Source organism: Megalops cyprinoides, chromosome 15, assembly GCF_013368585.1.
Source record: "Megalops cyprinoides isolate fMegCyp1 chromosome 15, fMegCyp1.pri, whole genome shotgun sequence".
Lineage (NCBI taxonomy): Eukaryota > Metazoa > Chordata > Actinopteri > Elopiformes > Megalopidae > Megalops > Megalops cyprinoides.
Genome location: NC_050597.1, coordinates 9,317,324 through 9,380,038, shown reverse-complemented (window position 1 = coordinate 9,380,038; position 62,715 = coordinate 9,317,324). Strand labels below are relative to the sequence as shown.

The following is a 62,715-nucleotide window of genomic DNA, read 5'->3' as shown; positions in this document are numbered from 1 at the left end:
TGTACGTTTTTTTTAAGTTATGTATTTTTACTGAAGTCAGCAGAGCGCTACTTTATCATTTACAATAGCAACTTGAAGAAGCATATGGGGAGGGCAGTGACAGTGAGTGAAGAGCCAATCAGCTGTAGAGGATGATTTCGTTGTGATCTGGGGACACATGAGTGCAGAAACCTGGAATGACTTAATGCTGTTTTCTTCTGCACTATGCAGGTCAGAGTCAAGACACATTTCTAAACAACAGACACATATATATGATATCATCTTTTAAAAACTCTGTATTTTATATTGCTGTGCATTTAGCTCTAATCCTGTATTTTGACCATTCATACTATATTCAAATATATCTTTTCTCTTAGTCAAACCTTTTTGTATGTAACATGAAACACAAAATGTTCTATTGTGCTGGAAGTCTCTCATTTAGAGCGTCTTCTAAATGCATGTAATGTGATGTAATGTATGCACTTTTGTAAGTCACTCTTGGCTGGGTGGGGGATTCTTAAAAAGTTAAGGTCACATCTGAAAGACTCTTTTCCATTCTTTCTTCTGAGGAAAGAGGAAACTTGATTTTGCGCTAGAATGTCACAAATTATGCCATGACTTGCAAATGAAGAGGTTTAATTTCGCAAACACACACACACACACACACACACAGTCACTTTTAACATTTTGATGTAATTATGCAATGATTTGTTTCTTTCACTTTGAAGTCTTCCATCTAATGTAATCAGTGTGAGGGTGGGGCTCAGCCTGAGAGTTTCAGAGCAGTGGAAATAATGAGATGGTGAACCATACCCAATGACAATACAGACACGAATATCCTTGCCATTCAATTGAATCACCTAAACTGATCTGGAAAAGTATTCAATTTGTCTTTGTAACAATGGTAGGACATCTGTGTTTTCTTATGCTATTCTATGACACCTCTTAACAAATGGGTTTTTCACTAGGTTCTTGCATGTTTGAATGTTCCAGCAGATACGTCTGCTTATTAATACTTTCCCTGAACACAACCCTGTTTAGGAATTGCCAATTGCTCATTCAACTCATCTCACTATGACAACCTCCGCACTTGTGCAGAAGCACTCTTCAAATACACTCATATTTAGCCAATAGTTATTTTCACTCCACATGCTCTCCAGTGCACCATAATGAAGTGTGTGCCAACTGGAGGATAGGTGGTACTCCCGTCATCTGAGCAGCTCGCATAATGATAAGAAGAAAAATGCAAATAGTTTTCTGCTTTTGCAGACATGTTTGAAGCAGAATGCTTTAAAAACTGCTATCTGATTTGATTGTATCTTACAGCCTGAAACTTTTAAGACAAGGAACACAAACAATAAAATGTAGAAAGAAAAGTATTTTCACTGCATTTTTACATCTTGGTTCATCCTAAATGAAAAAAAGGTTGGTTCTTCTTCAGTCGAACACTGATGCTCAAGTAGTATACAGCGTGTGACATTTAAAGACACAGTACAGAATGCAGTCACATGACCAGGGCATCAGAGAGGGTTAACGCTGTACGCTGAGTACACTTCTAGGCACTGCCTAACCAAGATCACTTAGAATGCTCTGCAATGCTCTTGTCTTTGGTTCATACCTTTCTCAGTCTTGTTCCTTTTTGTGTCAGTGCTGGCTTTTTGTCATACCCATCTGGATTGTATCCATCTGTTCTGATATAAAAAACCACGGTAATCTGCTGTGCTTTACAAGTGCCCTGTGGCAATACAGTTATAAAAGGCACCATAAAAAAATGAGCTAATTTGATTGGCAAGCCTTATCGTGGAATTCATTCACACACCTCCACAGACTGTATGTCATGATTAGTTTTACCTCATTCACCTTGAAGGACAGGGGGTTTGACACCATAAATCCTGCAATCAGTGTTTGTCTCTTGCATGGGGAAAGGAGGATATGGAGTCAAAAGTGGTCTCTTTCTCCTTCTTTCACTCATTAGCCTGCTTCATTCATGTGTCAAGTAGGGGGTCAAGGGTCAGAGTGTAGTCACCTAAACGGCAGGGCTGTATCCTACAGGCACATGCTGTACCTTGTCTGTTAATATGCAGGTCAGTCAGACATTGGCAGTTTTCCATACTATATGATGCTGAGATTAACCATTCAACTCAAACTTGCTGACATTATAGGATGTTTACCACACTTGCTAAAGTACAGGAAGCTCAGAGTACGATTGTTGCTGGTAATTATTACGGTTATGTCTGCTGTTTATCAAGTGAATGTAACCTTTGTCCCAGTTTTGCTAAACCACCTGATATGCAGAGCCATCATTATAGTACTACTAAACAATAGAACTGTGTGTACATACAATCAATCAATGGCAGCATAAGCAGAAAGCCTTCAGTTTTTAATTTTATTTTTCCATGGATAACTTTGGTGTTCCTAGCACTACTGAAACTGAATGTAATTACCAAGATTGTCAGTTGATATTTTATACACTTTCACCTTTACAATTTATATGAAATTTATATATCCAAATACACACACAGTCAATTGTGTACTTTTGTGTGTGTGTGTGTGTGTGTTGTATAGGTACAGATACAGTGTAGGGTGCATACTTTTCTAAATTACAGTAATTTTGGTTTTATTAGGTGTGGACCAAAAGTTATATTTATGCAAACCCCTGGAATGGTGGTATTTCACCTAGTGTTCTTAGAAATGTTTCCCTTGAGCAAACAGCTTCTATAAAAACAGAGGTTGTGTCTCCTCAAAGAGGCACTGCTGTTGTGTACTTGAGTAATCTACTGAACTTGATTTTCACTCTGCATAAATGGAAATAGGTACAATGCAACACACTGTAAGTTGTCATCTTGACAAATGTGTGCTGATAGTGATAATGATATTCCAGTGAATATCTGGATGAATTTCACCAACTGCTGTGAGGTTTCACATCGGTGGTCTTCCCTGGATCTCACTTAGTTCAATATTAGCAGGTGTGCTTTCATGGGCACCTTTATGCCTGAAATAAAAAAGAGAGACAGATGATGCTTACTCACTACAAAATCAAGTCCTTTTGGCAATTTTCCACGCAGAAATCACATCCACAAACCTTTCCTCCTCAACGTCCTGTATTGTCTCTGGGAGTCGCACATTCAGTGTCTCTGTGAGCAGGAACGTGACACACCCACTAAAAATTGCAACCAGGGCAAATATCACAGGAGGGGTGAAGACCCAGGTATCTTCCAGGAGCATCACAAGCGGAGCCATGGAGCTTCCTATCCGACCGATGAATGAGGTGTACCCAAGACCACACTGCCTGTTGGCAAAGGGAACAGCGCAAGGGCGTTAACTTTGTAAGTGGGTCGTTCAACAGTGTGAATCTGCCTTTACGGGCATGCTGCAGTCAAAAAGTTGATGGCTTTGAGCTGGCAGCTTTCACACTTCCTTATTTAGATTTTGTATGTATGGACCTATTGTCTGAAGCTGTGATCTATGGGTCCAGGAAAGACAAAGTACATTTCCGTTACAGCATAATAGGTGTGGAAACTGGCTGAATATGAGGCAAGACCAGTATATAAATGAGAATTTTTTTTCTCACAGTTGGCTCTGGATTTTATGGGTATCTCTTACTGCTTCTGGAAAGAACACTCCCTTAAGACCTATGTGCCAATTATACACTGTATCAGTTTTGACTGATTGAAGGTGGTGTCCTCACCTAATGACAGTTGGGTAAAGCTCAGCTGTGTACAGGAAGGCTGTGGTGAAGGCTGCCTCGGAGAAGCCCTTACCAAGAACTGCCACCAATGTTCGGACCAGGGCGTACTCTAGCAAAGACAATAGGTGTGTCAGAGAGATGAGGAGAGAAAACATCAGTTGGAGATATTAGTGTGAAAATTGTGTTTGTCCTGTCTTTTGGCTTGATGAGTGTTGTTGAAAAAAACAATGTTTTGATCCAATTCAGTGTACTGCCACATCCTCTACCCTTTTGTCCCTGTGATTGGATTAGTGTAACAGAGACAACCATCAGCTTAACCTCACTTTCAAGTTTTAGAGAAACATTTCAACTAAAAAAGTGTGTTGAGAAAAATGAAAATAAAACCTCCAAATGCCATTTTCCTGTAGAAATGTGACATTTTACAGTGACCTCAGAGACACTTTCAGAAAGTGAATGCTTTGTCTATTAACTTTCATCCTTGAAAAAAATGTTCTGTACTGGACTTGTGTAGGTGAGTGACATTTTTTCACTCTGGATTTCCAGGTATTGCTCTTAACACTCAGCAAGGTGTGTTCTGAAAATTTCTGCGTTTTCAGACTGAATCCAAGTTGACAGATCTTGTGATAGGTATTTCATGTGGCACTGTTGATATTCTGTTGCTATTTGAACTCATTGTTTGGGAAAAAGACTAGTATAGGAATGTTCCAGTACCTGTGGGTATGACTGTGTTTATTCCAATCATGACCCCAGTAATGATGAGGGACCAGGCCTGGCCGTTCCTTCGACCAATACGATCAAGGGCGAAGTATGTCCCCACCTTGGCTGGAATTTCAATGGCCGCGTACACAAAATGCGTGAGGTACATGTTGAAACCAAAACCCGTGATTCTGAAGCTGATCCCGTAGTACGTGAAAGCAACTGCAAACCTGAGAAAACGCAAGAGTGAGATTTGAGTGTGTGAAGGTAGAATGCTCAATAACGTATTTACATTCAATTCTGAATTCTGATTCTGACATATTGCTTTACACAGTATATAAATTGTATGTGTGTGTGTGTGTATGTGTGTGTGTGGTGTGTGTGTGTGTCTGTACATTACTTCCTGTAATAGTTTTCAGGTTGCTTTTTTCAGCACATCTGGGTTTGTTTGTACTTTGACTGGGGTTATATTGCATTTCACATTTCACTGCTGCACCACAGCCATCAATTGCCTGTCTTGTTCAGTGCTTGTGGGCTGCCAGAGAGCAAATACCTGCAACTGTCCAAGTGAATGGACTGAGAGAAAGATATACTCTACATGGAGTTTCCTACCAGACGATCCCTGAGCAAAAGGTGAGTTTCCTCAATTTGGGCGTCTTCACTAGATCCAAATAGGAGTAGTTTTTGCTGGAGTCCTCGGATTCGGCTACCTTTCTCAGAACCTACATGAACACAGAGGAATTACAATAAAATATACACAATCAGTGCCATGTTATGCATTCTCACTATTTGTATGTGTGAGGATAATTGTGATTCTGGTTTGTGTGTTTGTGAACCTGATTTGTGAATCTGGCCTGTATGACCCTCCGGAACTGTCCATTAGGGTTGTACTTGGTATGACATGCAGTTTTTTGTTTGAACTGATTTACGCTTCTTGAAAATGTGAATGCAAATGTATAGTGACATCATCTCGCAACACAAGCAGTGCTCCACACAGGCAGAAGAAAGCATTGTTCAGATACTGCAACTGATGGCAAATGTGATATGCAGATCTGTATATTCCACTAGGTGGCAGTAGTTGAAAATATGGGGATTGGCCAACATTCATCTTTAAAAAAATGAACACTGTCTAAACAGTAGTAACATGTTGCAGGAGGGCGAACATGGGATTACACTATTCTATTTGAAACATGTTCTAACCCAACAACTTTTGAACTGTATCTAGCCTGGACACAACTTCAATGTCCTTCCATATTATGGCAGTTTAAGGTTTATTATGTTTATACGGGACTGCTTAATTGACTACAAGGTAGATGCTCAAAGCCATACTGTGCCATCTAGTGGATTTGAATGAATTGCCTGTATGGACTAAACAAGGACCCTGTGCTATATGTGAGTGTATTTGACTATGAATCTGTCCATTTAAGAATTGAAAGTAGAATACTGATTGGCCTTCAGGTGTCTGCACAGAGTAGGGAGAAAAAGGGTAAAAAGTAAGAAGAAAAAGGAAAAAACCCTTTGGATAACCACTGTGTCTTTTAACACAGCTGTTTTTGAGATGCTGGTGGGTATCAGCTGTGTTATGCTGTTTAGCTAACTCACCTCTGTGTCAAAAGTGGTGGAGTAACCATACTTTCTGTTCATTTTTGCACACTGGGACAGGTATGTGTGGGCTTTCTCCACTTTCCCATTGGCCAGCAGCCATCTTGCAGACTCAGGGATCCACCTTAGGGAATAAAAAGGCCAATGGAAAAGGGGCATACATCTCTGGTCATCAGCTACCAAAGCCAACAGACCAGAACTTCACTGATACATTAGATTCTTCTCCTACCGACCACCTTACCACCAAGCAATGATGGCCGCTAGGCAGGGGGATGTGACGACAAGCATGAGCTGCCTCCAGTCTCTGATGAAGTAGGCCAGTAGGGCCAGCAGCATGTTGCCAACGCTCCAGGATAGGCCCATGATGGTGCCGGTAAAAGTTCGGTGCTTGATGTCTGTCCACTCTATACCTGGAGAAGCGTAATGCGTCTGTGAGTCTTTCTCTACTGCTTCAGCATTTTGTTTTGTTCTGTTTTAAGAAGAGACCAAAATAGCCAAGACTGATGAAATAGAGAGCTTTTATGCGTAATACAGCTTGAGCTGTTGTACTTTGGCTTTGCTGGGCTGAACCCGGCTTTCCCTGTGGGTGGACACCCCGTAAGCTATTGGGTGGCTCACTGACGTTCCATAATCACTGTGCATGGCTTCTGGCCAATTTCTGCAGCCCACGCTTGGATTCAGCACTAAGTAGACCAGTTCTGTCCATTTACAATGAATATGAAGTGCCTGTGAAAATTTCTTCCCACACACAATGACATTTGAAGGACACGTTTTACAGGAAGACATCCACTACCAGTTTCAGGTTATAAATACTTCTGTATTTTCTCCTATTATCCCGTTTTGAGAAGTTGAGGAACTGTGGGATACAGAAAAAGGATTAACTATCAGAAAAGGAGACAATAGAAGCCCCTTCAAAGGCTCATGTGCCATTGAGATGCCTGATTCATCCATATTCACCCCTGCACTCAATAAACAATTGTCGTTATCTTTGACTCAGTCTTAAATGCAAGATACAGTAAAAGTAAAGGACTAACAACTGAATCCAGGAATTTGTGTTTTCAGAGAAATGTTTTTCTTGTATAGTGTGTTACATACTTAGAGCCAGGGTGGTGATGGTCATTCCAGTCAGAGCCACTCCACAGAGAGTCCTGATTACGGCGAACATAGTGTAGGAGACAGAGAAGGCGGACACGGTGCCAAGCACAGCGGTGGCCGCAAATGACACCAGGAGCATGGGTTTGCGGCCAAACCTGCAGTCAGTAACCCGGAAAATGTCAGCGCTAATATCTCTCAAAGGTATTTCCCAACAGCCAATGCAGACACACCACCATGTATACATGGACACCCACATACCCAGCATGCACATGCATACACGCGCACACACACACACACATGCACCAAGCATATGCATCCATGCACAGACAGACCACACAGACCCAGTGCTCACAAAAACATATGCATGCACGGTTACATACAGACGCACAAACATTTTAACTAAAATTGCAAAACAAACATATTACACCAAATTGCAAAAGATTTTCAGTAGTATGGTAAGAAGCATCAATGTTTCAGTGTGTTATGGTGACAGTTTTACCCGATGTACATGTGCATCTCTGCAGGCTGAGGTGCATTAGCAAACAGCCCTGTTTTCTGTGGTGGAAAAACACTGCCGGGTTTAACACCTGAGGGGTTTCACAGAGCGCCCGTGTTTATTATTATGGCACTTTAGTGATCTATTGCACAGACAGATAATACAGGTTGTCTATGTTACTTATTTCAGGGGCATGACTGTGCAGAAAATAACTTTTTTTGTAAAGATGACATTTAGCAGAAAAATGTTTCCTGGTAGCAGTATGGTTGAGCGATTTTTTTTGTATATCTTCAAATATGAATTTCCCCTTTAGGGATTAATAAAGTATATTCTCTTCAGTTCAATTCATCCGTGAAGTGGATTACAAAAGCAGATGAGATCTGTCAGCAGAAGAGGGCATAGATGGAAATGAGTTAGAAAGATAACTTTCATACTGTGAACCTGACTGAGGAGGCACACAGTTTCCAAAGCATGGACTAGCTTCCGAGGGCAGACAGTCGGACCAAGAGACCCTTGGTGTGTTCAAGATGAGGCTTAATAAAGTGCAAGATACATTTCAGGCCATGAGCAAATGATAAGCCAAAATAGACTGAATGGTCTGTTCTCAACACCAATTACTATTCCATGTTCTCCTGTTCTAGTAGCTCACACAGACAAAAGATGCCAGAAAGCCAGTAAAAATTGGGGAAAATTTCCAATTTGCCTGAATGTAGAGATCCAACCTACTTTATGTGGTCTTTGTCTTGTTGCTTTATAAAATGTATCAGATTTTGGTTCATATTTTCACAGCTTCACACTGTAATGTGTGTTTACCGTGAAACAGATTCGCGTTCCAAAAAAGACGCCTATGCAAAAGTCAACCAACCAATCAAATCAAACATACTTATCTGACAAGTTGCCAAATAATACTGCACCAATAGTGACTCCCACAAAGAAGAGTGTGGCCAGGCTCTGGTTCAGTTTTTTGTTGTCGCATACCAGATCCCACTGTGAAAGACAAATGAAGGGTGGTTTGCTGCACGCTCAAATCCAACCAAGTCACGGAACTTACGTAAGATTCCAAGCACTGAGTAAGAGTGTCTGCTGGTCAGGTGAATGAATAAAGCAAGTTAATGCAATGCAATAAAGATTAAGAAAGAGTATTAGTAGAAGGGCTGAACTTACACTATTTATTTGCCAGTTTCAGCAAGCTGCTCAACTTGTGTTGTTATCTGGAGACCCACAAACCACACAAGCGTAGATCGCAAACACTAACCCTAAAACCTAAACCTAATCCTAATCCTCTCTTTCACTAATTAACTGTGACTTTTGAAAAGATATTCTCACCATCAAGTGAGAAAATGTAAGCAAACATATACAGGAGAATTAGAAGTCTAGCAGAGCTATTCAGCGCAATGACTGTGACAGTACAATGACTGTGTTGCTTTATGAATGTTGTATATCCATATGCATTGAACACTCCCATGTGGCACAGTTGTGCAAAAGCAAAAGTGCCATATCACATAAAAAAAACATTCAAACAATCTGAGAGGATATGGCAATTAAATATTTTGCCTCACTCTGAACTGATAGACACATATCGACATGTATAGATATAGATATCCTTGACTTTCTCTGACTGCAATGGAAAGGGCTGCAGTATGGCATAGTGGTAAGAAGAGGGGCTCGTAACCAAAAGGTCATTGGTTCAAGTTCCCGCTGAGGCACTGGTGTTGTACCCTTAGCCAAGGTATTTACCCCACAATTGCCTGTGTAAATGTCCAGCTGAATGACAGTAATGTAATGTAATGTAAAAGGCGGCACTCTGTACCTGAGTGGCAGTGGTGGAGAGGAGCTGGGAGCGGTTGTACACCCAGCCGTGCTGGCAGGGCACCGTGTCAGAGACATTGGAGAGGTTTCCGGAAGGAGGGTGCAGGCGCGGGGAGGCAAAGGACCTGCAGGAGCTCAGGGAACCGTCAGGGTCCTGGGGAATGTTGAGAGAGAGGGTCTCGGCGTCGGCGAAGGCGCCCCCGTCCTCCAGGTGGGGGAGGGCGCAGCGGTGGGGGGGCACCCCGGAGATGAAGTTGTGCAGCAGGAAGTGGAAGGGCAGGATCACCCGGGGGAAGCAGAGCAGGTGCAGCACCAGGAACTGAAACCTGGAGAACCCCCCGACCTCCTCCAGGACCTCCTCAAACCTCATCTCGTCTGGGATGTCCGGTCAAAGTGCTTCAGGAGTGCGCTTAAGGCCACGACTCTGCGGCAAGGCGACGCAGATTTTAAAGGCGGCTCTGCCTTCCACTGTGGAGAATCAAATTGTTACCCTTGTTGTGGCTACGAAGTCAGCCGCCTGTCTGCTGGTGAATCTCAGTATCTACATCAATGTTTCCTCAGCGAAAGATGCACATCAACACACACTTCATTGTGCTTATTATGAAAGAAATTGTGAAAGAACAGCGTGTCCAGTGCCAGAACACTTGACTCAATGCATTTAAAAGACTCCTTCTGGCGAATCAGTTTCTGGTGTCCCAAGATCAGTTTTCTGAACTTATCCTCACCCTGGGCCGTTGCATTATTTTCTTGAACTGAAAGCTTTAAGAAGGGTTCACATCTGAAGTATGTGTTTTTGCATCACATGCTTTTGTATCATGTTAAGAGAAAAATGGGGGAGGAGAATCACAACTGGAAATTTTCCAGACAGAATTATTCAGAAATTCTTCATGATTCTCCGTTCCTCAGGGAGTTGATATCTCATTTAGATGACGATTTATGATAAGAAACACCTGAATGAAAAAAAACTCTAAGAAACATGCATATGTCTCCTTTTCAGGCAGCCCTACATTCAAAACCTTTACCTGGGCAGACCTTGGTCAGGTGTGTAGGAGGTACAGGAGAAGTACAGGAGAAATCTAGACGTGAATGTGGACTTGTATAAGCCATAAAAATTGGTAGCATGGCAACTTTCCTTTTAATAGGATGTCTGCTGTGCTAATTGACAACACAGCTATATATCAGATCACTTGCTTTTCTCAGTTTTGACTTCTGAGACAGGGTGAACCCCTCAGAGAAAATAAGAATCTCCAATTTCCTGCTGCTGTTAATAGTGAAGTGGGTATGTGAACATGTTCAGTGGAAATAAAAAACACCCCATAAAATGCTCTCAAAAAGCCAGTTTCTGAACGTGTGTGAAGAAAAAAAAATGTGCGTTTAAAGAAAAAACAAAGTGAAATTTCACCCTTCACCACGAGCCATCCATTTACAGCGTCAGGAAAACGACATCATTATGGTCACAGGATAAGGGTAACTCAGTCTTTTGTTTACTACTAACCACCTGCAAATATGGGGGATTTTTACATTTGCCCCTCCTTCTTCAGGAGAGGTTCCAGCTTCTCAGCAGCACACGCAGACCTTGAGACCGAATGTCATACTGAACATATGGAGCACAGTACGGGCCACGTTTCAAAAGAGATACTACCAATAACAAAGCCTCTATGTTTTTGTCTTACAAATTGACTAAATACTTTAAGGTTTTCTTCTTATTGCTGAGTCACACATTTCAGCAAGTACTATATATTTTCATTATAACATACTGTATGTGTAAGAAATATGTAATCATTCCTTAAATTCAGAAGTTAAGGACAAACAAGCATAGTGGTTAGGTAGTGTGTCAATAAGCAGGTGGTCTGCAGTCGTAAAAGCAACTTACCAAGCACAAGATCACACAAGCACTACTATATTGGATCTCATTTAATGTATATCTGACTGCTTTCTCCCTACATTATATTTGTTCATTTTCTGTCATTATATATTTAATGTTTGGTGCATATTAGCTATTCAAGGCACTCCAGATACAAGCTTCTGGCAATCAATGAATACAAATAATTTAAATGACAACAATATAACTAAAACATTTTACTTAACTTTCATCAATCATCCTTTTGCTATGTTCCTTAAAACACCCAAAACAGCCTTAAGATCTCTGGAAGTTTAGTAAAGACAATTCATTTTTCAGCCTAGACGAAAATCCTGGACTCCTGAAATGTACACATTTCAAACTTCTGCCTGACCCGTGGCTTCTCTTCACCCCCCTTGGCCAGACAGCTCTGTCAAACGCATGTTGTGACACAGAAACGATTCTATTCGCCAGAGTAAGTGCTCTGTGTGACCGCGTCCCTCGCGTACACCGTGTGCACTCTGGCCTCCTTTCTCCTCGCAACCCGCGTTTTGGCTGGCATTTCGCCTCTTCACGGACCGCATTAAACGAACGGGGGACGCCGCGGCCCCTGTCTCCCAGCAGTGAAGGGGCCCTTTTGTTAGCAGCGCTCACATGCTCTCATCGGCACCACAGGGCACGCCTGCTCCCCTCTGGGCTCCAGTAATATATCCCCATTCTACAGAAACAGGTTGGAGCCTTACATACCCTTTCAGCTTTCTGCTCGCGGCATCATGAGAGATCATGGGATTCAGGGGATAATCGGCCTGAGAAAGATATGGATCACGTGAGGTCCAGAGGCTATACAGTGTCACACAGTACACAACAAATGAAGTGAACAACCACCAAATCAAAATGCTCTCTAATCTTAAAGCAGTCTTTACGGTTAAGCAAGCTGGACCTGTATAAGAAAGACTCAGTTCTCTACAATATGCAATAACTACCAGTTTTTGAGGAATAAAACTTAAAACTTTCACTCCCATGAGATGTTATTGCTCTAAAAGGGAATGCATTTTCCAAATGATGATCTCTTGACTCCTGAAAGAGTTGATACCAAAGAAAAAAGTTAATACCAAGACTGAGAAATAACACAGCAGACAAACAACAGTGAAAAGTAAATATGCAAGCTTTTTAATAGCATGGGTAATTGTCCTTGAATGACAAATGATGGCTGATTTCTGTCACAAACAATCCTCCACATTGTCAGACAAGTAGTTGGGTATGTAAAAGAAAGAAACAGTTCATGATTTCTCACAATGTCTTTCAAACACGACATACAAGTGCCATTTTTATATGGCCAAGGATTATTTGCCATGCAATTTAGACTCATTTCAAATTTGTACATTCTATTTGCAATGTGTAAACATTATGTAGCTGCTTCTTTAAAAAAAAGCTAAGTTATGCAAACAATGCCTCTGACCTAAAAGACCTTGTTTCACAATCAACCTTCGCACTTTAGTAACAATGTGAGCATATGTGAGTACAAAGTGCCATTTGTGTGAACATAACACCCAGTTGTTTCTTACAGGAGACCCCTACATTGGTGTGGGTCCTACCCCTTTAAGTGTCAAAAAGATATGTGTGATATAGTAATAAATCCCCTATATTCATTTTGATGGAGCCTTGAAATGTCTCGTAAAAACTAAACTTCTCGCTGAAAGCAAGGTGGTCTGCAATATTGCACCGGTGTGAAAGCTGCAAATTAAGCTGAAGCTTTTCTCTGCATAAAAGGTTCAAACATTTCAGAGGTTCTTCTAAGTGTTGGAGTGTTGGTATTTTTAGCTACCATACAGTACACACATTAATTGTTTTTTTTTTTAACTTGCTATGATCTTTAAAATTATCAGGCTTTTTTTTGCTTCATTCTGTGATTGCAAGTAGAAGAGGAAAAATATCTCAGAAAATCTACCAATGTGCAGCTATGATTTTGCTTTCATTTAACAATAAAAGAGCTCAGCGCTGCACTCCATAGCCCTGGTGCATACTGGTTTATTTGGTTTCCCTTATTCCATCTTGAAAGACACCAGTCTGAGAAACAAAATGGTAGTGTGTTAGATATCGGGAGATGAAAAAGAAAAAAAATACAGACCATGCTTTTTCAGAGGCTGTTTGGAAAAACAACCCACAATTTCATTCTGATAAGAATAAAGTTCATTTGCTTACAGGTCACACTACTTTTTTGTCACTTCAGGACAGTGGTCATAGCAGTAGACGGCAACATTAATGTTATGAATAGCGACTTAATTCAGTAAAACAATGTGATCTCTCTCTCCCCCCCCCCCCCCCCCACACACACACACACACATAAATAACAAACACACACACACATAAAAAGCTTTTTAGAAGGTTTTCAGATGCTATGAAATTGACTGAATTACAATAATGTATGGGAGCGCTGTGCTCTTTGTTATATTTGGTCTACAAAGGTTAGCTGTAATAACTGAAGGTAATAGTTCGTTTTGTGGGGATTGTAGTAAACATTACTAAGTGCAATGTCACACAAAGATGTTTTACAAATGATTCTATCAGACATGAAGCTTTCTGATTTCCATTCCCCTTGAACCATCAGGAGCACTCGTGACCATGTGCCTGCCAATCAAACTGTCAGGTTTGGATTGTCACTTGTAAAACAATGCAAATTTACTCAAATATTACTTGTCAACCACTCAACATGTCTACAGGCATAAAGAACTACTTCACAGCAAACATTTCCATTAACTGAACTTCTTTGGTGAGTATTGTGACTAAGACACTAAAATGTATTGGCATGTAGAGTAAGATCTAAATCATTGTGATGCTATTTCACAGTAAGTGACAGCTATCTACTGAAATAACCCAGCATAAATTTTTCATGAATAATTAATTAAGAATGGATTATTGGAAAATAAAACTCAACATTGTTTTTTTATCATCCAAGAGAGATGCCTTTCTGTTTGCAAGTCCATAATCAGCAAGCTAAACAAAGCAGGAAGTTGGAAGGACGTCTTCACTATAATATAGATCCATGTATTTACTTCACTTTATTACTCCTGGCCTAACCATTAAGATATCACCCTGACAGTCCTGACAACATCTGTAAGATATATCACAACCAAGATAATGTAACGTTTTATGGCAAGATTTTTCATTCAGACCTTCGTATACAAATCACCTGCCAATGTTCTGTTTGACTGGGAAATGCTGTTCAGAGATTCTGAATATAAAGCCCTGTCACTGGAAGATATTCGCTCTGAGGTTTATTTAACTAGTAGGAGAACAAACCACTGGGTAACCCCTGCACAAACACAGGCTAAGAGAAACTGTTCTTGTGGCTCACATTCACAGTGTACAGGAGGTCCATCTGGTCTTTCCAGCATTAAACATGAATGTGACATCATCCTGACAGGCAGCTTTCAAAGCTATAGTTTAACAAATGTATAGGACTGCTGTGGTGAAAATGTGTGGGTACTACACTTGACGTTGCTCATGCATCCAAGAGCAGTGGGTAAATCTGAAGCACACTTTCAATATATTTGGCTTGCTTTGTACGATTGTCACAAGCAAATATGTAAGCAAGAAATATCACACAAGACACTATCCTTACTGTTTAACAGAACCCTTCTTCAAAAAATAGTTATTATAAAAACTTGGTAACACTTGGTAACATGAAAGTCTTATTAATTAACTGCCAATTAATACTTAAAACGTATTTCAGTGCATATCCTAAAGTAGAAATCTAAATGACTTTAGGACAGGCACTGCGAAACAAATCAGCTAATTCTTTAAAGTGTTAAAGTATGACTATAAATAAAATAAATATAAATGCATATAAAACTAAAGCACTACAATATAAAGTGTTACCAAAGGCATATGTCTTTCAAAGGACTGATGGAAACACTCTCATGCAGAATCCTACTCGTCTTCCTACACACAGGAAATCAAAAGTGTTTCAAAGGTAATGCTGGTTCCAAGAGGAATGGAGTACAAGATGAAATCACACGCTGTATCTGCCTCTTGCCTTGTTTCTTGACAAGTGCCACAAATTATCCAACACAGGACAGTTTACATGCGTTCTACAGTGGTTTGTCTTCTAGATCACCCAAAACCATTGGATTCTGAAGATTAAGAAAACCATTTGATGACCCATGGCCATGGTACTGTGGGGGTGGGTAAACATACAGAATTTATAGACTGATTTTTGTGTAGACAGAAAGTACAATTCTCCTGTTGTAACTTTGTTTATGATAAGCAGGGATTTGTTCCCTTCAATGAATTTCATGATCTGTCAGGAGAAAAAAACTCAACCACCCTTCCACAAACTCCTGTCTTCAGCTCAGTACCAGAAACAACACCACAGTCTTTACACATAACTTTGCTGGGTAATGTCTTTCTCTGCCCCAACATGCTGAATCAAATAGTCAATATGGGTAGGTGACTAATTAGTCAAAACTTAGTCTTAACGTTGAAGACACACTTTTCAAAGTAGACCTATTTGTTCATGCTTTATTCAAGATTGCATGGAACCAAATTGTTTTTTTTAATGAAACAAAACAAAATCATATATTTTTGGATTGGTTTACCACATAAAAATAAAGATAACTTCCTCTCAAGAAATAAGTATATTATGTACATAATCTTCTAAAACTATTAAGAAACACTGAAACCAAGCTTGATAAAAGGCATGCCCATTCTCACAGGTTTGCGAATAGTGATGGGACAGGGAGGCCTAATTATCCACTTTATGGGTGGAACTGTTGCATGTCATTCTCAATAACCAATCAAAATGCTATACTGATCAAAGTAAAGCATTTTGGTTGGATCACACAGCAGCTCCACCTACTAAGAGGTTTGTAAAGCCTCACTTGCCCATCATAGTTAATTTGAAGGTTCTAGGGTGCTTGTGGACTGCAGTTTTCTTGCAGTATGCCTGTATTCATTTTTCCACCCAGACCAAACAAAATACTTTCAAATATTTTAAAATAGAGTCACGATATTCCATATACTCCTTGGTACACAAACCTCCATATACAGTTGATGATTTCACGGGAATTGGAAACAAGTGAAATTATAGTCAAATTATTAATGAAAAATGTAACAAAGTTTAGATTTTCTACCTGTTTTTTAAACATGCCAGCAGAGTGTTTTTGACCCTGTGCAATGCAGGAGTAATTACATGCTCAGTTACACAAGTGCAGATGGGAAAGATATCAACTTGAACATACTGAGGTCATCCAATTTTCACATAAAATAGCTGAACAGCACATGGATGGATGGTTGTATGGAGCTAGGTAGGTATGCAAGATATTCTATTCACAGCGTTCTTCCATTTTTCTTAAATAATACAACCCTTATTTACACCAATCAAAGTCAATCAGCCACTCCCCCTATTAAGAGAGAAAATAACAGCTCCCATCTACGGTAGTGCCTGCATCTGTGGTCGCTTGTCTTTCCCCTTCATGTAGTGTATGGAATACCATGAGTCCACTCGTGTTACTGAGCTCCACTATGTCAATATTGGAATACAAAGAAAAAACCCCAAAACAGTTGGACTCTTAACGCAATACTGAAGAGAATTCACATTGAGACTGGACTGAATCTAGGCCTGGATTGAACAAAGGAAACATTTACATGACTGAGAAGTTTGGGAGCAATACACTGTATAGCACCATTGCAGCAAATCCACCTCTGACTGATAATGACTTTTGTAATTAGGATATTAAGGGAAAGCAATGTAAATACAAACTCATTTGCAATTATCATTACTGTTATTAGTGCTGCATGAGTACAGATGTATATATAGTAGTAATTTGGTGTTTATCGAGGACACTGGTCAAGGCAAAATGTATCTATCATAATATAAATATAGGTAATGGCTGTAGATGCACAGGGATCCAGCTCAAATCAGATTTATGTCCTTCACAACTGTCCAATGATGTTGTAAGATAATGATTTTGAATGATTGTATTTATTGCTGCAATAGGGTAATTTCCCCTGAAGCTGGGCTACGTCAAAGGTAGAACTGAAGAGAGGGGAGAGATTATTTGGAAAAAGATTTATGTCTGCACAAACACATACTTGCGCATGTTCCTGGCAGAAACTAGGAGTTACCAATGACTTTTGGCAGCAGGCTCGACTTAGGAGCCAGCAAGCAAACTAATGACATTGCTAGACTTGATAGTAAGTGACATCACGACAGTGAGTTTTCACTAGCTGTTATAGCAAGATAAGGTGTAAAAGTAGGATGCTTTATTATTTCATTTTGGTTTGGGCAATAATTCATGACTTTGCAAGGACAGAGGGATGCCTGACCACTTTTCAAGAGTTTTTCATGACGTTCCAGGAAGAAAATAGGATTTTAAAAAACCCTGATTGTAGTCAAAAACTTCCTAGCTTCCTAACAATGTTTGATGCTGAACCAACTGTCTTTTTTTTATCAAGTATACCATTTGAGTAAACACAATTACACACCACAGTGGGCATGAGGGGAAAAAAATGAAAGCAATTTGTTTGGCCTGGGACTGAAACTGTGAGGTGGCGGTGTTATTGTGACCGGGAGCTATCGTGAACGGCGGATGTGTACAGAGTGGGAGTTATTATCTAGCAGCAGCCTTTCCCTCCGCAGGGTCTCGCCTCCCCTTGGTGGGTGTGGCCTGTGGCCTGCCCCGCCTCCCCGGCTTGCTGGTGGCGGGGGGCTGCGCCGCGGCGTCTCCCGGCGGCGGTGGCGGCAGGTCTGGGCTTGAGCGGGGGGGGCCGTGTTGGCCCGGAAGGAGATGAGCTGCCGCCTGACCTCGGTGGCGGCGGGCTGGCGGCGTTGGCGCTGCGGAGAGGGGCTGTCAGTTCGGGAGGTGGAGTAGCTGCGCGGGGAGGCGCTGTGGCTGCGAGGGGGCGGGGATGCGGGAACCCGGGAGACCCCGCGCTGGGGCATTCTGGGGCTGCCGCAGTACGGGGACGGGCCGGCGGAGGGGTGGGGCTGCGTTTGCATCGGTTGTGACCTGGGGTCGAGTTGAACATTCATGACTGCATTCCCTGTTTTTTCCGCGTGAAGCCTGGAACATCAAAAGGTAAAGAGGTTCATTACAATACATTATTGTTGTTTAGCAGATGCTCATATCCAGAGCGACTTACATTGGTTACAATTTTTTCATGTCATCCATTTATGCCATTTAAACTGCTGGATATTTACTGAGGCAATTGTGGGTTAAGTACCTTGCCCAATGATACAGCAGCAGCACCCCTGCAGGGAATTGAACCAGCAACCTTTTGGTTATGAGCCCTGCTCCTTACCACTATGCTACACTGCAGCCCCTACCTATGCAGGCATGAAAATCAAATAATGCTTCTAATCTACCTCCTAATCTGCCTACAGAAAATCATATCCATGGCTCTAATGTTTGATTCTATACAACCTACATGCTAAAAAGGCTACACGAGTGGCTCATTAAAATGTGTAACATTAAAATGCAGGTTTTGCATTTGCAGAGGTGGTGTCTTGTGATGTGGGGTTTTGTAATTCAGATTACAAAGGAGTTAAACCACAACATATTATTCTCACAACCTTAAAAATGCATAGTAAACACATAACAGCCATAAATCTTACATGGCTGTATGTAATCTTGTACGTAGTCTACTTGTATTACTTGTATGCTACTTGCATGGCTTGCTGTTTATTTTATGTGTACTATCTCAATGTGTTTTGGATTCTGTGACTATTTCTAGTGACTATGATATACGGTAGTATGTGCACTTGGCTTCCTTTAGTTTCTAGGCTGTCTAGTGAGGTTAGCACAAGTTAACTTGTGGTAGGCCTTGAATGGTGTTACGCTCACACTCACTGGGAGTGTTGTTAGCCCGGGCTGACACTGTTGCTCGTTCAGCTTGAATGTATACTCTTCTGTTCTCTTGTGCTGGAAATTGCTCCGGATAAGAGCATCTGCTAAATGGATATAATGAAATTTAAATCTATTGTTGGAACAACTGGACTGCCTTTTCCTCCAGCTCAAGCCCAACAAAATCTATCATTTAGACCTACCTATTTACAGCAGAGTGGGATGTGGGTTTCTGAGAGCGGGGGCTGGAGGGGGTCAGTGGAGGAGGGACAGCAGACGACAGGTGGGCTGAGGGCCTCTTCACAGGCGTGACGGGACGGGGGATGCGACTGCGCGGTCGCTCGCCACCCGCTTCCCGCTGCGGCGGTTTGGACACGGTCCCGAAGGCCTTCCTGGCGAAGGAGTCATCCGAGTCGTGAGTGTCCTCCTCGGAGCCGGTGGCAGACAGGCTCTCCGAGGGTCTCCTGCCGTCGTCCCCGGAGGAGGCGGAGGACGAGGCCCCCGAGGACAGCCTCATCGGGCGACCCTGATGCCTCTCCATCAGCAAGCGGGCCAGGTACTGCTGCGGCGGCCTCCTTCTGAGCCGCTCCCTCAGGGAAGGGGAAGCGGACTGGTCCGAGCCCGTGTCCTCTTCAGACAACAGAACAGGGATCCGGCTCCTGTACCGAGGACCCTGCGGTTTGCCGGCCTTGGCCTTCTCCGGGGGCTCCGCAGGGCCCTCCTCTTTCTGGCCCTCCAGTGGGGGTTGGCGGTCCGCGGTGGCTGACACCTCCGCCGGGACAGGCTCTGCCTCCGGAGGAACAAGAGGAGGAGCCTCTTCTGGTCTGGTCTCTGACTTATTCTCCTCGAGGCTGTTCTGGAACTCCTCCTCTTCTTCCGGACTCTGATCGGGTGGGGTGGACGGAGCTGCCACCTGGACAGAGCTTTCTGGCTCTGGCTCTGGCTCCGCCTCCTTCTCCGCAGAACCGGGCTCCACGGGCTCCACGGGCTCCACGGGCTCCACGGGCTCCCCGTTCTCCGTGATGGGCTCCCTCTCCTGGGCATCTCCCGCGGCGGAGGGCTCCTCCGCCACGTCAGAGAGGTTGAAGTCACCCAGCCTCGCCGGCTGGCCGCTGGAAGACATGATGTTCAGGTGGGACGTCTCGGCGATGTGGACGAAAGTGCGCTCGACTTTGGTGAATGGGGAGGAGGCGGCTGCGGCAGTGATCAGGGGCTTAGGCTCCGACTTCAGCACCGAGGAGAGCGTGCCCGGCTCGGACACGTCCAGCTGGCTCCCCATCGGCTGAGGCTTCTCACCCTGAGGCGTGATGGCGGCCATCGTCCCCAGATCCAGATCCGGGGGCAAGTCCCCAGCAGCGAGGGACTTCCTCATGTCCCCTGGGGAGAACAGGACGAGCGTTTTGGAGCCCTCTTCCAGCTCCAGGTCCGCCTCCACGATAGACACACGCCCCTTCGATTCCTTCTGCTCGTCGGCCAGGAGAGTGGAGGGGGCCCCGTCCTGGCTGCGCTCCGTACTCTTCTGGCTGGCTTCGCTGCTCGACTCGCTCTTGGCGGCGTCCCCCCTGTCCACCCCTTTGTGCTGGAGCGGCGGAGCAGTGAAGTCGTGCTGCGGGAGGATGCCGGTGAACAAGGCGGACAGGAAGTCCACTCTCTTCCCCTGCAGCTGGGGCAGGCCGCTGAAAGCCTCTTTTTCGGCGGCCTGCTCTTTCGCTCGGACGTCTTGATAAGGCGGACAAGAAGGCACCTGCAGAGGTAGGCCATTCTGCTCGAACGGTTTGGGTGACAGTATCTAGAAGAAAGCAAATAAAAAGAGAATGATGTCTTGGCAACCTTATATGTTGTCACTTCATATGTCCAAGCTTAGCGTGGGAAGGTGTGAAAATGAAGATAAAAGGAAAATACTTCACAAAAAGGGCTCTTGTGTCCCCTTAAACAGTGCCACTGTACTGAATTTATACTTTGTTTCACATATTCCAGGCTACACTGTTTATGCCTGTTTTAACATGCATACCTTTCTGTAACATACAGAATAGACTCTCAAGTGGTTTACTAGAGACTTGAACCATTTCAGTGCTTTCAGTGCTTCTCAGCTTTGTCGTCATTATGTCATCCTGAAGGACAAATGCCCTATGTAGTTGTAACAACTGTGAATGCCCCTGTTGGTGGACACGAGTTCTTCATGTGAAGGTAATCTTATACAGTCTCATATGTTATGCAATACAGCCACAGGATGTCTAGAGCTATCCCTGAATTGGCAGTATAGCTATCCCAGAACGCTGATTTGGGCAGAATAGTTCATGGAGTAAAATGAAAATGTGTGAAAAAAATTGCATGAAAATTGCATAAAATTGCTATGGAAATTAAAAACGCACCTGTAGGGACACACAGCTCTTTTATGGAGGAAAAAAGCTAAATATGCACAGCAAAGGTTCGAACAGTGTAAACACATACGATCAAGAGGCGTCTAGAATCACATGGTAACAGAAAAGCCGACATACTGGCATATTCAAAATATCATAAAAATATTAATATTTCAACATTAATATGTTAATATCATAAAAACAACTGAACACCACCTGAGAGCAAAATATGTTATAGGTCTCTGTGACATGATTGAGTCAATCAGACTGGAAAATTTCACAGAAAATCTGTAATAAAGAGTTTTTTTTTAAACTCAGTTCTCTCCACTGTCACAGTGAATTGATGAACTATGCTCAACCAACATAAAATTATGTTCGAATATGTCAGTACACTAATTCCCCAAAGGCAACTAAATAATAATGTGATACGCATATAAATAAAGACAATGATTTTAAAGTATTTCCCCAAATCCTTTAATAATATTTTGGTTGTATACAAGCTTTTCAAGATTGTCTAGATTACATACATGAATAGAAAAGGCACAAAAAAATTCATTGCTCAGCATTATTTTCTTTTTTAAAATCATTCAGCCCATTTGTGATTTCAAGTGTATTCTTAAATACAGTGGTTTGCTCTATATTTACAGCCTATAAGCAAATAATTGCATGCTCATATACATTTAATGCATTTGTTTTCCAGTTGTATGTATATATGTACATTTGAAATATTTATTAAAAAGCTTAGAGTACATGCTTTACTTGTAGTTACTACAAGCCTACTGTACAGTGTTATTGCAATACAAAACTGCTCACGTATTCCAGAAAGGCTCTTTTTCCATTTGTGAAAAAGACACTCACGGATCCCCATACAATGTAGACATTATTACCCAACAGTTTTTGAAAATACTACAGTACACAATTACTCTAGAGAAGAGAATGCAAAATTGCTTGAACAACACTTTCTCCTCATTCAAACAAACTTCATTACTTTTATTGCAATTGTTTATGGCAGGAAGATTGACAGATAATTTCCCCAAAGGTGAAACATTGCACATTTCTGTGGCATGTTATTTATCAACTGCATGGGATGTGCATAATACTAGCAGGTGTATTACTTTCCACCAAGGAACATGAATGCTTAAATAGATACTAGCAACTGTCCATATTATGACTGAGAGAACCTGTACTGTACCAGCTAAACACAGTTCATGTCACCACTAGATATATGCTTTTCCCTGCTGCCACTTTGCAAAAATGGAACATTTTTTGTCTGCGTCTAAACACTAAGAAGAATAAAGTTGGTTTTCTTCCTTTTCCCTCAACATTTATTCTACTTTTCATTTCAATACAGTGACTATCACTACACTTAGAGAAGTGTTACAGGCAACATCAGGCACTAAGGCAAAATTCTAGCACTATACAACAAGCATGTGTCATTTAAAATAACGTTAACAGTAGTGGTCCCGTGTGCAATATGTGAACTACAGCGGCAACTTATTAGATTTGTCTTCATGCAAGATGAGCTGAAGAGCCTAAAGGGTAAGTTACTTCACTGTGTGTAATTCAAGAGAACTCTTTATAACTCAGGACAGAGGGGATATCAGCAACATATGTGCACTGTCTGCAATTCATGTCATGTTTCTCTTCAGATTTTACAGTAAAAAAACCCCAACTTTTCACAGGTTAATTAGCAAACAAGACTCAGATCTGCTTGTACAGTACATGGACATTTCATTATATTAAATGAGACAAGTTAACCAACGGACAGTAAGTCGAGATACCTCTGCTGGTCAAGTTTCTGTCTGTTGCATGGCCTTTCACTATACCCACAAAGAGGACCTTGTGGTTCCACGAAGAACAAAGAATTATCAATTAATGAAAAACGATCACGATACTGCGTGGAAATTGCTTTTCATCTTACATATCAATCTACGATCCGTGAGTATCCTTTTACAAGTGAATATATAAAAGCAAAAAAAAAAAAAAAAACAACCCATTAAACATTAAAGAAAAGAACAAAATAAAAATGCTACACCCCTGTATATAGACAGATGTTTCATATATTACTGAAGAGCTTCATATACATTGTTGACTGTTAGAAATGTGACCTTCTGTACAGTTTTTATGGAAGATTATGTTTCCATATGTATCCTGGGGCTATTTTGGAGCGGAGAGAGCCGTGCGACAGTGTGGTGAAGTGATTTTGATGGCAGACAGTGGGAGCTCTGTCTTACACAAAGCACCTCTTACTGTACAGACAACTCTTATGAAATGCAGTGGCTACGGCATTTTCCCACCATTCACCAAAACGCATGGAGATTTATTTAAAGCATAGTGTGTACCCGCAAAATGCTCCAATCATAGCAGCTTGTTATGAACATAATACATTCAGTATACAACGTTTGTGCAGTAATGACTAAAGCAGTGTGGTAGAATGGCAGAAACATGACCCGATCATGTCATGTACATTGATGGAAACTGACTGAGAGCTGACATTACTGCCATCAAGTCTGGGTAACTTTTACATTCAAAATAAAGCTTGTTTCAATAAATAAATGTAAGCCTGAAAGCCTTATTGATATCTGGAATGCATACTAAAATATTTCCCCTCACACACAAAAGCAATCTTTTTTTTTTTTTTTGCTTTTCTGCATTAATTCATGTAAGATGACTAATCCTTAAGAACCAGCAGGCAAGAAAGCCTGAGGATGAGTTAAAATATATTTCTGTTTATACTCTGGCTTCCCATGAATGAGGTGAAAAGGATATTTTGCCTTTCTTTCCCAACCACTCTTCTCTCACACAGCTGCGTTGTTATACAGGCTATCTCCTCTTCTTTGATGGCTGTCTTGTATGATTCAGATGAAACATGACAAGCCATAATGAAAATGTCTTCAAAAGAAAATGGGGGAACTCAAGTACATTTTTCACAGAATCCCCATTTGCACTATTCAGACATTAAGCGCAAGCACAAATCTACTGGAATCCGTGGTTATTATTATTGATGTGTTCTGGAACAGCACGGACGGACTTGCAGTAGCAGTGATAGATAAATCATGGAGTTGTCACATTCTGATCGCTATGCAGCAGGGACATTTCTTAGTGCTAGGTCAGCAAAAGTGTAAACAAACAAAATACAGTAGCGTTAGTCTTACACCAGGCCACTTTAGCAATGGAGTGTTTTCAGGAGCAACAGGAACAAAGTGTTACTTTTTTTTTTTTAAGAAGACATTTTCCAAAGATTTCACTACCTTCAACAGTTCGTTTTTTTTCTCAGAATTCTGTGAAAACAGACACAGGCACATGAAAGACCCTGTCACATTTTTGGTTTCTGTCTAAACAAACTTTCTAAAGTGTTCCTTTAACAATTTTGCATCAGTCAACATAAACACCAGATATTACACGACCTAACCTGCACCACACTGACCATCAAAAGCTACATCTGTCAACAAAGTTGCAAAATAGTGACCTGTTCCTCTGCAGAGGTATAATCTTTAACTATGCTTCATCAATACAAATAATCTCCACTCACCAATAGATGCTGCAGATTATTATGGTTCTGAAATATACGCTTCAGCATTTACTCAAAACATTACAGTACGTTATCTCTAGTGGCTGTGCAGCTGATGCTTGTACACTGATTCCTCTGAATGGCTTTTGTGATCTGTGCATTCATAAATGAAAACTCTGATATGGCTTGATTTAAAAGAAGACTAACTGTGAATAATCATGCAGTGCGAAGTCCTGACCCTTTGAAGATTAAGGCAAACTTGTTAAGTACATCAAATCTTTCTGTGGTTAGTTTTCATCTGTGCAGTCAAAACTACCAAAAAATAAATGAAAAAAAAAATCAAGCATTGAAAATTCTGCATAAATATTACTACACAATGCATTTTTCTCAGATACCAAAATGAGGAAATATTAGAACATTTAGCCTTAATTCACTGACTGTGCACGCGGAAACAAGTAATTACGCTAGACAGTACATTAAACCAGAGAAACAGCATCCATCTTCTGCCAGGAAACTGTTGCCATGGCAATAGTTCTAGTAGGCCTAGTGCCACATTTAATTATATCCACATGCCCTTTACCAATCGAGTCCCTAATATCTGGAACAATGATAAAGAAATTAGTTTTAGCAGCTTTCACAATTTTGAGCTCTAAAGATGAGAGCAATAAATCCTACTGCTTTGTTCTTACATTACCTGTAGTCTTTTGTGAAAAAAAAAAATGCAATATGCTAACAATACCCAAAACATACAATTTTGCTAAACACTTCGAACTCACTGGCACATCTATCAGAACACGGCTCATATTATTTCCAGTATTATTGCCTTTTTCCACCACAACAATAGTGCATTTTTACAATTATTTTGACCCCACATTATCTTACAATTATTTTTCAAGCCAAGATATTCCTACAGTAATCAACCACAAAGTACATACCTATGCAAACTTGGCCATCGGCTACATAGTTACGAAATGCTACATGATGGTTCCATTTCCGCAATGTTAATATGTGGTAGACCTAATAAACCAAACATGCTTCATTCTTTGTCAACTTAGCCCTTTACATCTTGACATCTATGACCAAACTACTCCAAGTAAAGGGCTACCAGCAAAACCCTATATCAAGATGTCTGTCATCCACTTTTATCAACAATAAACTGTTGATACAAACATGCTATGACGTAATATTACACTCCACATACAAAACTGTATAGCGCAACAAAGCCCTAAACACTCAAGTTCAGCTTAAGAGCTCTCCAATTTTTATAATGTCATGGCTACAGAGTTATTGGATATGGTGGATTTTGACCCCATAAAATTTCCACATGGTGAAACACAGTAAATCAAAACAATGGGGTGAGTTCACTTTAAAGTTGTGCACAGTATTTTCATCTCCAGTTTTGGAGCCATAACTCTGAAGTGAAATGATGGCTGAAAAAATCCCTCAGCTTTCTCTGTCCCAAATCTTTTCATCATACTTTGATCATGTTAATGCATCTCCTTTATCATATTGCATATGCCATCTTTTGTATGAGCATTCTCTTTCAGCCTCAACAGCAAGTACTTTCCCTTTTCAATCCCAGAGTAAAGTGCAGTAGTGAATGGCCAGATATTTCAATGTTACTTTTCACATTCTACAGCTGTTCCATATGGCAGTCACCCATGATCTTGCTACAAGCACCAATGATTCCATGCACTGGGAAGTACCACTTCATCCAGTTTTGTTACCATAGTAATACTACGGGAGATTCAACTGACAAAATGCTTCCCTTCCAGTTTTAACCATTGCAACTGGAACAAAACTGAACTTATTGCAAAACAATAATTATGGATAACTATCATGTCTGTGGTGTAAGGATGACAGTTGACAATGGCAGTTTAGGATCTTCTTTGTCACAATAACGGAAGCTGTGTTTAGGCCTGGATTGCTTATACTACAGCATGGAAGCTTGCTTTATTTCTGTGGCATGAGGTGGCTTGATGCACTAGTATGTGCCACCCTGCCACCCCAGTGTAAAAATCATTCATATGGCAGTAATGGAGACTGACATCTCAGCCGCCACTGAACCATTATCTCAATGTCACAAGTAAGCACTAAGATTTTTACAGCCTACAGCCTATTCAACTCACATTGAATAAGTTAGTGTCCATTTCGAAATGTAGATAGGAAAGTTCTGATCAACTTACTCCATTATAATGATTGACAGGTACTGTAGCATTGTCCCTTTAGAGCAGATTTTTCCATCAGAGTGGATCTTACAGTTGGAAAGGTTTTATGTAAAGTAAAAAAAAAAAAAATAAATAAAACCCACAGTATGGTAGCGGGTAAAAGCATGATCCTTCTCCTTTGCTAGCTGTAGGTGTCATTACTCAGATCACTGCCGCTACTGGTATCATGTATAAATGAGAGCTCCAGTCAGGCATGCACACATTGCCCTTGTGAATCCCTGAGCACAGGAAACAGATACACTGGAACAGGGCTGTTATCCATATGGTCAGTCTGGGCGCTGCAGGGGCCATGTTACAAGGCAGGGACCAGCCTGCAAAGCTTCCATCTGGGGGGAAATAACTGCCTGAAACCATCAATTCAAAGAGACTGCGTTTCAAGTTAAGCTATTTAACATGCAATCCCATTTACAAAACTAACATCCATTTACAACAGTGGATTTGTTTTTTACCTTGTTGGAAAATATCAGCTTGCTGTTGCAGCAATCTGGACAGACGCAAGGAAACCTACACCAGCTCCCTTTCTACAGTACTATGATCCCACAGGCCATGACAGGCCATTTTATATCTGCTATTCCCCTTACCAATGTAAAATACAAAGCACAAACTTCTACAGTATCAAGACAACGTCGTAGCCTAGAGGTACACTTTTCTAACTGACTACACGTTCTGTGTTTTTGGAAAAATCCTTGGAAGACTGCAAAGAAACAATTTATTTAGCCATGTTAATCTTGTAGCACAATGCACATGCATACACAACAAGGCCTGACAACTGAAAGCTCAAAGTCTAAAATTCTTGGGTTCTGATTGCACAATCTTTACATTTGAATAGTTTTGTTGTAATTGATTATTTTTAAAAAATCATTTTAAAAGCGTAATCTTGATCAGACGTACTTAAAATGCTCAACATGTTGTGTATTAGATTTTTTTACTGAACAATGGAATTTGGTCATTGCTTTCCTGCCTTAGGCAGCCTGAATATCACACTGCCTCCCACACTAAGCATCAGACAGTGTGCTACAGCGCCACAGCTCTCAGGGGAAACACGTTTGTCCTTACAGTAGCAGACACCGGACCACAAGGACAGAGGCAGCCATAGCGCCTCCTCTATGCACAGAAACAGAAAGCACAGGACAGGAGCGTGTGGGGCGTGCTCTGTGCCTCTGTCTCGTCTGGACGTGAGGGGACGGGTGCTACAAAGTGATGATCTCGAGCAAGACCTCCACTGGCACGACATCGACAGGGGCTACATCTAACAACCGCCCGTGGTAACGCACATCAAAACGCAATATCTTAAGTTGCTTTGAAGGAAAATGCACGGCTGAAATGTCTTGACGCTGAGCGTTGACAACGAAGCTTGTTCCCCGCTGTCTTTCGCTCAGGCAGCAACCAATAACAAAACGACATACTCCTCTGCCGAAGCGCTCGGCAATCGTTCGGTTTTGCCTGACCTCCCTCCAAACGGCACCAAAATCTTGCTATCCACTGAAACAGGCAGGCAGCTTCTGCACTACATTTTGAGTGCAGGGAGTTTATTGCATGAATAAGTTAAAAAAAAACAAAAAAAAAAAAAAAACAAAAAAACATCCTTTTCTTTTTTTTTTTGTTTTGTTAATTTTTCCTCACTTGGTTGTGAATGGGGCTTTGGCTCACGTCTTGTTCAGTAATTTGGCCAGCATTTGTTGGATGTGCAGCCGGGGCGCATTGAGGACTGAGTGTCTGGGCCGCGGGCTCCCGGGCACCAGCGGCATGTGCCTCCGGGAGGGCACGCGGGCGGGGCTGCTCTCCGCAGAGCGGCTGCGCTGGATGAACGTGCCGCCCGGGTGAGGGTACTGCTCCGTCTCCAGAGTTGAGGAGGAGAAGACATAGGATGCCAATCTTCTCAATTGGTTGGGCCTCGGAAAAGAGTGTTGGGAGTGTTGCCTTTCCTCCTCCAACTGAAAAAGACCAATAAGAGCGGAGGAAAATGTGTCAGGCCGGGGAAGACTAACTCCTGCTCTGCTGTTTTAAAAAGGGCTCTCTCTCTTTCTCTCGTCCTCTCTCTCTTTCTCTGTGCATGCTACAGAGACACACACACAAAAAATAGACACGGAGTCTCTTAATGTTAAGCTTATTTCCTGCTGGAAATCTTTTTTAACAATAAATAAGTAAAGGAGCAATATTTGTGTGGGCGTTAAAAAGTATGTATGAAAATGGATCTAAAGGGACTTTAACCCTTCAGTGGATGCTGCCCCAATGCATGTGCTACAATGCGAACATCCATAGTCAATAGTCATAGGGACTCAAAAGTGTCTGACTGCATTAAAGTATTCAAAGACACAGCTTTAGACACCTTTTTTTCAAGCGCAGTGTGGTATAAATCTGTTTTACAAAGAGACACACTATAACGACTTATTGCACTTCTTAATTACCATTACGAATTAATTACGGATTACGAATGAATCACCAGGTCATTATACAGCCTAACACTATTAATCATCAATTTAACGTATTGCACAGAAGGACTCTTTTTGGCGCTTACCCCAAACACTTTATTTCTTCTGGACGATCCAAAACACGTGGTATGCAAGTCCTTCTCCTTTGACAAAACTAACTAATTTAAGCATTATGTCCAACATCACTGTCCTCAGAGGAGTGATAATCATGAATGACTCTCTATAATCATTCATCAAGATCCCAGTAAATAAATACTAGCCAACATATTAGGAAAAATACTCAATAAAGGATGAATGCTTATATCGAAGTCAGGGAAGGAGTATAACATGAATGCACTGAAAACTAGGGTCAGATAAGTTTGAAGATGCTTTTGCGGATAGGGTTATCATAACATGGAGAATCAAACTTGAACTAGGCACTCTTCCTGAATTATTTAAAATTTTATTATTCTCTTAGAGATAAATCATTATTTTACAGCAAGTGCCTTGTGCTGAAGCATGGTTTCAGTATAGTTACGAAATAATGCTGTCTTTTAAATCGTACATTTACTTTCCTTATTACAGATGTGCAGTTGCTAATTCAAAGACGCTAACAATAACGCGGGAGCAATACAACAGGATATTCATATTCATATTATCAGTTGTAGAATTATATTATACGTGGAGTTGTAACAAGCACAAATATTCAAAAGCCCAAATCCGCCAACTGCAAGGGTCTCCTATATTTCTTTAAAGACGATGAAGGGGCTTCACTATTACACAGCAGTTTTGTTTTACCCTGCAATCGGATTACGGACGCATGCCCAAAGCTCAAAAGCTGCTAGAAAACTACAACAAAAAAACCCAAATCACTCATCCGATATGACTACCTATCTCAGCTAACAGCTATCTAGCTATTCATGTGTATGTTATATACTTATGTTATACACCGGATAGGCTGTGTTTCCTTTCCTCCCTTACAATGAGAATTTACCTCTGTTTGGTCCACGTGCTCCATTTAATGTGTCAAAGCAGATTATGAAAAACTGTAAATTATGGGCTAAAAGAACAATCACATTGTCCCCTGTCCAACGATCACTGTCAACGAGCTATTCACAGATTTGGGCTCCAAATACAAGACCAAACCATCTTTAATGAGCCACTGTACTAGTCTAAATGCTTTTGACAACTGATGTGATGCTCCCTTATATTCACTTACATATAATCATTTAGGCAACTGGATATTTACTGGAGCAATTCAGCTTAAGTAGTGTGCTCAAGGGTATATCCACAGTGCCCCAGCTGGGGGTTGAATGGATAACCTTCTGAGTCACAAGATCTTTTCTTAACCGCTACTCTTTACCACACTGCTGCCCATAACCTCAGGGCTTGAGCCAGAGCATACCAGAGTAAGTGCTGCCCATGCAGTACAGAGTGTTGAGAAACTACACATTTGCAAATGCTCACCGTTATATAAAATTCACGACACACGTCAAACATTGCCAAATGGCTCTGGACAAATCTGAAAGCAGATGAACATTTTCACAGATGTATATCATAACATATCAAGTGCAAAAAGGTAAGGCTATTTCATTAATCTCCTCTAACAGCCTGCTGTTTGTGTGATCTCCACCCACTGGGGCACTGCTGACAGCCTGTGGAGTTGAACAGGAAGTACTGCTCGCCATCCTCTCTGGCCTCCAGGCCAAGCCTGGGCTAAGCTGGCCACCAGCCATGCTAAAGTACTGTCCTTCACTGATGATGATGATGATGATGATGATGATGATGATGAATTGCATTTATATATAGTCTGACAAGGACCTCTCAAGGGCAGTTTTATTATGAAGGGGAGAGGGGTCACCACAGTATAGCACCCACCTGGGTGATGCACGGCAGCCATTTTGCTGCAGAAATCCCAAACCATGATTCTTAAACTGTATCTGCATCTTAAGAAATGTATCTCAAAGACATTCATGCAGATGTGATTCACACCCACTCCCCCAACTTGCCATGAAAGTATGCTAAATGTATTTTTTCAGGTTCACTTACCACATTGGTAAAGTTATAAGATTATTACCTAGTTCCTTTACTGCTGTAGCTGTCTTATCAGTAGCAAGAAATCGGAGTTGCTAGTAATATTTTATAGATTTTTGAACTCTTGTAGCTTACTGACTCACAGAGTGATTAAACTAATCAATAACAATTTCCTTAATTCAAAACAATTGTAATAGAGCTTTATAATTATTATGACATACAACAGAAATGCACTGATATGTAGCAAATGGAGGTTGCTAAAGACACTAAAACCAGACCTCACATTAACAGGAGAAAAAGCACCTCAGTGCATCCCTGGCTTTGAAAGCAGCATCATCAGCGGCATCAGCAATGCAGCATCACTACTCCGTCTCCCTTTCACAACCTAACACCTATCCATCAAGCTGCAGGCGGTCCAATGATATCAGGTCACAGCAGTGGAAGAGGGTGTGTCTGGTGCTGCCAGCAGGCGAATGCTAAATTTTGGTGCTGCGTGCTGGAGGAGGGCAGCCGTGTGCCCCGCCAACACCGCTGTGAGAATGATTGGCAGATAATAACTCTTCAGTTTGTAAGTACAGGATGCCCTCAGTGGCTTGCTATCTTGCTTTAACAGACAGCGGAATAACATCAGCATGATGCAGAGACCGCACACCTCAGGCCCACAAAACCAGTTCTCTTCCCTCCATGCGGCAGTAAGCATGCCACAGCCCTGACAACGCTGTTCAAGGTCAGCGCACGTTCACACACCGCTGTTACAGAAAAAAAAAAAAAAAAAAAACACCACCTGAACTGGCCCTCACAGGACAGAAAGGCAGAAAAGCACTGAAGCGCTTCAGATATACTGCTGTTGGTCTAACATGCTTTGTGCACCACAATAAACAAAACAGTTGCATTCCATTACAGTCCAGTGTGCCGTCTACACCACCCCTGCTGCCAGCATGTGTATTTCCCATCTGTGTGATCACCAAGCACAGTGTGATTTCTTGCAAATTTCTACCCTAGCAGGGTAGTCTTGCAGGCCAACCCCAAGGACCCATCCTGAAAACTACTCCACCCACAGCAACACAAGGCTGCAGCAGCAAATGTCATAAAAGAAGGCTGCTGCAGGCAATCTTTGGTTTTTTTTTTATTTATTTATTTTTTTTTTAACATGAGCAGCAAACAACGACTCATTAGGAGAGAGCTTTCCAGTTTGTGACTGGCGAGAGGTTTTATCCTGATTCATACACAATAAAATTCAAGGTGCAACCTTTCCTACTGGAAGGAAAAGGGTACTTATTTAATGCACAGACTTAGTAAGGTAGACTTAGTCACATTCAAGTCACATTTGAGTTCACCAGTGTAACAATGTGATAAGTCGGCTGAAAGGGCCGTTTTGCAGTGCTTATAAGCACACCTTGTAATAAAAAAAAACACGTATTATTCTGCTACCTCAGCACCACCAGCCTCAGTATTAAATCAGGTAACCCCCACCCTAACCTTTCTTCTGCCTTTGCCCTTGGGCTCCAGCTCAGATGCTGTGTAAACAGTGAGACAATAATGAAACAAGCCCAGTAGGACCCTACATAGGCAAATAAGAAACAAGTGAAATCGCAGATGTCCCTCTGAAACAGACACTGGCAAGGCTTCCCATTGTTCTGCAGTTAAACTCGAGTTTAATAACTGCACTGATCTTGATTTTCCAGTTAAATTACCCAAACTGAAAATGAAAGACTGAAGACAGTAGCATACCCCATACTAAGCCACACAAAGCCATACTCATAAAACTCTCAACATTCATGCAAAAACATAACATAATGAAAATGGAGATCTGTACTATGTGTGATTCTCTGAAAAGATAAACCACAATGAAGATGTGGAACACTATATATGCACTGCCTAAAAATAAACGAGCAAAATGATTAACAATGGGATGGAACTGAAAGGAATATAATTTGTTTTGTGACTCGGTTATTTCAGTTATTAGAAGCTGTTAGAGGTAAATGCTGCTCAAATGAGAGATGAAAGGACCAGTGAACAGGATGACATCCGTGTATTCATCATGCTCCAATTTCTGACTGAGTCAGAGAGCTGGAGGCATGGGGGTGAAGAGAATAAAAAAAAAATAAAAGTGAAATAACCAGCGGGCGCATACCCAGGCATAGCGGTGAGATATGCACTATTTCAGTCGAAAGCCCAAATAAGGAGGCTCTTACCTGTCTGTGGGGCCCGTACGGCTCAGACTCGCTCCTCCTGGGGCGGGTGGTGGGCAGTGAGTGGCAGGGCGAGTGGGAGGGGCTGGCGACGAGCCCCTCCTGCCGGCTCTCCGACACGGACTGCCCGCGGCCGCCGCTTCTGCGGGAGAGGTCCTCCTCAGTCACCGTCAGCATGCCCCGGCTCCGCCCGTCGTGGATCTTGGGCCTCACCACGGCCTCGCCGGCGGCGGCCCCGTGCCTCCGCCGCTCCTCCAGCTCCTCGATGGGGCGCAGCTCCTCGGGCTCCTCGTCCGTGGTGCCCGAGGTGGTGGGCTCCGCCCCCGGGAGGAAGTCCCTCAGCTCCGCCTCCTTGTTGATGATCACCCACTCCTTGCTGTCGAAGTCCTCCTCCTCTGCCAGCGGCACCGAGCGGAAGGCGTTGCTCAGGGCCTCGTGGTCCACCGAGGCCGACACCTCGTGCCGGCCACTCACGTGCCGGTCGCCCTGCCCCGTGTCCACAGACAGCATCTGCGCCGGCTGGGAGGAGTACACCTGCCTGGAGGGGGAGCCCAGGATGTCCATGCGAGACCTGGGCCACAGAGCAGGGGCACACGTACCATTACATTTACATTACATTACATTCATTTAGCAGACCCTCTAATCCGGGGTGACTTCCAGCAAAAACAAACAGCTGAATGAGCAGCAGTGTCAGACCAGGCTAACACCACTCAAAGACCACTGAGTGTGAGCATAACACTATTCAAGCCCTATCGCAAGTTAACTCGTGCAAAGTGGCTAGGCAAGGGAAGCCGAATATACTACCATACATCAGTCACTAGGCCATAAGCACTACTATAAGCACTGCCCTTAACGTCTAACCTGGCGCATGGGGAATAAACATGCAATTTCACTACCCACGTATTCTGCCATCCCGGTTTTGAACTCAAAACACCTTTACTATTGCTACTGAAATGCAAAACCAGAAGGGGAACAAACAAAGGACACAAAAACAAAAAAACTGAACACGATGCATTTCAAAGCATATCGAAGATCAAAAACTAAACTGAAAAACTAGCCCTTCAAAATCCTCTCACAGCCTCTCATTTTTGGAGCAAGATCACAGTCGATCACCGCGTGACAGGCTGAATTAAGCATCTCAAAACTGAGATGTTTTAATGTACTTTGACGAAAAAAGAGATGGCCTTCATCAATTCATAACAGAGCATAAACGCTGTCAATTTCAAATAAGACAAGCTGCTTAACCTCGGTCCTTGGGGACTCAAAAATCGTTTTAAATCTCTCTGAAATCATGCTTCAAGGAGCTGGGAAACAGTAGTGGTATTCAGTGTGGATAAATTGTGTGCAGTTAGTGCTTAGGAATCTAAAACCAGAGATTTTGCCACTCTGAATCAGGGGGACAGACACTATCCTGGGTGTAACACACACAGTCTCAGTCATAAATTTGGACATACCAACTCACAGAAGGTTTTTTTCTTTATTTTTACTATTTTCCACATTTTAGAATAATAGTAAAGACATCTCAGCTATGAAATAACACAAATAGAATTATGTAGAGACCAAAAAAAAGTGTTAAATCAAAATTCTCGTATTTTAGATTCTTCAAAGTAGCCAAAAAATATTTTTAAAAATAATTTTTTTTGGAAAGAAATTCATACATAGGTGTCAGCTTCACTGATTATATTTGTCTAAGAAACAAATTTCAAGCATTGGATCAAAATGCATGTATCCCACTATCATAATCAGGTGTGTCCAAACGTTTGACTGGTGCTGTAGGTGAGAGTGCAGGGACGAGTATTGTGGTGACAGTATTGTGGTGGATGAGGGCACTCACCGCTTGTCATAGGCGTCGACCCTGCCCTCTGCAGCAGACAGGCGGTCGGACTCGGGGCTGTTGACCCGGCGGTATCGGAGGGAGCGTCCCTGTATGCTGGGCGACTCCGGCGGGGCTGCTCTGACCGGGGACACGGGACACGCCCCCCGGCTGAGCTCTTCCTCTGGCGCAACCGGCGTCTGCAGGCCGGGGAGAAGACGGGTGATGCCCTCTGTACCCAAGGGGGGCTTTCCATGGCCCAAAAGGAGAACGGCCCCCTGCCATTCACTCCTTTCCACCCTCCCCAGGAGCAGAGAGTCAGAGCCATACAGGCTCTGTAGCTCTCTGCTACACCTCAGCTGAGGTCTATTCACGATTACATACAAAAATACATGCCAACTATTTATGACTATGAGACAAGGTGTGTGTGTGTGTATGTCTATATATACAAACACACACACATAAATATACACACACACACACATGCTTCTGTTAATCTCTTTCACAACACACAATGCAGGAATTGGAGCACTGTGGTCAGTGGTTTTGCCATTAAAACCTCTGGCAAACACTTCCGTGGGTCATTGAGCAAAAGTACTTACACTGCCATCACCTCTAGGGCCATGATAAATCCTCATGTTTATAGTACATCGAGCAACATTTACATTTGTACGTGTAACAGTGGAACAGGCTCTCCCTCCTTCTGCCTGCCGGCGTGTGCTTTTTCTTTTCTCTGCAAGTAACGCTCCATGCAGGATTTCAGCCAGCAGGGGCCAGCCCAGGCTCTCCGATGTGCAGTGGCACAGATAGCCATCATCCATCAGGTCTGACAGCGCTAACTGCACGCAGTCTGTTAGACTGCAGTGATACAGGGCGGAGGCGCTCCACAATCACAGACGGCGCATACAAAGCTGCCTCGGGGCCACGCCCTCACCTTGCTGATGCTGATCCTGAGTTTGTTGCGGTTGAAGTCCGTGTCCTCCCAGCCCTCCCCCTCAGCCGGCGCCTGGCTTCCCTCCGCTTGTCGGCTGGGCGCCACGGGCGGGGCGTTCTCCTGGTCGCTCAGGTGCTCGTCCTTGACTACATCCTCCGTGTTCTCCTTCTGCAGGTCCCCGGGGACCGGAGTCACATTCACCACCCTGAGACGAGGCCATAGTTTATGCGTTTAAAATGTGACGGGGACATCAATGCACAGACAGACTTTGCATACTGCAGCTGACTAACAGTGCTCTCACATTGTTGTTGGGGTAAGGATAGCATTGTGGGAATATTATGGTAGCGATGAATATTCTGTATCGATGACATTCTTTAATGCACTTAAGTGGCTTCTGGACTGGTTCCCACAAGCTGCCTTTTTTTAAGCAGAGACTTCTTACTGTAAGTGCAACGCTATTTTTGATTACCAAATGAAATATAACGATTTCATGGGGCTGCACCAATTCAATTGACCAATGAGTGATGACTTCCTGAAAAAAAAAACTGTTCAGGAAGCAAAAAATGGTAAGTGTGACTGCATTTAATACTTTGCTAATTTCACACTTCCTTTTGTAATTGTCTTGAGACACTGGTAGACACAATAACTTGTTGCTTAATTTACTTTTTTTTTTAAAATGGATAATCTTAATGAAACTCTAACATGAAAAACAATTAGGCTTACCAGGCACTAAGCATTAATTTGATTTCACTGTGTATGTGATTATTCTTAAGTGCCCTCTAGTGCATTAAATGGGAAATTTTCTTTTTGAGGAAAATGTTCTATGTTCTTTTTCTCCCATTTTATCATCCTGGATGATCAATGAATCTTTAAACAATAGTGGAAAACTACTTAATCCCATCTTTAAATCCTATAAAACATTATACTGCAAATGTGTCTTTTATTCTATTGAAATTACAATATAGCAACACAGAAAATTAGAGTAGTTTTATGAATGCCTAATGAAGTAGGTAAACATGAATTGATCTTTACACCTGTCAACAAGTTCTTACAAAAAGCTAAACAAAATTAAATGGATCACAAAACATCTAGTGAAGGAAATGTTAATCCACAGCAAAGATGATCAAACAATACCTTCCCTTTTTTTTCCCCAAGAGCACAAATTGCGGTGGATCTTGACTCAAATCTCTATTCTAAACAGTCATGTCTAGATAGGGCACAAAGGTAGATGTGGTCTGCATATAGATCCTGTTTGAACACAACCTGCATGTTAATATCATTGTAAAGGTGAAAATGAGAGTAGTTCTTTTCTTTTTTCAACGTCTTTTGTCATTCGTCTTCCTTATAAGGAGATAGTCCCCTAGAAAAAAGGCTATTTTGTTGTTGTTGTAATCTCATACAACAGGAAATAAATGACAGTCAATAACACAAGAGACATGAAACAAATGAGGACAGCATTAAAACATACAATTAACTTCTTGTCAATTCTTTTCAATAACAGCAACGGAGCAAAACATGAATTAGGTTATATAAACGGATAGCACCACTGACTCTCCAATGCTTGGTCTCTGGGTATGTGTCACTCTTGCTACTAAAACTGATTCACAAACGAATCTCGGCATACTACCCAACCTCCGATAAACTACCAAGACACTACCTTTACAGCAAAAGAAATAAAGCACACCTTGAACTGTTCCAGCCTCAATGGACCAAGTGTCTCCCAGGAATCATCTTAAAAGAACATATTTACCTTATTCTAGGGAAGCTTTAGCAACTCAACAGTGCAGAAAGCTCCTGAGCCTCTGGGCTTTGCTTCCTCTGATGCTGTTAGAGCGAGCCTGGGTGTCTTGGTTGGTCCTCAGACATTTGACAGAAAATGCATTTCATCTGGGTGAATCTGCAGAGACCTGAGTGCCAGCGGCCCTGACTGATGAGGGATAAAAACTAATGACGTCCCCAGAGATCGGGCTGCTGCGTTGGCGGGCGACGGCGCTGCGCAGTCGCTGAGCAGAGCGTAGCCTCAGAGGACAGCGATATCACAGGGGAGCAGATAGAAGTGAACAGCCCCCCCTCTGCTCCCCAAATACCGCTCTATGCAGGGGACATAAAAATGAAGCCTCCGGGGTGACAATGAGACTTTGTTTCTTTGAAGCAACTGAATGGGACACGTTCACTTCAAGGCCAGTACAGTAAAAGAAGCCTTATAACCCTCATACTGGAACCCTCATACCTATTCAGCAGGGACAGGTTTTAGAAGAAGGAAGTACTGAACAATACCACCTGTTATACCTGAGTGTGTTCCTTTCGCAAAGCATCTAGGCACTGTAGGCCCGGCACACAGCCGCCATTAAAGACGCCGGATCCTTACCCCACCATGGCTGCCGTGGGCCTCGTGTTGTGCTGCGCAGGGGTCGATGTGCTGGTCGAGAGTAATGCGTCGCTCCCTGCCTTCTCCCAGTCAAAGGGCTCATTTTCCGTTATAATCCGCTCCTTCATGCTATTCTCAAACACCGACATTAAAAGCTGCGGAATGAAATGATCACACGCAGTTGAACTTGGGACAGTCAGGTTTAACGAAGATGCTGGACTCAGACTATCTAGCATCCATGTACTGGTTTCTGCTTCTTTGTTTCTTCTCTGATATATGAATATTATTAGTCTCCCAAGATCAAATACAATACAATTATGATAGAATATAATAGAATTTGAGTAACAGAACCCTGTTTTTTCCCAAGCACTGATCTTTCTCCATAAATAATAATGACTCACTTCATCTGTGCATTCACTCATACTTTCAGGAGGAGACTTCCTAATATGAATTAAATATTTTGCTCTTCAAATAACACAATTATAATTATTATGAACAATATTATAATAACAAATAACAATTTAACACATAATTATGAATGAGTAATACATTACCATGCATCTGAATACTGATCCAAATATGTGCTTGAGTTTTCATGGTTAAATATTTGCATGTTCAAATATTTGGTCTTACTTCAATATTAGGAAAACTTCAAAATTCAATGCATTTCTTTAAATAAACTCATTCATGTGTTGGTTTGATGAACAGATAGAGTTTAAACTGAAGGCTCTAATCAGAAATTCAACCTTTTAATGATAACCATTTTTCACGTGAAAAAAGCCAAAACACCCTCTTATTCAAAACCAATGTAAGATTTCTAAACTGAACATAGTAATTTGACAGACTAGTGTCAAATGTACAAGAGGAAGAGTGTATCTATATGGAGAGCAGTGTGTACCTGATAGTCTGGCTTGGTGTAGTAATCTAGGCCTAACACGTGTTCCAGAAAGATTTGGAATTCTGACGGCATGTGTTTGAGTAGCATCCTATGGTCATATCGTTCTTTAATCTGTCCCACTTGCTCCTGTTCAAAAGAGAAATTTACAGCCTTATTAGCATTCTAATTGCAACCACTCACAAGTAGTCCAATTACGACACATATGAACTAGTAATATAAATCACTGATGACTGCATTTTTTCCCCCTTTTTTTTTTTTTTTACCTTGTCCTTAATTTTCCGCCATGGTAGCTGTCCAACTGCAAATTCCACCAACATGTAAAATAAGGACCATAAATCATCATGGCGACCCATTTCCTGTGAAAAAGAAAAAGCAAATATGTGTAAATGAGAATGACTGAGTTTTTTGCACTATGAAGAACAAGAACAACTGTTATTATTGCTATTTGAGTACCACTTTGATCATTTGAGATGGAAGACACAGCGTAAAGCACTTACTTTGTTTTTATGAGCGTTAACAGACGCATAGCGAACAGTCCCGCGAAATCCTGCAACAGTTCGAGGCTAAAAAGGAATAAAAAAAATGAAAACTCACAGGAATACAGATGTCAGATCTAAAACAATTCAGACAAAGTCAAGCATAAGAGATACAAGATAAAACTACAATGTTCTTTAAGCATAACAAAAAAGGCATTTCCCTAGCCTGCTTGGAATGATTTCCGATGGCTGTTTTTCTACTCAAAAAAAGTACAAACTCTTATCAGCCTGGCACTCAAAAGACACTTCAGTGAAGACTGGTGTCAACATAAAACATCGGATTCAAAACATGCAGGCAACCAAACAATATAACTGAAAAAAACAATGAACTGATAAACTGTGAGAAAACTGAAAACAAAGAAATGAGAGGAAAGCATTTCAGACGGGGGTCTCACCGGGAGCGTCTCTACTACAAGGACACTACAGTACTGATCCTGCTACAGCTGGTAGAGGCTGCAGTGCGTGCCAAGGAGTGGGAAGAGTTGTGAACTTCTGAACCCAGTACAGCAGGTAAAGGCTGCAGTGTGCCAGAGAGGGGTAAAGTTCTGTTGAGTCTGCAAGGTGCACAGCATTCAGACAGGGTTGCCCTGGGGACTGGTTCCATCTGCCACCTAGAGCAGGACTCCCAAGTAAACTCTCTCCTCTCCTCACTACAGTCTAACAGAAAGTCCCTCTCTGCAGGGCTCCCAGGTAAACCCACCACCCTTCCTGACGTCAGTCGAACAGGGAGTCTGCTAGCAGGGCCAGACTTAGCTGTGACTCACTCGGTGTTTGGTAAAGAGTCTCTGATGTTCAGTTCTTTCATGTGCACGAACAGCTCACCAGTCTAATAACAATGTATTTTGCTCTTAACGTCTGAGTGAAAGTGTTACTCGTTTTACTATTTCTAATATAATATTTTGAGGCTGGAACTGACACTAACAACATACTACTCCCAAAATGCAACACTTGCGTAAAGGTGTTATTCAAAGTTAAGGACAAAGACAAACTGTAAAAAATGAAAAAACAATTTTAGGTGTTCCTAGTGTAGACAGGTATTCCCTCACTCCAGGTGAGACCCCTCCTCTGTAGAAAGGAACAGAAAGGACCGCTTGGGGTAGACACTCACAATGTCACTCTGTCAAACTGTGACTGATGGGTCAAGCATGCGCTTCGAAAAATAAAAGGCCAAAAGGAACTGCAAAACATAAAACAAACGGTCAAACATAAAGGAGAAGAATGCAACAACTGCAAAATAATCAAGATGAAAAGTGCTTCACATTGAAATCATGAAAAAACTGTTATTTTTTCTCCAAAATGGCCATGAGACACCATCATCCTCCCTTACTTTAAACACACCTGAGAAAAATGACAGGAGACATTAAGCTTTGACACAACTGTATTTAAAATGCACATATCTAAATAAATCTAAACAAACCACAAAGAGAGGAGCAGGCAAAAGGTAACAGCAGCGCAACACCAGCATTTCTAACAGTTTTCTGTGGACCCTTCAGATGCAGGACAGTGCTGCCCCATGTGGATGAACAGGTCTAACCCGCTGGCTGTGTGTGTGCTGGCCTGTTGTTCAGCATCCTGCATGAAGACATTCGTTCAGCAGTGATAAATATTTAAGCTGCTTTTTGGATGTTGTGTCAGGTTGCATCAGTGCAGCTCGCCTGCTGTCTTGGTGAGAGAGTGCCTTCAGTTTCCTGCACAGATTTTATACTTTTTAAATAGCACTGCAATTTGTATACAATATTGTACGGGGCACCGCTATTGGATGAGTGAATTCTACATATTATGTCGGCTGAGGCAATGCATCTCTGCCAGTGCATTTGAAATTCACCCGTGACCAAATGCACGATGACCTTGACTTTGTCCTCAGCTGGGGAACGATAATCCAGTTTAAACTCAATTTCAGAGCTGGATCTGCAGGTCCTCATAAGGGGGCATTTCACTGATCATCTACGGCTTCAAAATAATGCTAATACCAATCTAAAAAGAACACGCTGAGACGATCACACTAATATGCATATACCAAAATGTTTGCCATGGTGAATGTAATGCTTTTATAATAGGAATTCAAGCCTCTGTATTCAAACTCTGCAGTCTAATCCTTTTTAAACTCATTTACTGAAAACAGAGGCATGAAAAGCACAAAGCTAAACCAGTGACATGGCTGAGCACGCCAACACGTCATTCAGGGGGTAAAACTGAGCACCAGCACATAAAGCACTACTACAGAGGTCTTGCCTTTATGTGACTTTGTGCCTGTTGTTTCTGCAGCAGGGTACCTTTAAATTTGCTGCATAATTTAAAAATTCATTTCCAGTTGATTTTCCAAAAGGAGCCTCCTGTGGACCTTACAACAGCGTTCAGATCCCTCTTTTTGATTTTGATTATTCCGCTGTCACCAGACTCTAAGAGCACCATTCTGAGGTTCAGGACCGCTTTCATTTTTTACCATTTCAACCGAGAAGCTTCCCTCGTGATATTTCCAAATGAAATCTGAGAACATCCTAGTGTGAAAGACTCCTGCTATTTATATTCCACACATGATTTATTCACTCTCATCCTGTTGCCTTCAGCCAGGGAGGATCCCTGATACTGAGGCAGGCATTCACGCATACGCACTCTCGCAGACACGCAGGCAAGCACACACACACGCGCACGCACACACACACACACACACACACAGCCTGAGGTTCTCCTTCAACAGTCTGGGCGTTGGCCGCGCCGGGGACTGAAGGTCATTGGCCGGCAGCGCTGAGACCGGGGACTTACAGCAGTGCAGGTGGAGCGAAGAGAGGCTTGCATTTCTAATCAATGACAAGCAGCCGAGTCAGCAAGAAAAAAAAACACACACACACACCCAAAAATCCTGTCTGCTGCCGGGCCCTGTCGCAATGGCCACTGACACGTGCAGCAGCATTCAATATTCATATTGCATCTGCAGCTGCATTCTACAAGCTACAGAAATTAAACCTACATGGAGAAAAAGACAGCACCAAATTGCCACTGCCTCTTCATGCATGTGCAAAAACAGGCAACAGCCCTAGAGCTGAGTGAACAGAGCTGAATACAGCCTATAGAGGTATCAGGCATTTGCTCAATTGCTTCCTTGCTATGGTTCTTATCCAATTATGAACAAAAAGCTGCCTCTTGTTTCTTGAGAAGTAGCAAAAGAGAGCATCACAATTCAAGACAAGTTTGTTGACTTTACACTGCTATGTAGCATTCATTGCAAAGAAAACCCCAACACATCTGAAAATATGCTATTCAAAATGTATCCAAACAGATTCATAAAAAACACAAACATCAAAAAGATTATAAATACTCCCTTATTGTGTCAGAACTTAAGATTGTTTGTGACTTGAATTAGTCTTTTGCAGAGCCCTAATTGTATGCCTATCAATCTGTATCAGTCTCATGCAGAAAGTGAGATTCCTTGGTTAGTCTCACAAGTGATTGGTTAAATTGGTTCTGAAGAACACTGGGCTTTGACGACTATCTGTCACTTTTTAAGTGCAACAGTGTGAACCTCAGTGTAACCCAGCCTTGATCCAAAAACAGCAACATGAATTGCAAAATGCTCCACTGAGAACTCACACACAGTGAAAATATACTGAGTGAGGAATACTGAATGAGGAATAATTTGTGTTCAAAACAATCTAAATTTAGCCACGTGAAGAAACAAGTGGGCTCTTCCATTCATTACACTGATGGTATAATGAAACCCTTGTTAACTGGGCATGGATCGCCTTTGGTTCCCAAGCAGGCGTAATTACATGTCTGCCTTGATAGGTGATATGGCTGCTTATTAGCATTTTCAATTGAATGTCCTCTCTAATTTACAATGAAAACACACCACTTACACTTTTGAAAGACCTGATTATCACCTGAAGAGCTCATTAAAACTAGCCAGTGCAAAATACACATTTCTCTGCCTACACATTTGTGCCCACAAAGCAAGACAAAGAAAGAGATTTAATATTTTACATTCAACTGGTAGAATCCACTTCATAAACCAGTTTTATTGCAACCAACAATTAATGAATTAACCCCAGGGGTTTTACCTGACTGGGAAAATTACGTTTTAACCCAATAAAGCTCTCTCTTCTCTTTTTTTCCCCCCACAACCAATCCCATTTAAGCGTGAAATGTATGTTCAGTTCACTTGCTAAATTTTGGTCATAAGAGACATAATTCCAATGCCATGTAAATATGTACACCCAATCAAAACATTTCAATTATACAATACAGGTCAAAGTGTTCACAGAACAAAATTAAAGAGTCACTTACAGGTCTGACTTCTCCATTTGTGTTGGTGTACTGTCGTGCAAGGCCAAAGTCTAACATGTAGCATTTTCTGTATGTGGAGGGGAGCCGTCCCATTGCAAAATTTGACTGGATAAAAAGGGAAAAAAACAGTTACACACAACAAAAGGGCCACATAAAAATATCCATACGAGAAGCACTCAGGTCATAGAGATGTTCTGTGGGATGTCACAACATAATCAAATTTTTTAGTTAAATTGCATCATTTCTTTGAGACCAACCACATCTGTCATAATAATACAGCAAGGTTAAAAATACTGTGAAACAACCTCATACTACATAACCATTGAGCTAAAATACAATATTTCAAATGCTGCCCTACTGTGTCCCAAAGAGGCCAACAAGGGCAAGCAACCTTAACTAAAAAAACACATTTACAGTCTGATAAATGTTGTTGCTTCTTTTATCCCAGCTTAATATCATTTTGGAAGTTTATCTGTCCACTAGAATTTCACAGAACTGACATTTGCTTTCTAAAGATTACAACTGGATGAGCAACATACCAACAGCTGTGGTCTGAATTACTTCTTTTGTATCACAGGATGTGTGGCTCTAAAAACCATCCATAGTGACAGCTCAAAAGGCACATGAGTAAAGCTCTAAGTGTGTGCTGTAGAGACTGATCACATTTACCAAAAAGCAGCACGCTGACTTCCAGTCCAAACAACTGTTACTATGATGATACAGTAGAGATAACTGATACAGTAGACATCAATGATTTAGAATCTCCAGTCAAAGGCAGCTTGAAGTGTAACACCAGGTTTTCTAGCCGTGTGCTGTAATCTAACTTATATTTGCATGCGTCTTCATTAGACAGGCACTTGTTTCAATGACTGTTTCTCACCACAGCGTAATAGATGTACATACAGGTTCTTACTCCTACACAGACACTGCCAGACAGAAATGACAGGAATATGAATAAATATCCGTTTAAGTGGCAATTCTAACCTGAAGCTATTTTTGTAATCTCCTTGGAAAATAGCAATTTAGGATGAATCCACATTAAGGACCAAGGTTGTCTCGAATTCGAAGAGGACTCTTGAATTACCAAACCACTGAATAAAACATTTTAGATTCCCTTAAACTGAAATACCTAGTGAGGCACAGCCTGCTTGGCACTCTGACAGTGTTCCCCGTGTGAGACGGTGCTCTGGCACAGTTAGCGACAGATACTCTGCAAACTGTGTTATTGTGCCTGCGAGTGAACAAAGGTGGTGCTCAAGGGATGCGTGTCATTTAAAGAGCCCACCGTTTCTTTGTGATGAGGGCTTTCGGCAAAATGTCAATGGGTACTTTACATTCCTGTGAAGTGAATAATACAATTTGCAAGCCGGAGAAATGTGGCCTTCTCTTGACTTCTGTTATTTTCCCAGAAGCCTTGCATGCCGGATTAGCGGGGCAGAAACTGTAGAGGAATACATACAGGTTTAATATCACGGTGCAGAAACCCAACAGAGTGGATGGCTTCTATAGACTCCAGGATCTGTTTTCCTAATCGCAGCGTTGTGCTCATTGTAAAGGTTCCTCGAGGCTGGCTTCTCCTGAGGTCTGCAAGGTTTCGTCCCTGAAAAGGAAAACGTGACATTTTCTGACCATCTGAGACACTGGCTTAATGGCGTATGCTAACACCGGTGTTACCCCTGGGCCCTCTTGACTACCACAGCAAACCCTTCCACTGCAGAAATCCTGAAGAGAGGGATAACTGTGCATCACGAACGCCTGAATCGTCCTCATCAGCAGAAGGTCTCTGCCTTTTAAATGCATTTTAAACAAGTTATAGGGGGTTTGGTGGCCTGACACGCGTGAGTCCTACCTCATCAAAGGTAAAACTAAAACACTCTAAATATTCCCCTGCTGTATCCTCACTCATTTTGACACAGCACTTGGAAATTATTGTTGATGTTAGCTGCCGATACTGAAAATATCTTTATTGGTGTAAGCAACACAGATGTGTCTGGTAATGGTTATATGCGTATGTAATTATATGTGCTTCAGCTTAAAACTGGACACAGAGATGTATCTGCATGGCTCTGTCAGAAGGGAACTGGACTGGGAATCCACTAATCTAATCTTATGGAATATTTGCTTCAGAACAACTCTACTCTCTGCATTTATACATTTTCCAGTTCTGATAAAAATGGCTCCTAAACCAGAGAGCTGACATGTAAGTTTACTAAAGTCCAACATCAATAGTGTACAGAACCACTTTAGGCAGCCTCCCAGCACCTGACTAGGTTAAATCATGGACGAAAGATCTCTTGGGAAAAACAGGCTGTTCCTTTAAGTGATGTTTGTGTTCCAGTATGAGGCAGCCTTCCTTTTGGACCAGGCAGAAAACCAAAGTCTCAGTGTCATGATAGGGAAAGTGTGCTGTAGTGTATGCCATAGGATAAGATACAGGGTGGCAGTGTAGCATAGCGGTAAGGAGCAGCACTCATAACCAAAAGGTTGCTGGTTTGATTCCCTGCTTGGGCACTACTGCTATACCCTTTGGCAAGAATTGCCTCAATAAATATCCACCTGTAGAAATGGATAACATGTATAAATTGTAACCTATTAAGTCTGGATAAAAGCGTCAGCTAAATGGCAGTGATGTAATGTAATGCCATATTTTGGATCAGACAGTAAGCCAAGGACCCTGCATACCGCATGATGAGTAGGGGTGTTCTCTAATGTACGGGCCAAATTCTCCACCAGGCCATAAAATCACTTCCTAGGTCCGCTGAATAAATCCATCTTTGCCAGAGCTAGGACTAGCTCATCCAAACTCAAATCAGTAGACTCGTTTTGGCTCAGGCTAGAGCTGCAAGACAGATGTGCGACAAAATGTCGAAAAGGAAACGCGATCTTGGCCCTTGAGTGGCTCAGTGGTCAATGTGTTGAACCAATGACGAGCTCTCCATCCCGGGAGAGCTGATGACGACCAGGAGTCCACAGCAGAAGAACAAACTGGCTTTGTCCTGCTGGGGATAGAGGCAGGTACATCTTGCCACTCTCTGGTACCCTGTGGCTCATTAGACAGCTGCAGGTTGCTCGGATGATTCTAGTGAAACCGCAGTTAACGCTTACTTCACTGTAGCCTGCCAGGTGATTTGCAATGTTAAAAACAGTTGCTTGCAGGCACGCAAATGCATGAGAGGATTGCACTCGTTACACACTGTGCTCCTGTGAGACTACCTGGGGGTGTTGCACGGTTGAAGTCTAGCATGCAATGGGCAATGGGCAAGTACAAACTGGGATGAAAAATGGGGGGAGGCACATGAAGGAAAAGAATATATGTATAAATAAATCTTTGCTAACACCATTAGCAGAATAAGCCGGTCACTATACAGTACAACTGAATCATTTCCTGGCTAATATATCTTCACTACATGACTCATTTTCTGAGGCAACAAAAGTTAGGATTGGAGTAACAGAAAGATAATTGCAGCTGGAAACGGATGACATGTTATTGGGTTCTGATGTTTTGCATTTTTAGCAGCAGAGAAAATAGTGAAAATCAATTATATCAATACATACCTGAAGTTGCATGACCACGTAGTTGAACTTCTCATTTCGCCCACATCCAATGAACTTACAAACATGATTTTTTCCTAAAAAACAAACAAAGCAAAGCAAAGGAAAACTGAAAGACTTCATCAATGTAATAAACATCCCGGATAGTGTGGGATAATAACTTCCAGGTACAGGTACATTACACCTGTGCGTTTCACTAACACAGACAGAGGTACTTGCCATTGCCCTCCATGAGTGCTGGACTGGGTATTAAGATATGGCCCTTGCAACACTTTTACATTAGCTTTCAATCTGGCATGTGACACACATTTGACTATTTCATTCTCACCCACATCACACTGAGAATTGCATACACTTAAAGTGTAAGTGTAACATCAAGGTTATTTAATACAAAATTGATATACTGGTGACCCTGCTCAATACCGCACTTAACATCCCTACCCTCTTACAATAATGTATTTAGCTACAGATGCACCAAAAGTTTAAAAAAAAAAATGGAAATGCTCCTTAAAATTACGTAGCACAAGTAAACTACAGTTCAAGGTGGAAAAAATACACTGTACTCTGTTTCAAAAGGTAATTTCGACTTTAAGTTCTGGGCTTTGAAGCCAGGGCAGGAAGCACTCCCGCTTAATTGGATGTACGAGTTCAATAACTTTGTGAATATGTCCCTTGAGCTAGAGTCACTCTGCTTGTTCACAGACATCAGTTTAGATCAGGCACTTCGGAGACCCTACTAATCTTCATTTTATATGGATGCGTTAATTGAATCAATGTTGTCTACTATCAGCCTATCCCAACCATATAAATATAATCTCATCTACACAACACCGTTTTGGATCAGAACTAATGCTTAAGAACAAGCAGTCTACAGTATGTTAGATGGGAAAACAGCTAATATGGTGTGATATGGCTCAGCCAATCTACAAGCAAGCAGGCATCGGTGGACACAACATACACCTTTGCAAATCTTTGACATAGCTAGTGCAGGATCCACTTAACCATTCCCAGTCCAGATAAGTCTTTCTTGCATCTTGACTCATATGCTCTCAGAAAGGCCGTCAGCTTTATTCCAGGCCACTATAAGTCATATTTGACATGCCAGATCAAAAGCTTAAAAGCATGCACCACAAGTAATCCACACATCTACACTCCCTCCAACAGCAACAATGCTTCTTAATGGGTTTCCAATGAAGGAACAGGTTTGCTGGATTTTTACCAGTGTTGAACTGTAACGGTGCAGCTTACTCCACATTACTAAGGAACCATTCCATTATGGAATTATGAATAGAGGCAGCTTACATTGAACAGGCAGTTACTTCAGAGTTAAATCTTGACTTGTGCTGCTGCTTCTTTTTTTTTTTTTTATTCAACTCTAGGAACTTCTTCAAAACCACCATACAGACAAGCGGTTCATAGCTGGCAACTGGCTGCAACATTTGCCAGAGCATAAAATTTTCTGGAAACCCATTTGTATCAATTTGCCATTAGGATTGGGTTATATCAAACCAGGAAGAGATCTATGGCCGCGGGACATCAGTGGAACTTCTCTTTGTTCTCTGAAGTGAGACAAGCAAAGTTTGAGGCTCATTAAACATTTCGATTCAGATGCATCTGTGCCCAGCAGTCAGATTATAGCATCTCCGGGCTATGAACCAGAACAAATGCATCGGACAGGCGCAGGAATATCTTGGAGTATTGCATCTATAAAAAACCCTGCTGTAGAGCTGTGTGTTTCAATACAGCGAGCTCTGTCCTTACACAGCACCAGGATACAGTAGTCCTGAGGACCTCAAGTGACTTCCCCAGTGCCTGCATAAAGTGAGAGGCATCCATTCCCAGAATTCCCTGTTTTTGATCCCTCTCCAAGGAAACTGAGACATTTACCTAATTAACAGCTATGTTTAATGTATTTGCATTCTAGTTAGCATTTGATTGCATAAAACACTGAGAAGTTAGACACAGGAAATGGAGGCTCTGCAGAGCAGACATTGATTTTGCATTCATATTCCACTTAAATTGCATTGCCGGGCCGCCATTAATTATCTAATCATTAGTAAGGTGTAGCCACTTCTGCAGTACAGCTTTATGAAAAACTGCCCAAGTGCACAGAAAAAGAATCACTCATGTCATCCACTTCTGTTCACGTTCACCACTTCATCCAGCAGGTACAGCAATGTTTATATTGCAAAATCAGAAAGTCAAAACATCTGCGTCATCTGGCAAAGATCATCACTGTCACCGTATACAGCATTTGCAGAACAATTAGACAATTATTCCAAATGCAGTACAATTAAACTGGGTGGAAACAGAAGCCGTACACCTTTAAGCACAAATCGCTGACTGTAAATGTCAAGCACTGCATCAATGAGAGTTTTACTTTGATTAACACTCCCTCCACTCATGCGTCAAACCTCGCTTTTAAAGGCTATGCTATTCGCTGCGGTTTCAGGAAACATGACACACAGGGTAGGTGACAGAGGTATTCTTAGACTGCAACCGTCTCTCTGAGACTGCTGTCCCTAAACTCTACCTCTCAGTCCTGATCCATTTATCCACACTGCCAAGGAAGCCGCTCAAGGCTTACCACAACAGGGTCAGACACTGCTTACACTTCTTTGAAGCGTAGTAATGGATTGTCAAGATGAACAAGAGAAGAGAGGGAGGAGTGGAGAAGAGAGGAGAAAGGGAGCAAAACGTGAAGAGAGGAAAGAGTGATTTAAGAGAGCAGAGAAAAAGAGAGAGACAGAAAGAGATAAAGAGGGAGCGAGAAAGAGAGAGAGCTTGAGGTAAAGCACTGCATGTTCTTAACAGAGAAGCCTCCCACTCTTTTGAATTAGACAATTACCTTCAATAAAGATCAAACAAGACATTCCTGGCAGACGAACACACAGTAATTATTTGCAGAAGTTAGGGACAAGACAAAACGCACATGTTATTGAAATGACAGGTGGTAGTACTGTATGAATACGGCATAACTAGTGTTTCATGTGACACAGTATCTTATATAATCATGAGAATTCAAAACATATCAGCTTTTTAGCATTCCATATTTACATTTTCCTTTCCTTGCAGGTTCTGATTGTTTAGTCTTTTTATTCAGTCTTGGTCATGTTCTTGACTCCTTGGTCTCATCACAGAATTGAACTGCTCTGGACTACATCTTTGTTAATCTCGAATTAGACTTGGGGATGACAGGCTATACAGCACTAGTCTTGCAATGACAAAACACATTTAAAAATGAATGGACAAGTGCAACTAAAAAGAAATAATAAGGAATCACTTTGTCATTTTCAATTCCAAAGTTATAGAAAGTGGGCATTCTTTAAATAAAGAATGAATACATGCTTGTTTGTACGTGGAAGCTTTCTTGAGGAAAGGAGTGTAGTAATATCACCTTGTAACATTGAGTAATTAGAGATATATAATAGCCCACTACTCTTGTCACTCCTCTGACATGTTTGAAAGAATATGCAGAGATTTATCCGTGAAACAATGACGCAGCATTTCAGTGGAGCGAAGCGTAGCGTAGCGGAAAACAAGGCTATTCCTTTCGGATGCAGCGAAACTACCACACATCAATTATTGACGATGAGGCTTGTAATGGTTACGACCTTGCCAGGCCCAGTCCAGACAGTGGTTTGTCCTACCTTGCAGTTTCTTCAGGACAGCGACTTCCATCTTGAGAACCTGTTTGGGTTGCTGGGCCGACTCCACCTTCAGGGCCACATTCTCTCGCGTCAGCAGATCCAGGGCCTCATAGATCTCCCCAAAACCTCCGCCTCCGATTTTCTTCAGCTGGGCATGACAGAGAATTAACTGCTATTTAAAGACCTCAAACTCAGGGCTCCAGATTGCAAAATCTGCTCTCAAGTGTAAAAAAAAAAACACAAAAAAATTCCAAACCACAATTTCTCCAATTTACAACAGTCGTAAAAATATCTTAATATTTAACATGTAATATTTTTTTATATTTAAAAATTCAAAATAGCAAAATATAATCAACCTTCTCTCAATCTGGAGGATCTGTATACTTATATGCTTATAACATATATTACATATGACATACACAAACACTCACATATTACCGAAAAACAAAACTTAGACAAATCCAAATCTATAGTAATCCATTTGTATAAATTCGACAAGATACTGTTAACCACAGGGATGGTGTAGAATATTCACCCAGTAAAAAAACATCTGTGGCAAAGAGTCTATAAATGAAGTAGGCGATAAACCCTCTACTGCGTGTCACAAAGTGCATTTATGAGTATAGGGCAAACCTTTATGCCCACATGTCATTGCCACATTAATATTTCTTACTCTTAAATAGAGTAGAGAGCAGTCTGCTGTCATGATCATGTCAATGAAATTTATGGCAGAATAAAAATCTCTGCATCCCCATCAGACAGAGCCATTCCCTGCCACCCAGAGGCCTTCTGTGTGGACGGCCTCTTCACATTTAAATCGGACCTCTATTTGCTAAGAACGCGGTGTGAGAACTAGGGGAACCAGTATTGATCAGCCAGTAAGAGTAGGGCATAAGCTCCAGTCGAGTGGTTGTAGTGCTTGAGTTACACAGAGATGAAGCGTTATTGTAACAGGCCTGGCTCTTCACATATTAACTGCTTCACTGCATCTGCTTTCTGCAAAAGGACGCGCAGGCCGTGAAGATAAAGCTCTGAACTAATCTATGATAAACAAATGTCCCGGAAAAATTGACCAATGCTGTGTAACATTTTTTTTTTTATATCAAAGGGCAGGGTATTCATTTTGAAGTTGGCATTCATTCTGACGTTGGCCTAAAAGGACAAGGGCATCACAGAGCTCTGAGAATGAATCTTGTTTGCTTTTACAAATGCAAATGTTGTCGGTGGATATAATTTTCATGCTTCTTCAAGATCAGAAATTCCTCTGAATGAAGGACAAAGCCCCCAAACCCCCTAATAGGAGGGGTGGGGGGCAAGAAAGGGAATTTATAATGTCAATTTAGCATATGTAGTTAGACACCAGATTACACTGCTTGCTCAAACAGGGCTTGTACCAGCAGACATCTTTGAGGTGTAGTGCTTCTGACAATAAGATTAAAACACTGTGCCTGCATTACAGTCAATCAAACGCAAATGTGACAGGCTCCAGCATATACCGTGAGACCCCAAGGGAACGCACCAGTACATCCAGTCTACATCCAACATCCCAGAGGTTATTATTCTAAGTTTAAATGGCCGGGAGAAGATTGATGGTACTAAGGCAGACCTGTTCTGCTTTAAACACTACCCTCAGGCCAACATTATAAGTTTCTTCAAGGTGCCAGTGTCACTGGAATACACTTACATGCAATACGTGTGTGAATACGACACCATGTTGTTATGCCACTACTGTTCTTCCTAAATCAATGCAGTTGTGCAGAGAAACCTTCAGTTATAGGCACTTTCATCACCAGTTGACATTCATTCACAATCAATTTAATGTGGAGGAAAAAAGCCTCTTAAATAGACATTTTGGACAAGGCTAAGTATATTAGTATCTTTTCATCAAATGAATGAATTAAATAACATAAATCAATATACTCATAACCAAAAGACGATTTGAGCCAAATAAAACATTTCAGTGTACTTCATTAAACAAAGCAAGATTCTGAACATATTCCTGCTGTAAATTTGATTCACACCTTTAATTAGATTCAAAGGTTCCACATCCATAGACACTCAAAAGTGTACAGATAATACTTGTAGGAAAGCTGCCTTTAAACTATTTTTTTCAGTACTATTTTTATAGATTGGTTGGGGGAAACAAACAAATGCAAACTCCACAAATGGAGAAATAAATTCTAGGAGGACGAACGCTGGAAAAAGAGGTGTGTAAACGAATACTGAACGCAATGACAGAGAGCCTCACTCACTCACCACTTTCCATCGGTCCTTGACCATGCAGTTGGGCGGCAGGATGTCCACCTGCTCCCCTGCCCCGTTCATATTTGCGTCGTCTTGGAGACCTGGCGCTAGGCGCTGCATCTGCCAGCCAGAGAGATGCCGAGCAGCTCCAGACTTACATGAGCCATTTATCTGTTGGGTATTTCATTAAAAACAAGCAATAAAATAATGAATATATCTCAGATTCACCTGCTTAGTACAGTGCATAAATATTAGACAAAAATGGAGCATGTCTTGGCACCAGTCAGCTTTCACCTGTACAGTTCAGACTGAACATTAGGGTAAAGGAGTGAGATATAAGACAGGAAACGCCGACATGCATGCCTCAGGTCCATCAGGAAACAGAGTGTAGCAGCTACATTTCAACCTGTGCCAGACACAGCACTCACTAGGATACTAAATCCTTCTGGACACCATGATTAATTCCAGCAAGCAATCACTTTCAGCCTGGTCTACGTCTCTGTTATGTGCGGACAGCCTCTTAGCAACAAAAGATGAGCAAGAAATAACTCTAATCAGACACAAAGAAGCATTGCCAAGGAGGTTCACGAACAATGCATGGGTGTGTCTTGAACGGACAGAGATCCCCCCCATCAGGTTGCTGCATCCGCCCCATCCTGCAATATCCATGAGTCTTTTCTCACAGCCTCAAATCATCTTCCAGGAAATGGTGCATATCATGTGTCTATTGGTCACATCTGCTTTCTGTTGAGAGGTGTTTGGTTTCAGTGACATTACTTACCCCCAAATAGTTTTGTGAAGTGCTCTCGTTTGTCAAGTGGTTTTAACATTGTACTTATTTTTTTTTAAGATTTCAATTAACTTACTTACTCTGAAACACCACTTGGTAAGACGTAAGAGAGCTTTATTGTCATTGTTCAGGACAACGAAATTACAGACAACGAAATTACAGAAACCACACATTCACTCCTGTGGTTTTTCCATTATTCCTGCTGGTTATGGCATGGGCAGGAAAGAACCTCATAGACTATTAGAGCAGTCATATAAAATGGTCTCACTTCAAAAAGTACACAAAGTGTTGCGAGTCCAAAAAATGTAGTTGCATTTAACTGAAAGTAAACTCTGCAACTCTGCACATAAAATGTTCCTGAAACCAAAAAGTGTACTTTTGAGTGTACCCTCTTCAGCCTAGACTACTGCTTTACAGGTTAAAGAACCGTTCTGCACTGTACAGTGTAAGAAAGGCAGAAACCTGTGTGCTGTGAGGATAATCTAACAGGCTCATTTTGCTGATTACAGATAAGGAAATGCAGCTCCTAAATTATCAATACGGACATGTTTAACTCAGTGAATGTAGGAAATATTTGGTATAAGTGTGGGCTTGTTGCATTCTGCCTTCCTCCTTTATTAAGCAAAAATAATGAATTCCCAGGAAAGTTGCAACAGCCACACAGGTGAAGTGCAGCCAAAGACAGTGAACATAGAACCACTCCCCACATTAACAGGCCTCAACTAAAACCTAAACGTCTTTGCCAAAATTTGGCTTCCCTCGTTTAGATGACAACAAAACCCTTCCATCAGCCCACAAGTCAACAAAGTCAACAGAGACATCCTATAAGGCAATCTAGCATTCTCTGAAATTGGGACCAAAGACGACCAAAGATGGAGCATCGTTGCACAGTCACACTGTACAGACTCATATGCATTATTTAATTAGTACATATTTAAGGTTTTACATGGCTGTGTATCAAGCTTTGTGGAACACGAAAATGAAATTTTGTCTCGGAAATTAAACCTCCATCCAGTGGCAATATAATAAACCAAAGACATGCAGCTGATTTTAAAACAACAAATCATGAAACAGCATGTTTCTCCTTCATTGCAACGACCTGATGAAAACTGTCATCTTTCAAAACAGCTTTGTGGGGCAAAAAAGATCTCACAGTGCAAACTGTGTGCTGGCACTCATAAACACCTCAGAGCTAATAAGACCAGGTTTGGAAAACCATTGTCAGTTCTACCACAGCACAGGTACAGCTGTAAAGCAAGTTTTTGCCAATGCACCAATTTCATAACCTAAGAACAGACTCAAACGTAATCTATGCAACATAATCTAATGCAAAGTAAGGACAGACAGCCATTTTAAACCTGCCAGATCTGTTTACATGCTGTAAATTTCAATCGTATTGCCATTTTCAAGATGCTTGCTTTGCCAACTCAGTTGTGCTGCTGAAAAGCTTTGCCAAATGGAAATTTCATTCAAGCAGAGCACCCTTAAGATGTTTTCTCCAACATGCTTTTCGCTTTCATATATCAGAACACTGTACGCTGTACAAAAACCAGGTGAAATTCACTTTTATGAAAAGATCCCTTTGGGTATTAAGCTTCGAATCTGTAGTGACTTCTAGTCTGCTGCCAAAACATCTAACACAAAACAAAATAACACCACTAATAATAAAACTGCAGTTTAGGGAGTCAGTAAGCCAGGTGGCCTATTGATTTTTAAGGGAAGCAAAGACAAGACAGCAAAAATCGAGTTGTCCTGTTCCTTCCTCATCGTTGTTCTTTTCAGACAGCGCTCAAACACAATGCCTGAAATGATGGATGCACGAAAAACTATGGTTTCTGTGCCAGTATCACTGCTCACCTTATTCAATTTGGAGACATAAAGCTATTTGTTAATGTTCACCCTATTCAGAATCTTAGTTAACCCATTTCCTATATTTAAATGCAGTGCAGTTTCAGTTGTTCAAGAGTTGCACTACAAAACAGAGGTTATGGAGTCAAGTGTTTTGAATGCTGTTATGTGTTTCCTTTATTTTTTTAACACTCGTTGATAATGGCATCTATGTGAGTAGGCCTCATAGCAAAGTTTGGGATAATTCAGCATTCCTTCTAGGGTGTGGAGTTTGATGCTTAGCTGTACATGTACGCTAACTTAATTTTGTGACTCTAAAGTTTGGGATAATAAATCACAGGATTTAAAACGAAGAATTTATGAATAGATATACACACCCTTTAGGAACAACATGCAAGTTACAGGCTGTGCCAACGCCTTGGCAATTAATGAAACGGAAACGTGTACCCCTGTGGACCCTTGAGCGGCAGGGATATTTAAAATGTGTTCTTAAATACAGGTAATCTGTGAACTGAGCTCGAATTCAGTTGGATAATAATTTCATTTATAGGGGTTTCTTTACTTCGTGCCAAGAATGCGTTACATTTGTGTACCAAAATTAAGATGGAAGAAAACTAGTTTCTAAGTGTAGATAAACGCTGTTAAACGCTATTCAACAGGCTCGAGCTTTCAACCCACTACCATTAACATTAACCAACACTATCACATCCGCAATACTCAATTTTTCTTTTTTCAGAAAATCTAGATAACGTCACAAAATTTGGGGAATTACAACACGCAAAATGCTCTTTTACCTGGCGCAGGAACTACGGTAGATGGATGTTCCTTTCCGTCTTCGTTTTGTAACCTTCATCTGGGACTTCGCAGGGGCCACACTCTCTGCCCGTTTCCAACGCCGCAGACCCTCTTTTTCCCGGCAGAACGAAGACCGATGTCCTTTAACTACTTGATTCACACATGTCCAATCGATTTTCTCCCCATTTTAATCCGATTAGGACGTTAACCTGGTTCTTATTAAAGTGATTTATACAACGTTTATGCAGGTTGCCGTGTAATCTAGCTAGCTAACGGCAATAGTAGCGAATAATTAAGCCGCACTGGCATCCACCCTTCTGTCGGCTGGCTAAGTTACAATATTTAAGAGTTGGCTGCCACCCAGTCCGCGAAGTGCATACGTTAAAGCTCGCACGATACACCGATGCACGTTGATTTAATAACCAACATGCCTATTTATACACATCTCCTAAACGTGGACAATTACGTTAGCTAGAGTCAAATCGAGTATTTATTTTTCCTAACAACCAAATGCACAGTTAGCAATGGTTGCTACTTCTCTATGCATTCTGAATGATTGAAGAATCTCATTTCTGCATTCAAAAGCTATGTTACACCAGTTGATAATAACCAAACAAGCGAGCTGAAGAGTTTGTGATCACAGAAAATGCGTTTGTAGCTAGCTGAATTTAATTGGTAGGGAGCTAGCACCTGCTACCTAGCTGGCTAGCTAAGGATTCTTTTTTTTATTATTATTAGCTACCTTGGAATGACAGTTGGCTTTGAGATAAATGGCATTTCAGACTAATTAGCCGATTTGCTTACTCTTTGTAATAATCTCAAACAAAGTCTATTAATCGGTAGGACTAGCTATTTCATACCAGTTTTTTTTTCCACGGGAATATTCCTCGAGCCTTCCCATCCCCTCATACCGTTTCATTTTTTGTCCGCACTGCAGCTCAGACCCGAGCTCGAATGACACCCAGTTACCAGCATCTTCCGCGCGACAGGCGGCGCACGAGGACAGCGGTTTCCAAAGAAACAACATCCACCCCACGCGCTTTTGGTCCCACCCTCCATAAGTTCTAACCCAATGGTCGGTCGTTTAGGTTTCCCAGTCTCTCAGAATTGCCTTATATTATCACTCATTGGCTTAACCCCCAGCCACTCAACTTGAGAAAAAAATCCTACCGCTCGAGACAGGCTGATGGGGAACTTTGGGATATGTCGTTTCTGTATGTGGCAAAATCAATGCAATGTGCACCTGCATTATCAACAAAAGACTACAACTCCCACAATACTCCACAAGCGCGAGTCAAATACGACCTGCATTATGATGCATTTATATCAATTATTCATTATCATTATTGAAAATGAGCAACCCTTATTAATTTATCAGTTTTTACTTGACATCATATGAAAGGCAGCTGTCAGTTGATACATGTAAACAGTATCTGTCTGTCATTTATCTGTCATCAATACACTCGCCACAGAAACTGAAAGGTGTGTCCAGTGGGCGTCTGCTGTATTGTATTAGCTAAGCAACCTACACTACAGCAATAACATTGACAAGGTGCCAGTGAATAAGCAAATGGTTCACATGCAGTAACGGCAAGCATAGCATTTTAGAGGTGTCCAAACAAAGTAAAACAATGACGTTATCCTGACCTGTTCTTTTGCCGCCGCAATAAGGTTTCGGTTCTAGAGGCATTTAAGAGGCGCATTATTTCGTTGGCAGGGTCATAGTAGTTTTTTTCTCGATTGCTGTTGCACCATTTTCCATCCTCCTCGTTCTTCGCTTCTCCTCCTGAATCAGCATCACACGGATACTCCCAGAATACACTGCGGTCCTGCGCGACTAAGGATGTTAGTTGCGTAGCAACTTGACAGACGGAGGTATTCATTTGGAATTTCAGCGCATCGCTGTCATGGTCGCATAGAAGAAATGCATAAATGAGCAATCACGGTTTTGTTGCAGAGCAAAATGTTAATTATTCACTTTTTAAAAATTATGTTATCGTTGTTATCTTTATTTACTTATTAGTAGAAGCAATAGGCTATAATATAAGTCATTCTGCTCTACATCGAAGGCGTCAACTTGAAGAAAGCAGTTTATTTCTTATCATTTTTTTTCTTATCAGTTTATGTATCATTTTTATTCCGGGCTGACAGAAAAGTGAAAAAAAGCTAAATATCTCACACCACATAGCAATTTGAGATATTTAGCATTCTTACTTTTGTCACAATTTGTGCGTCAATACGGATCATTAATACTAGTGGGAAGTGTACAGGTAGCCAAATAATTGTCATAATTATATCTTTTTTCTAATCTAGAAATATTACATGCCCTTATTTATTTCATCGGATCATACCAAGTGCTATACATTCAGCAATTATCCACGCACATACCTCTGGATATGATTGTAACCACAGGCAGGCATTCATACTACGGTACATCAAGGTCTTTACAGACCCATTTGAATCTTTGAAGTCTCTTTTTTTATGTAGCTGCTTTACCCTTTGAAAAAGAAAAAAAAACATACTTAATCACCCACTTCTCTTAACCAGGGGTGGCCTTACCATGCCTTACCCATGCCTTTATTCAAGATAAAATACAATCATAAGGTAGAGAACAACACTATTGTTCTGTAATGTAAGATGATAAGTTTTTTTGTGTTCATGCTGCTAATGATACCAGACTGCTCAATGTTCTGTCCATACGTGAATGTGCACAGAATGGGACAAAAGCCTTATTTGTCAACAGATTCTCTCAGCTGCCTCAGACCTGTGTGCACACCCTTGTAACCCAGAATCCATTGTCTTCTAGGAGACAGCAGTAAGAAACAAGCTTTGCCGGGTGGTTAATTGTGTGTAATGAAGCAAGACCTCAAAACTTTCAGCAGTTATATTTTTAAAGAATGTGTTAAGAATGGCAGACCTCAGGGTTGCCAAAGAATTCTACTGCATGAAAGACACGCGATACACGCTGTCCCCCCTCCTCCTGTAATGCTTCTAACTTTTGCTTCCCAGCTCTGTATCCATTCTTCTTGGGTTTCATATGAGAATGGTCAAAACTGGCCATAGATTAAAAAGCCAAACAAAAAGATGAACTTCAATGCAACAATTAAGTTTTAGAAGAATGACCTAACTGTGTAATATTGTATTAATATTTGTGCACAATCTGAAACTCCTTTGTGCAATGGAGGGGGGGGGGGGGGGGGGGGGGGTGAAAAAGATGCTCAAAGTCATGTCTGCTATCAGACAATGTCACACAGTCTTTCCAATGCAGGCTTGTGTTTCTCTGTTCGACCCCCTGTCAGATTTAAGCAAACCCTAGGGAGACGACAGCCAGCACATCAATCCCTTCAGCAATCAGTGGAATAATTACTGGAAGCCAAGGCAGCTTAGCCTGTTAGAACCAACAGATGCCAAATGTTACAGTATAATCCAATAAACAAAACACAATACTGTGATGCAAACTGAACTCATTATACAGTATTTTAGGCTGCAACTGCGTTCTCACTGCCAAATATGATTTTGTTGCATAGTGCCTTGTGATTCATTTATTCCAATGACACAATGAGATCTTATTTGGTTTCTTTTCTTTTTGGTTCCTTTGGAGCTGAGTTTCAATATAGTAAATAGAGATTTTATACATGGGTCATGCAAATATGCAAAATGCAACATTATTATTTTGTGGTAATGACTCCTTAATGCTTTACACAATATACACACATAAAACATTGCACATTATGGACGTGGTGATAAAAAAATTTAAATATGCAGCCACAATGTGAATAGAAAATGAATAGCTGTGAATATACTGTAATTATAGATGTCTTCTATCTCATACAAACAAGCTTTTGACAACAAGTAACACAAGTATGCTTTTAATTTCTCCCAACACTGTGTTAAAGCATTTACAAAAGCAATGTTTCATTTATTCACTTAATCGTTATAATGTTCACAAATGACAGTATGGTACTTCATAAAAATATACTAAACCTAACACTATGAAGTTCACTATCATTTACTCCCTTAGTCTTTTAACAGTTTCTGTTATATGTACTCAACTGATTCCTATAACATGGTATAACACTGAATGAAACTCAAAATTGCATTTGTAATATATAAGAAAGATTGCAATATAACAATTATCAAAATAATATAAAAGTAGTAGTAACAGTATAGGGTACAGCAGTAGCACATGAAGGATATGCCAAATCTGTGTGTAATGCTATGTTATGGATATATTTTGCTATATGCACCATAGTACATTCAGTTGTGCCTACACTGGATATTGTTTAGAGACCTGTCAACATTTCTGACGTGCTTTGAAACATCTAGCACCTTTATGAGAAGCACAGCCTTTGAGTGCATTTAGAATCATAAGCTTAGCAATGCCTAGTCATCTTCTGATGACTGTAGTGAAATCTTTGTAACATTTCAGATTGTCTGGGTTAAAAGGTGAAGCCATTTCCACTGAGCTGTCGAGTTTGCATTGAATTGAAGAATGCAACAGACTACCAAAGTTCAGCTGCAGACTTTGACATCTGTATTCATTGACACAGGTACATTTTCAGAAAATCTGAATTACTGAAATAAATTGCTTAAAGATAACACAAAGCAGGACCTCACAAAACCTGTGTAAGATACTCTTCTGTGCATGAGTTAGGCCTAAAACCACATTTCCTTTCTATTACTCTTGCAAAAAAGGGACATGTTGCTCATACTGTTTAATATATGCTTCTGTGAGAATGCGTGATTATAACGGAAGCCACTGTTCAAAGTGCATAGTCCACAGTTAATCATAACAGTTTGTTCAGAACAGTTTTAGAGAATCCAAATCTTGCCATTAACTAACATTTACCCATGGTACACAAAATACATAGAACTTTAGGTATCTTAAGAATCAAATTCTTACGTGGCAACACGTAACTGGGTTATATTTAATACATTTGCATGTGTTGTTGCATGCTACCTCTGTAGGGACTGTACTGTACAGTTGTGAAAATCACAAATCAGGATTAAATCAATAGGTACCCTATAGACAGGAGTAATACAGAGATCTATTCTGAAAGCTTCAAACGAAATAAAGTAATAATAACAATCATGGTGAATATAATAGGATAAGCTTTTTCATGAAAGCGGTATAATTCTCTGGCATTAAAACAAGCAATCCTTGTTCCTTCTTGAACACTTGGGGTCACTGTTCCCACAGGTCCAAAACGCGTAATACTCA

The 62,715-nt window shown here is 41.4% G+C and overlaps 2 protein-coding genes across 3 annotated transcripts; both read right to left on the bottom strand.

Annotated features, from left to right (window-relative positions):
• Positions 1-2,898: 2,898 nt before the first annotated feature.
• On the bottom strand, positions 2,899-9,735 carry LOC118790301 (solute carrier family 22 member 7-like). The gene is made up of 10 exons (XM_036547205.1): positions 9,367-9,735; positions 8,440-8,543; positions 7,061-7,215; positions 6,207-6,375; positions 5,966-6,089; positions 4,976-5,085; positions 4,379-4,593; positions 3,668-3,776; positions 3,062-3,268; positions 2,899-2,971 (listed from the first exon to the last, which is right to left on the bottom strand). The coding sequence occupies exons 1-10, from the start codon at positions 9,733-9,735 to the stop codon at positions 2,899-2,901; spliced, it is 1,635 nt and encodes a 544-aa protein (XP_036403098.1).
• Positions 9,736-17,713: 7,978 nt separating this feature from the next.
• Positions 17,714-59,291, bottom strand: LOC118789877 (tau-tubulin kinase 1-like). Of its 2 annotated transcripts, XM_036546597.1 has the most exons (16): positions 59,142-59,291; positions 57,494-57,605; positions 54,074-54,232; positions 51,818-51,965; positions 48,171-48,244; positions 46,075-46,215; positions 44,616-44,720; positions 40,296-40,361; positions 40,062-40,154; positions 39,799-39,924; positions 38,901-39,055; positions 36,533-36,737; positions 35,620-35,798; positions 33,789-34,356; positions 19,253-20,838; positions 17,714-18,269 (listed from the first exon to the last, which is right to left on the bottom strand). In XM_036546597.1, exons 3-16 carry the CDS (start codon positions 54,179-54,181, stop codon positions 17,780-17,782), a joined length of 4,044 nt encoding a protein of 1,347 aa, XP_036402490.1. In that variant the 5' UTR covers positions 54,182-54,232; positions 57,494-57,605; positions 59,142-59,291; the 3' UTR covers positions 17,714-17,779. The 2 variants fall into 2 exon arrangements, with proteins under 2 accessions (XP_036402490.1, XP_036402489.1); XM_036546596.1 differs by lacking the exon at positions 57,494-57,605.
• Between the last annotated feature and the right edge of the window lie 3,424 nt (positions 59,292-62,715).

What these genes read in the sequence shown, in the direction of transcription:
- LOC118789877 (XM_036546597.1), bottom strand. Translation starts at nt 54,181, where the DNA reads ATGCAGCGCCTAGCGCCAGGTCTCCAAGACGACGCAAATATGAACGGG. An exon ending in CAAATGGAGAAGTCAGACCT is followed by an intron (nt 40,362 to 44,615) that starts GTAAGTGACTCT and finishes ATTCCTTTTTAG; the next exon opens with CCTCGAACTGTTGCAGGATT. An exon ending in GGCGGAAAATTAAGGACAAG is followed by an intron (nt 39,925 to 40,061) that starts GTAAAAAAAAAA and finishes TCTTTTGAACAG; the next exon opens with GAGCAAGTGGGACAGATTAA.
- LOC118790301 (XM_036547205.1), bottom strand. Translation starts at nt 9,735, where the DNA reads ATGAGGTTTGAGGAGGTCCTGGAGGAGGTCGGGGGGTTCTCCAGGTTT. An exon ending in GCGGCCATCATTGCTTGGTG is followed by an intron (nt 6,090 to 6,206) that starts GTAAGGTGGTCG and finishes TTATTCCCTAAG; the next exon opens with GTGGATCCCTGAGTCTGCAA. An exon ending in CAGGACGTTGAGGAGGAAAG is followed by an intron (nt 2,972 to 3,061) that starts GTTTGTGGATGT and finishes TTTTTATTTCAG; the next exon opens with GCATAAAGGTGCCCATGAAA.